The sequence below is a fragment of the Microchirus variegatus genome (assembly GCF_963457635.1).
Source record: "Microchirus variegatus genome assembly, chromosome: 9".
Classification (NCBI taxonomy): domain Eukaryota; kingdom Metazoa; phylum Chordata; class Actinopteri; order Pleuronectiformes; family Soleidae; genus Microchirus; species Microchirus variegatus.
Genome location: NC_139810.1, coordinates 29,263,039 through 29,335,127, shown reverse-complemented (window position 1 = coordinate 29,335,127; position 72,089 = coordinate 29,263,039). Strand labels below are relative to the sequence as shown.

The 72,089-nt window shown below is 38.9% G+C and overlaps 6 protein-coding genes across 6 annotated transcripts in view; 3 read left to right on the top strand and 3 right to left on the bottom strand.

The window, feature by feature from the left end:
* nol4la (nucleolar protein 4-like a) overlaps positions 1-17,610 on the top strand; it is a gene marked incomplete at both ends in the record, with an annotated part of 21,183 nt that extends 3,573 nt beyond the window's left edge. The window contains 10 exons of the mRNA XM_083895138.1: positions 6,367-6,522; positions 8,460-8,571; positions 10,025-10,134; positions 12,376-12,517; positions 13,585-13,877; positions 13,986-14,171; positions 14,755-14,943; positions 15,071-15,190; positions 15,982-16,171; positions 17,396-17,610. Coding sequence (XP_083751264.1) covers positions 6,367-6,522; positions 8,460-8,571; positions 10,025-10,134; positions 12,376-12,517; positions 13,585-13,877; positions 13,986-14,171; positions 14,755-14,943; positions 15,071-15,190; positions 15,982-16,171; positions 17,396-17,610 — 1,713 coding nt within the window. The remainder of the gene's footprint in view (positions 1-6,366; positions 6,523-8,459; positions 8,572-10,024; positions 10,135-12,375; positions 12,518-13,584; positions 13,878-13,985; positions 14,172-14,754; positions 14,944-15,070; positions 15,191-15,981; positions 16,172-17,395) is intronic.
* An 11,374-nt stretch (positions 17,611-28,984) lies between these two features.
* LOC310931899 (pancreatic progenitor cell differentiation and proliferation factor A-like) lies at positions 28,985-31,856 on the bottom strand. Its single transcript, XM_083895141.1, has 5 exons — positions 31,719-31,856; positions 30,105-30,194; positions 29,613-29,690; positions 29,419-29,506; positions 28,985-29,315 (listed from the first exon to the last, which is right to left on the bottom strand). Exons 2-5 carry the CDS (start codon positions 30,157-30,159, stop codon positions 29,135-29,137), a joined length of 402 nt encoding a protein of 133 aa, XP_083751267.1. The 5' UTR covers positions 30,160-30,194; positions 31,719-31,856; the 3' UTR covers positions 28,985-29,134.
* A 2,574-nt stretch (positions 31,857-34,430) lies between these two features.
* On the bottom strand, positions 34,431-39,181 carry LOC310932270 (tumor protein D54-like; the record flags this gene model as incomplete). Its single annotated transcript, XM_083895563.1, has 9 exons — positions 34,431-34,496; positions 34,583-34,631; positions 34,734-34,769; positions 35,647-35,673; positions 36,716-36,817; positions 37,380-37,427; positions 37,669-37,817; positions 37,919-38,043; positions 39,169-39,181. 9 exons carry the CDS (start codon positions 39,179-39,181, stop codon positions 34,431-34,433), a joined length of 615 nt encoding a protein of 204 aa, XP_083751689.1.
* A 5,141-nt stretch (positions 39,182-44,322) lies between these two features.
* Positions 44,323-47,555, bottom strand: dnajc5aa (DnaJ (Hsp40) homolog, subfamily C, member 5aa; the record flags this gene model as incomplete). The annotated part of the gene is made up of 4 exons (XM_083895140.1): positions 44,323-44,426; positions 46,873-47,044; positions 47,151-47,364; positions 47,446-47,555. The coding sequence occupies 4 exons, from the start codon at positions 47,553-47,555 to the stop codon at positions 44,323-44,325; spliced, it is 600 nt and encodes a 199-aa protein (XP_083751266.1).
* Positions 47,556-51,608: 4,053 nt separating this feature from the next.
* Positions 51,609-56,105, top strand: LOC310931897 (glucose-induced degradation protein 8-B homolog). Its single transcript, XM_083895139.1, has 5 exons — positions 51,609-51,757; positions 52,098-52,225; positions 53,275-53,471; positions 53,856-54,053; positions 54,636-56,105. Exons 2-5 carry the CDS (start codon positions 52,105-52,107, stop codon positions 54,807-54,809), a joined length of 690 nt encoding a protein of 229 aa, XP_083751265.1. The 5' UTR covers positions 51,609-51,757; positions 52,098-52,104; the 3' UTR covers positions 54,810-56,105.
* A 646-nt stretch (positions 56,106-56,751) lies between these two features.
* LOC310932269 (voltage-gated purine nucleotide uniporter SLC17A9-like) lies at positions 56,752-64,906 on the top strand (the record flags this gene model as incomplete). The annotated part of the gene is made up of 13 exons (XM_083895562.1): positions 56,752-56,876; positions 57,407-57,604; positions 57,700-57,839; positions 59,341-59,440; positions 59,703-59,827; positions 60,690-60,780; positions 60,874-60,970; positions 61,432-61,519; positions 61,613-61,647; positions 62,074-62,195; positions 64,125-64,180; positions 64,584-64,613; positions 64,758-64,906. The coding sequence occupies 13 exons, from the start codon at positions 56,752-56,754 to the stop codon at positions 64,904-64,906; spliced, it is 1,356 nt and encodes a 451-aa protein (XP_083751688.1).
* Between the last annotated feature and the right edge of the window lie 7,183 nt (positions 64,907-72,089).

Here is a 72,089-nt window from a genome sequence, read left to right as displayed (position 1 = left end):
ACACAGAATGATTTTCATTCTGTGCTTTCTGTCCATCTCTGTCTCCCCCCCCCCCCACCCTCCATGCCGTCTCACCCTCTTTCTGCACAACCCAGAGTCTTCGCAGTGTTCAGAGCATCCAACGTTGCAACCTCGTTTAGCTCTCATTATGTCCTGATTAGAGGACTCCGCGGAGGAGGAGGAGGGGAATAGGACCAGAAACAGACACAGAGATGCACCGCGGCGAGCACGAGCACTCCCCGAGACGAGCGGAGTCAGAGTGCAGCCAGTCTGAAAGGAGATGCTGAAACAGAGAATGTTTTAATAGTGCAAACTGTCGCTTTCAGTTGCCATGCCAACTGAAATCTGTAAATATCTTTGTACATCTCTCACAACCAGGTTGTTAGAGGGCATGCTTTCACAGAGAGTTCATATACAGTAGCTGCCCGACATCATGAGTCTGTGATGTGCCGTCACAAATCATGAATCTGATTAGCACCTTTAACCTAGCTTACACGAAGAGTCCAAAACTGTCCTAAAGCTAAAAAATAATAAGCAGATCAAAAAAAATGTATTCATTGGAAATAAGGGGCACAACCTACAGAGTAAATATAAATAATATAATAAGTAATAAAACTATTATTAAAATAGTGGTAAACTATTTTCCCAATCAAAAAAATCAATCAATCGCCCACTAATACAAACTCTATATAGATTTCTGTCTTCTCCATAAGCAGCATCATGAACATTTTCAATTCCACATTTGGACTTTTGACCCTGAAAATGTCTTTTAAATTAGAATTTAATTGACAAAGCAATTAAATGATTAATGAGTCTCATCGATATATTAGACATATATAGTGACAGGACCAGATACATTTGAACATGACTGTCACAGACTGTTGTCTTCGTCTTTCTCGGGACGTCCTCTCCTCGCGTAGAGAAACCCATAAACCACCTCTAATCTATAGAAAATTGGCCTGGGATCATTTTGCCTCCCCATCAGCTGGGAAGAGGAACATCATCATTATTATCTGATTAATTAGTCCACATTTCCCCAGAGAGCTCCTCTTTTGTGGAAGGGCCACAGAGTCAAAAGAATACTGGCCCTATTATCCAGCAGCATTTGCATTAATGCTATTTCCACGTACCGAATCTCCAGTGCTTTTGTCTGATGCTTTTTGTCTAACCCCCCCCTCGCTTTCTCTCTCCTTATAAGGGGTAAAGCATGAGTTTTAACGCTCATGGGTTCAAACTGCGAATGATCCCCACCCCAGACAGGAATCATCCGACTGTTCTCGACTCATTCGACATCAGAGCAGCAGAGAAATCACCTGATCCGTGTCTCGTGTGCCGCCGTAGGACTTGGTTTCATCCTGTTAGAGAGTCTAAAGGTGGAGACGTGTTGGTCTGAGGCTACGGGAGCATTGTTATCGCTGAGAAATGAGCTCACGTCAGTATATATATCGTCTCTCGATGTTAATATGTTACTGTAAACCAAAAAAAGAAGAAGAAGAAGGGGCTGCGAAGCTCGCGTCGTTGTACTTTGGACATGGATGTGTGCACGTACAAAGAGGGGGTTGCTGATCGCTTGCTCTGTGTTTCCTCCCTTCAGCACCCTCTCTGTTGCCATGGAGAGACCGTTCTTTGCTTTCCCATAGGAGGAGAAATTAACACCATTTTTAACTGGCCCGGGGGCCTCCCCCCTGTGTGGGAGATAGTCTGAGTTCTGCTCCGCGCACATCACACACACACACACACACAGAGAAAGAGAGTGAGCGATAATCTTCCGACCACACCACTACTGTCATTTTAATACTTTTGCAAGGCCAACATTTAACCAACTGGGACAGTGTGTGGTAATAGCCTGAAATTGACGGAAATGGACTCTGGGATGTGATGATGTATGTGCAAGTCATTTACATAGCATTCTGAGTCAGTGACTGGAACGTCAACAGTGTCAGTTTGCCGGACCAGTGGGACTGTCAGTGTCTCAGGCTCAGTGGGATATTGGGGATGTCACACACTCTATCAAATAATGTTCATCATGGGAGCAGCCAAGGGAAAAAGACACACACACACACACACACACACACACACACGGGTGGACAACAGACAGAGGGGCAGAGCTTGGAGAACCTAATGTAGATTTAATGACAGAGCTTCATGAATGAAGGCAGAGATTAAAACAAAATGATGGTGAAAAGAAGAAGAAATAGGAAGGGGTGTGTGTGTGGGGGGAGGGGGTGGATTCATTTCTCTTGACAAAAATGGCACAATATGAAAGCCTCTCAGCCAATTTTGTTTTTGGTAGTGATCATCTTCCCGTGTGCTGTCAGAAAAGGAGAGAGAGGGAAAAGGAGCGAGAGGAGAAGCAAGGGTTGTCCCATTTATGTGCCATTAACCAGTTGATAGATTTACAGAGGGGAGATGGGGCTTTAAAAGATGACCTGTTGTCACATCTGCAGTGAGATAATCTGAGTCATGAGTACTGTTGACACAGCCATCTTGCCGTGTGTACGCACACACACACACAGATAGAGAGAGAGAGAGAGACCCATCACTACTGTCACAACTTAAGCTACTTACTGTGCAGCCATCGACTTTAAAAGTTAACTACAATGCTAAGCAAACACATTTCAGATGATTTTTTTCTCGTTTCTCGCCTCGTTGGTAATTTCCTGTCTGATGCATCTGTTTCTGTCTTTGCCGGGTTTGTCTTTGTGACCCAGCTGCTTCCAGTGAACCCCACCCCTCCTCTTCCTCTTCCTCTTCCTTGTCGTCGTCCTCCTCCTCCTCCTCCTCCTCCTCCTCCTCCTCCTCCTCCTCCTGACCTGCCTGAGTGCAGGACTGCTCCTCTCTCTCCCCTCAGTGACTCCCTGCTACAGTGTGTTTGTGTGACTGCCAGCGGGGGTGGGGGCAGTCGACTCAACCCCTCCAGTCTCCTAGCAACAGAGCGGTTTGGTGCGGGACAGGGAGAGCACGCAGAGGGGATGGGGGCTGGTTGTACAGTGGCTGGGGAGAGCAAAGTCCTACAGGATTAGAAAGATGGAGAGACGGGAAGAAGAAGAAGGGGGCGAGAGAGTTTTTGCAGCGTTGGTGGTGATTAGGGATGCTGACACGTCTCCTTTGCTCTTTAAAATGGCACACTGTTGATGTGAGACCAAACATCAACAGCGCCATTCAACAGCTGTTCTCCTCTGAGATGCCTCAGCTACAGACTCCACCTGGAAGACATGGAGTGAACATAAAAACACATGCACATGATGCTGTGTTTAGATGGGAATGTTTACCTCCGAGTTGGCTTGTGTTTGGAAAAATAAAAGCTTGTATTTGCTGAGGCCTTCAGCTAAAGGACTGGATGTGGTGGCTAAAGGAAGACAAGGTCCAGTGTTTAGGATTTTAGAGGAATCTATCGACAGAAATAGAACATATAATATTTAGATTTGTAGTCACAATAGACTGTATAGAGAAAGTGGACATATTATTTCGGTTTACCGAGTGAAGCTAACCAGGAAGTAAGAATATAGTGTGCAACCATAGTTTTGGCTCTTCTTCAACAGAACGTGGTGTCAATTGTGTAGCTTATGTACTCATTTAGAGGATAATACACAATAAATAATGGCACATATTATGGACACCAGTGTGATATGATTGTGTTTTTGTTTAGTTAGAATTAGCTCGTCATATTTACGATGAGAACAGATCCCAGCACGTGCGACCAAAACAAACACCGAGACATTTTGTGTTTTATTACCACCTAAAGGCCACCATATGCTTGGAAAGCGAGGTCGATGTGCAACAATATGCAACTTCACCATCACATCCAGTGCACCGTAGCTTTAACTCGAGGATTAGCAGTGTTAGCTTCACAATTAGCAATTAACTGAATTGTCATTGATTAAACACTTTATGTGTAAAACATCAGAAAATTGAAAAATGTGTGTGCAATCTCACTTTTAAGGTAACTTTTAAGGCTTTTGATTCAACATTGATGTAATTTAAACACAACACATCATGCAGAACAAGTATCACAGAGCAGACGAGGCATTAAAATACAAACATGGGACACAGAGAGAAAATTGGTAGGTTTAGCTCCTTATATGTCATAACAAATGATCTTCAGTCACAATAAATTCAACAATTACAGTATAATAATCACATAGTAATTGCTGATCATGCAGATTTGCAGTGAATCCTACAATGAGAAGACCGGATCACATAGTTGCAGGTAGATTATTACAATCTGAGCGAACTCCAAACATCACATACCATTTCCTTTAGAGGCTGCAAGAACAGTTTCACATAGAACCAGCAGCCTGACCTCTAAAAATACTCTGTTTTCAATCCGATATGACACTGAAAAGTGTCAAATTGTCACTTTAGAGAAACTTTAACCTCAGAGTGTGCGGAAATTTTCTCTTTACAAATGACGCACACTTAATCACTTGCCAATTAAGAAATGTATTATCTATTCATTGCAGTTTAGCAATGCTGCAACAATTACATCTGATAATTCTTTAAACATTTAAATCATTGTTAAAGCAAATATGACTAACGGTTTCTACTTCCAGCTTCTCTAATGTGGATTATTCACTATTTAATATCACTTTACATTAAATATTTTTAAGTTTTTTACATTTAAAGATGTTTTACGTTCAGAGCGTTGTACCTTATCACAAGGCAAGAGTCAGCAAAGAGACTGAACAAGAGGCACATTTGTGATATTGGGCTACATAATTCAATAACATTGAAAAATCATCTTTTTTTTAACATTCGATTGGGCAAATTATTAATCAGTTAATCAAGAGAGTAATGTGGGATGAAAAAAAAAAAAGATAGTTAGAGCAAATATTGGTTGCTGCAGAATTAGCCGAGCTTGGTCTGCAATGGCTGTTTTGTGTTGGAATCCCTGGAGTGTGTGCTAGATATTTTTGTTGTGGTAGAATTCAGTGGAGAAGCAGCAGCAGCAGCCGTGTGGGTGCTCTGCTGCACACCCCACAGTTCTATGAGATTATCTAAATCCAGTGTGAATGGACCTGACACCATTGTCCCAAGCAGCAGCAGCAGCGGTGGTGGTGGTGGTGGTGATGTCACCTGGGGAATGATGATGATACTGCGATAGATTACAGCTGTGATGAAGAGGAGGGGGATCACTATTATTTCATTTATTATCATTACATTTAGCCCATGTTGACAAGGGAGAGTGGCGAGCGAGAGGGAGAGAGATAGGGAGAGAGGGGCCGGATTAAAACAAACCCGCTCTGTGAGCTGGCTTTAGTTGCCATGGCAACGATCATTACCTCGCACTTGGGAGAGCAGGAGCAAGGAGAAAGACGAGGAGGGAGGAGAGAAAGAAAGAAAGAAAGACGGGAAGAAGGGACAGAGAAGGGGGGATAGAGAGATGGAGGCAGGAAAGAGTACACAGTTGGGGAAAATGAAATGTCAGCTCTCAGAAACTGTGCAGAAATGTCAGGGAGAGGAGGAGGAGGGAGTGTGATACCACCTCAGTGCCAGGGGGACAACTTTTTGAACTCGGGATCCTCCGCTCACACACAAACAGGGAAAAGATCACTCCCCACCTAGAACCCAATCTCCATAAAATGTCAGCGCATGTCCCGTATTCGCGTGGAGGAAGTGGACTCTCGAACTGCAAGAAAGAAGAAGAAAAAAAAAAACTAATTAAAAACTCCAAATCCATTAGTTCCATTTTTATGGTTTGCTGAGACACTTTACGTTGAAAATAACAGCAGGTGCTGGAATATAATGATAAGATCTCGCGGTGAAGGCAAAGTGTTGACTGCTTCGTGATGAGGGAATGAAAGAGTTACCTGTAGAAAAAAAAAACATGGAGGTAGAAGAAGAAGAAAAAGAGGACAGCCCCATGTGGTGCTGTGGATGGAGGCTGTTGTCCTGGCAATCCCACTTCTATGGTGTGTCACATGACCCTTTGCCCAGCACACCTGCCCGGGAGAAATCAGCGGTAGTTTCTATGGCGACAGGGTCAGCAGTATGGGAGGCAGAATGGCTGCCAGAGGTGGTGGTAGGAGGAGGGACTGTTGTTCTTGTACAGTGTTGGTGATGTTATTTTTAAGCCTGACAGAGACACGGGGTGATGGTTGGCGACCCAAGCCGGGGGGGGGGGGGGGGGGGTGGGCGAGGCTGCTCCACCTGAGGGAGAATCTGAAACAGTGAATGACTCCTGGACCTTGTGAGGTGTCCGTAACCACCTGACCCCATGGCTCATGGACGCAGGAATCTGTATTTTCCAGACTTAATATTCAACGTTTCTCTACTGTAGATGACACAAACCTCTCACCCCTGTGAGCCTGAGTGGGTGGAACATTAAACTAAACTCCACTCTCTCTCTCTCTCTGTGTCTTTCAGTGTTCGGATGGAAACTCGGCCCAGGACAACTCGTCCCTGAAGCGTGTAGCTGTGGTCGAAGACTTCTTTGACATCATCTATGCCATGCATGTGGAGATGGGCGCCGACCCCGGCAGAGCGCCCAAACACGCAGGCCAAAAGAAGACCTACAAAGCGGTGAGGAAACAGATTTCACATACAGCCGTTGCAACTTCCTCAGTGAGGCACCAGTTAGCGTGACATGTGGGGTTTCCATCATTCTTGAAAGGGGGTAATGGATGATTAAATCTAGAAGAAGACAGCAGAACACCTGCCACTAAACACCACTACTAGCAGAAAACAATGGTGAATGTCATGGGGAGTGTGCATCATTGTTTAATTATATAGTCTCAAATCCAACATCAGTAGAAAATCAAGTGGAATTTTTGACTAGTGGCTGCAGAGTCATCCTCTGAGAAACCCTGACATAAGTCAATGGCATATTTTGTTCTGAACCAAAATATTGACCTCACCTTTGTATATAAACAAAGACAGAACCGACTTATGTGTCTTTAAAAACAAGAACTCCACCTGCAATATGCAATAAAAGCTGCATCTTTTCCCTGCAGAAGGACACATAGGACGAGATAAACCGTACATAAACACATTTGGTCTGTCAGTCAGATATCACCAACCAATGATTTAGCAGGTAAAACTTGCATAGTCATTGTGAACGTGTTAACGTGTGTATTTCATGTGCTGGATGTAATTACATTGTGCAATTAGCATTGTGTCCAAATATCCTCCCTTCATTTGGTTTTAAAGAATCCCAGCAGAGGTTCAATGTTAAAAGACACAGACTATACATATAAAAATGGTTGTAGCTCTCAGGAAATACCAGGTTTACAAATGAGGCAAACAACAGTGCTTAGTTCTCATCATAATTATTGATGTTTCAAACACAGTCTCTATAGTTGGTGTATGTAAACAAATGTGTGGTCTCAGGTGTGAGTGTGTGATGGTGTCCCGACAAAACTGAGAGGCTTTGTGTTCATCTGTGTTGGGAGCCAGGGGCCGAAACCACGAGTTTAGGAGAATATGCAAATGTGCTGCTATCCTTCACATTATTACATTTACACGAAATATTATTTAGATCTGTCAATCTGTACTTTAAGCTACACGACTTAGTATTTATACGTCACTGTAACTGTATAGTCTTGGTTTCGGTGTGTACATTTCTTTCTTCTGCACTGCAACTGTGAATTTCTCTATATCGTAAATAGATGCGGCAATAAAACTTGAAACTTTCTGTTTTCACATGTACAATCAATCAGTGTTAAGGGGCTTGTTGCAGGACTTTGGTGCCCCTGCTGTCCTCCCTCCCCCCGCAGAGGTGGAGAAAATAGTCATAGAGCCAAATTCCTCCTGCCCTGTAGTGAGGTCCTGTCACGTCTCATAGCGTGTACCCTTTTGAGGAGGCAGCATCACTGGGGCAGGGCATAATATGGAACTGTCACTGTGGCCTTCTGGGAGGTGCATGCTCCTCTGGGTGGCCTTTCCCGCTCAGCTGCCTCAAGGGTCCATGATGGGTGGGGGCAAAGGGGATAGGAAGCTGTGGCATTGGTGATGGTGGTAGCGGGCCGGTGGGGGTGGGCACCCCTGCTGCCTCTCCATGGTCACATGAAGGTCGCACTTTACAGGGAAACGCCAGAGGGGGGCGAGGAGGAGAGAGGATGGGAGAGGATGGCATAGCAGAGACAAACAGGGAAGAACGCTGAACATGAGAGAGAGAGAGAGAGAGAGAGAGGTGTAGCTACAGGTTGACTGCACCTCAGAGAGCAGGAAAAGAAATGAAAAAGATGAACATCGCTGCTTCTTTAAAGCACTAAAGCAGAAATGTGCAGGGGCCCGGAGCTGGAATTAGGCCATCCAGAAGCAGGAGCAATCGCCCACAGGGAGGATTCCTGCCCATGCCACGTCAAGATAACACATTATCACCGACTCCGAACTTTCACGCATGCATGTGGAACAAATACCGACACGCGAACACCTGCACACAGTTTGAATTCAGCCACATCCTGAGTCTTTTTCTTTTTTAAAAACCCGCGTCTGCTGCGCTCCCTCCCCTGACACAGATAGCCGAGACCTACGCCTTCCTGCCCAGAGAGGCGGTGACGCGGTTCCTAATGAGCTGTGGAGAGTGTCAGAAGAGGATGCACATCAACCCCAGCACGGCAGAGTTCAAAGGTAACGACACACATCTGACCCGTGGATCGCTCGCTCAATCCGCAGACATCATTAACTGATATGCTATTTTTGAAATCAACCTTTAAGAGCATGTAGTGCTCAGTTCCATTTGACATACTGACACAGAGACGGGTTAATTACTGTGTTGAGTTGCATGCTGGGATTTTATTAACCAATCAGTCTTCTAATTAATCATTTAGGGGCAAAAAAAAATCATCATTAGATTTATGAACAATCTTTGTTTTTTTTCACATAGATTTTATTTAATTTGAATGATAAACACGGTAAATACTCATTTGTCCTGTTTATCCTCATAGGTGTTATTTTTTTTTGCACTTTCAAGAGTTTTCATTTAATCATAAATAAAACATATTGTATGTATGTCCATCACTAACATGATGTAACAAAGACTCAAGAGGACTGCATCTCTGGGAGCCACTAAAATGATCACATAATCCCTCTAGTGGCCAGTGTGGAGACTGCACTCAGTTCCTTTTGCAGGACGCTTCAAACATTTCAGCTTGAATGTTTTGTTTGTGTGATTAAATAATTATAAAGTGATTCATTGGAGAAAAAAAAAAAAGCTATTATAATAGTTGTGTTGGTGGTGCATTTATTGGTGCTCTGTCCCGTTCTAATCCTAATCCAAACTCTATTGCACAGAGCAGAAATAATATTTCAACCTGAAAGCGAGAACCAGTGGAAAACAACGGGTTTAAAGTCAGTTTTCACGTGTGTTCTTTGATGTCCACCACTTTCATTTCAGACACTGCTGAAATACTTATTTTCACTTTCTTACACTTTCCAAGGATAATACAGTATAATCTCTGACGTGAATTGATTAGAAAAAGATTAGGAACAAAAACACATATTACTGTAGAAACTCTAACTAAAAAATATAACTAATAACTTGACAGTAAAAGTGTGCAAATGACTAAATAAATATTATTTTTTGTTAGATTTGTGGTTAGAGGCTTGTAATGTCATGTGCACAACGTCATGAATATAACGATGAATAAGAGCCCATATATATGTATATATATATATATATATATATAATTTAATTGTTGTTATTATTCATTTATATTCACATTTAATATCTCTCTTTATTACTTGTATCACCATCTGGGTTTATGTATAATTAAAAGTATTCCATTAAAAGTGAAAGTCCTGCATAAACAAAACTTCACTCGAAGTATTTTATACTCAGAATTCAGATTATTCAGATTATTACTTTTACTATTATCTTACTTTAGAAGTTAAACTGTTGTATGTAAAGTGTACATTTTATAAACATAGCTGCCACATTATTGAGATTATTTCCCCCTGAAATGTACTTCACCATAATCAAATGGTATTTACAGTAAAAGTACTACTTCTAAATTCCTAATCTAAGTGTTTCATGTTTCAAACTTGTTGTGTTTTCAATGTTTGTTTTTTTTCTGCTTTTCAGAAAATGACAGACCAACTTCTTTGGCCCCAGACCTCATTGATTACAACATGCCACTTACTGCCACCTACCTGAAACAAATGAAACTGCAGTGCATGACAACCACAGAAAGGGTAAGAGCCTCCTCCTCCTCCTGCAAGTGGACAATAAATGTTTGTGAAGTTTGGGCAACAAGGTCCAAGACATCCTGGTGGATTCTTTCAATCCCTTAATTACCCATTAAATCCGCCACTGTTAAACTTCCAATACACCACAAGAATGTCCTGCTTTTTTCTTTCCTTATCTCAACATTAGGATGTCGGGATCATCTTTGGGTTAACTTTTTTAACTAGTCCTCTGCTGGTCGAGTGCCACAGGAGGATTAGTCTAAAGCTTGTGCTCAGCGTGACGTCATGTGTGAGACCACTCCCCTGTGTAGCGGTGACAGTAGCACTCACACAAGCCCCTGTCACTAAAGTGCAGAGGCTGAGCGCTATACTTCATGATGATAACACAGACCTCACTCGCGCATAATTAGGATTATCCGGAACAATGACCCAGGTTGTGATTTGTGGGTGAGTACAAATTAACAAATGCTCAGAGTGTTGGTCACATCTGTGTGTGTGTGTGTGTGTGTGTGTGTGCAGACTGAGAGCGAAATGGGCAATGATTTAATAATTAACCACGAGCCGGGGTGATTTCAGCGTTCTGGTAATTTGTTCCATATCTGTGCTGCAGCGTTTTTAGTGTTCAGAGCAGCGGCTGCTTGAAAAGGAGCAGCAGGTTTTGTTGTGTTGACAAATGTGGAATCTTTATCTGGTTGTTTGCAGAGCTCACACAGTCACAATTCATCTTTTTTTTTTTGCCTGTCGCTTTGCAGAGCTCAGCCAACCTTGAGTTTCTATGTGAAACAAGCTACAGACGTGTTAAGTTGATGAAATCATGTTTTTCTGACACACTTTATTGTGATATTTAGCTTGGATACAGGCCTAGTTGTTCACACAGCACTATAACATGACTAAAACCAATGATCCTCTATCCTTACAGTGTCATAAAGTAGTGGAAAAGGAAATTAAGGTGACACCTTGATGTCTTTATTGTCTATTTTATGGTGAATTTTCAAAGTAGATCCTCCCAACTTTTTCCAAGTATCTTTTTTCTTTTCTTTTTTACACACAGACATTGATGATGCTACATTTCTAACTACTTAGAAAATGTAATTAGAGAGACTCTCTCGTCTCCTTCTCTATTTCTGTCGCACCCTCTCTCTCTCTCTCTTTAATGCTCCATGGCTCACTTGGTGCCTAATAGAGCTGTCACTGAGCATTTTGGTCTCCCTCAAACCTCTTACATAGGGAAGGCTGCATATTCCCAGGAGTTTACGCCTGTTTTGTGTGCTCGTGTGTGGAGGAATGAGATGTAATTCAGGCCCTCGTCCCCATCACACAACCATAGTCTTGCCTCCTTGTGACTGAGATGCCAGCTGACACATGACAGAGCGCTGCATGGATGCCAAGTGAAGTCACCTTCCATGTTACCTTAACGTGTTCTGGACTCACAGCCTTTGGGTAGTTTGTGAGATGATTTCCTCTGTCCTTTGAGGCTAATCCTCACCTCTTCTGGTTTACTCATATTTGTAGTGTGCTACGACAGGCGTCTGTAAGGTCTCTCTCTGCAACACAGTTAAAAAGAGCAGTGCTCTTAAAGATGTATCACTGAACAGGGAAAGTCCAAGGTTTCTGTGTTTTTCAGCACATTTTATTAACTGTCAGAATCCTAAGAAATAATCTAACCTTCAGCTGAAGATGAAGTAACATTATTATATGGACTTAATATGCACACCTGCCTGAGGACGTACGACAGTCTGAGTCAGTGCCTTCACACTTTTATCTGTTAGCTTATTTGGAAGTGTGTGATGTGATTTCACCTGATTTTAAAGAACACTACGTGGTTTCTTGCAACAGTTTTAAAATGGAATAGAATGGAATAAATTGTTACTGTGCACCGAGGTGGAAAATTGTCTTTGGCTCAACAATTACAGACGACAAAACAACACTGATTACACTAAGAACAAGGCCTTAAACCACCATTTTATGTATGTTGCATTTTTATTGTTTTTTTATTTAAATGTTTGCAAAGCTAAGCACTTTGTACATTGTTTTGTACAAGTACTATGTAAATGAAGATTATTTTATTAATATTAGATGTAGACAATTATCACTTTAAGGGCCTCAATATTGTTGTTTGAAAACAAACTTTAAAACTTCTTTGACAGAAAAAAAGACAACAGATTTACAAGACAAGAGGGAAAAATACTTTTTTGATGATGTTTGAAATCCTCTCTCTCTTCCTCTGTCGCTTCTGTCTCTCTTCAGGATGACAGTTCGGAGAGCAGCGAGGAAATGAACACCACTGAACCCACATGGGTCGCAGCCGAGCAGCCTCCAGTGCCTGAACCCAGTCCAACTAACGGAGAGAGAGTCAGCAACACGACAGCTGCCATTAAAGAAGAGGACGGTGAGACGTCATTACCTTTGACAGTTGATCCATCTGCATACATTGTTAAGCCACTTGAGGGAAAACACTGAGTCTGACGGTGCATCCACATGAATAACAGACACAAAATCTATCTATCTATCTATCTATCTATCTATCTATCTATCTATCTATCTATCTATCTATCTATCTATCTATCTATCTATCTATCTATCTATCTATCTGTCTGTCTGTCTGTCTGTCTGTCTGTCTGTCTGTCTGTCTGTCTGTCTGTCTGTCTGTCTATCTATCTATCTATCTATCTATCTATCTATCGATTTTATTTTTTATGCTTTATTTACATCTGGAGTTCGACTGTATCCTCCTAAAACAGGTGGGGGGGGGGGGGGGGGGGGGACAAAAATGGTGTCGTACAGGAAACAGCTTGCCTTGTTCTTAGTGGACTAATCCAAATAAATCCACTCTTACAGGGGGTGGGACACCCATCGCAGCCCCAATCCATTGTGCACCCCTCTCTCTCGCTCAGGGTAGAGGGCTTAAAGAAGTAGGACAAAGGCCGGTGTCAACCTTCACAGATTAGACGCCACCATAGAAAGGACTGAAAATGGGGGCAAAGTGCTGAAAGGCAGAATTACCGGGTTTCAGTGAAAAGTGGTGTTCACACACGTAGAAATTATCATGTGAAATTAGTACATGGCCATAAAATGGGTTAAAAAGCTATAATTTCCACACAACAGGGAGTGAACGCTCCCTTCCCCCATCGCTCCCCGTCTCACTTCCTTCCCTGTTCATTGTAAAAACTCTAGAGATTCTCCCGTTTCTTCCCCTCTCTAACTTTTATTTATCTTGATAGTTGACCCCAATACTCACACTCGGTTAGAGTTTGTGAAAGCACAACATCATGAGGCAGGATGTTCCCGCCCCCTGTGCTAACACACCCACTCTGCTGCCAGCCAGGACAGAAATAGTGTCTATCGCAGTCAACAAACCCACATTAAAGCTAAATGGTGCTGATGACAAGTGTCCACACAGATCATCAGTGTGTCTGCGTCTCTAACCCCGTCCTCCTGTTCCCTCCCCTCTGCCAGATGACGACTCCTCGGAAAGCGGCAGTGCCAACGGGTTGCCGGCCCTGACCTCGCCGGAGGTACTGGCCGCCAGTGGGAACCCCCCAGATGGTGGGGCCCCTTATGGGGAGGTGACGGAGAACGGCTTGAGCGCTCCCCTGGACTTCAGCGCCACCTCGTCCTCGTCGTCCTCAGAGGATCAGCAGCCGGTCAATCTGAGTGACAGACTGCTGCCTGTGGGAAGCTCGCTGTCCAACACCTACCCTGCAGACGCAAACAGGAAGTACCCCATCAAAACAGAGTTCGCCAACAAGGTGAGTGCATCTATCTAACCGTCTCCTCTCTCGTGTAGAACCAACTTTGTGTTCAGGTAGAAATGCATAATGTTTGTGTTACATTTGTGTGTTTGTGGCTGTGTGCAGTCGCCTCCTTACAGCTCAGGAAGCTATGACTCTGTGAAAACTGAACTGAGCATGAGTGTGGAGGACTTGACCTCTGCTCGGGCGCAGATAATCGATGAAGATGATGATGATCATGACGACCACGATGACAGCGACAAGATTAACGATGCTGAGGGTATGGACCCGGAGAGACTTAAAGCCTTCAATGTAAGTGGCCAGTCATAGTCACCCAGTTATATATGGTATCATTTCATTTATACTCAGTGAATACAACAGACGGCTTTTCCTATTTGTGTCTCTGCTGAATGTCTCCCTCTTGAATTACGTTCATTTTTGTGATGGTGAGATATTATACATAAAAGCATCATGTCCAAATGGTTCAGCATTCTCTTTTTATTTTGTGAAAATTGCATTTTTGAGTCTAATGGAAACAAAAAGATTACATTAGTAAATAAGTAAAAGCCAGTAATATTGTCCTGCGTATGAGCAAAGACTCCATTTTCAATATTCTTGTTTTCATCTCCTCCCCCTCCCTCTTTATCCTCTCTACCTCTAATGCTCTCCCATCCCCATTCCTCTCCTCTCTTTTGTTTTCAACTCTCACACCCTCTCCCTCTCCCTCTCCCTCTCCCTCTCCCTCTCCCTCTCCCTCTCCCTCTCCCTCTCCCTCTCCCTCTCCCTCTCCCTCTCCCTCTCTCTCCCTCTCTCTCTCCCACCACCCTGCACCCCCTCTCCATTTTTCTGCTCTACATCCTCTCTTCCCCCTCCCCCCTCACCCTGGCTCTGTCAGATGTTTGTGCGTCTGTTTGTGGATGAGAATCTGGACCGCATGGTGCCCATCTCCAAACAGCCCAAGGAGAAGATCCAGGCCATTATCGAATCCTGTAGCCGTCAGTTCCCAGAGTTCCAGGAGCGTTCCCGCAAGCGCATCCGCACCTACCTCAAATCCTGTCGCCGTATGAAAAAAGGAGGTTTTGAGGTAGAAAGTCCTCCCAGCTTTTAAATGTTATCTGTATAAATACAACATGCACTTGTGAATTTAAAAAGGAAAAAACAGTGTTTCTGGTTCATGATTTGTGAAAATCTTGCTGACTCCTTGCTGCCAGATACGACCAACACCTCCTCACCTCACCTCTGCCATGGCTGAGAACATCCTCGCTGCCGCCTGCGATAGTGAGACCCGAAACGCTGCCAAGAGGATGCGGCTCGATGTCTACCAGGCGACGGTAAATGTCTTGGCAGTTGCTGTTTGTGAATCTGCCCAGCAGGGTTTTTGGAACGTGATGAAATGACCACGCATCAGTGGAGCATAGCTTCACCCTCAGTTCTGAGCAGAACACCGTCCAATCCATCATTTATGAAAAAATGTTATGAGAAGGAAAAAAAAAAAGTGGAAAAAGGACTTGGGGCCACAAAGATGGAGCTCAGGGTGGTGTCACAGTGATTTATCAACAGGCTCTTGTTCCATCTGCATACATTGTTAAGCCACTTGAGGGAAAACACTGAGTCTGACGGTGCATCCACATGAATAACAGACACAAAATAGAACTGTTAGAGCTGGAATTACAAGGAGAATGGCAAAAAAATCTATCTATCTATCTATCTATCTATCTATCTATCTATCTATCTATCTATCTATCTATCTATCTATCTATCTATCTATCTATCTATCTATCTATCTATCTATCTATCTATCTATCTATCTATCTATCTATCTAACAAAACTGCTACAAGGTAACAAACCCAAAAAGAGCATAATTCATTATTTGAAAATAATCCCTGATCTCATAATTTACGTATTGTTTCCGTTTTGCCTACATTACCTAATTTGGAGAATTAAGGGCCCTTAAGGGTCTGTATGGGTATATAAGGGTTTATGCTTTGGATCATTAAGGGAAACTAGGGGTTTCAGCCTTAGACGAATACATCATTTTGATTTATATTCGAGTGTCACACCAAACTCCATTAAACTCTATATTCTGCCCCCACCACGCTGAAACAGTTTCATTTCTCACAGGATGAGCCAGTGTCTGCTGACAAGGCCAACTCGACGGACCCGTCCTCCGTGGGCCAGACGGCGTTTTGTATTTCCAGCGCAGCTTTTGCCCAGGACCAGCTCTACACCAACGGAGGCCTCAACTACAACCTGCGAGGATATGGGACCGTCGGCAGCAACCAGCAGAACTCTGGAACTGCACAAACCAACGGTAAGATTCACAAAACCAGGTACAGAGGAAAAACTAATAAAGTGGCAGGATGAACACCTGTGGTCTTCTGCTGCTGCAGACCAGGTTCATGTAGTCTGTGTTCAGATATGGTTCTGCAAACCTTGGCTTGATTTTTACCCAGAGAAACTGCTCCTCACTGGATGTTTTCTCTTTTTTGTTTGTGCATGAAATTCTCAATAAATCAGCAGTTCCTGAAATATCCAGCCCAGCCTTATCTGCGACCAAAAGTGATGCCACACTTAAATCACCTTTCTTCCTCAGACTGATACTTCCTCTCTGCAACGTCTGCATGCCTAAATACATTGAGTTGATGCTATGTGACTGACTGAGTAGATATCTGCATAAACAAGCATTTTAACTTTTAGAAATTTTAGCGTTTATCTTTTGAAAGCATTTAAAATGGATCAATTTACCTTAAAGATACAGAGTTCTCTGACACACCTGCATATCTGAAGTGATAGTTTCTTCATTCTTTTTTTCTGGTTCTGCCAGGGATTTCTTCCTTTCTTTTTTCTCCACTGACACCTAGTGTTGGGTTTTCCTCTCTCTCTCTCTCTCTACATATATATATATGTATTTATATGTATACAGTACTGTGCAGAAGTTTTAGGCCAATTAGATTTGTTGTTTTATCTTTGCTTTAACGACAATAGAGGATAATTATTTCTATTTCACTTAACTGGAATACATCCAGAAAATATGTATGCAGTTTTTTGTTGTTTAAAAAAAAAAAAAAAAAAAAAAGCTCTGTTAATACTGGAGCGGAACCTTAATTAATTTCACTGGTAAATCCTGTGATTCCAGTCCAAAGACATGCAAATATGGGGATTAGTTCAAACTGGACACTCTAAATTAAAGGTGTGAGAGTGGATGGTTGTTTGTCTGATGGACTGGTGACGTGTCCAGTGTCCAGTGTGTCGCCCGCCTCTCGCCCAGTCTTGAGAACTCATTAAACTCATTAAACTCATTAGAAATATGATTGCGATATATTTTTGTGGAGTTATGGCAGACATTGTTTTCCCATTTTTGAGTGTTTGTTTGAGGATGATGATCAGAATTGTGATAATATTGATTGTGGTCCTTCATGATTGGATTGATTGCATGTTGAACTCTGCAATAGCCATATTTTAAAAACTGAGGATGCCTCCTGACCCTATGCTGCGGGTTTTATTTGCTTAAATCCCATCCCGGTCGTCTCCACAGGTCCCACAGATCTGAGTATGAAGTCCGTCTGCCCAAACTCCACCTCCAGCGCCAACAGTCACGGTCAGGGAGGTGGTGGCGGTGGAGCGTCAGCTCAGCTCAGCCCTCCAGAGGTCACAGCGGTGAGACAGCTCATCGCTGGGTACCGGGAGTCCGCGGCCTTCCTCCTCCGCTCGGCAGACGAGCTGGAAAACCTGATCCTGCAGCAGAACTAAGTCTGAACCAAACGGTGCCAACACCCTCTCCTTTAGCCTGTCCATCCCCGTCACCCTCAGTCACACATACCCTGGGCAGACTTTCATGATACAAAGACACAAATACACAGGCTACAGCGATCCTGTAGGTATGACACCTTTACTTTCCTCCCCTCATGTTTATTATGTATTTGGACAGGCCAGAACATATCACAGGCTGAAAAATGTTTATTTATGCATTTGGTTCACTTTGACCTTAGTGCCCTCTTCTCTGTAGCCATTCATTCCATTCATTTTTTTCCTTTTACCACCTCGACCTCCATTTGTCTCAGGAAGTGAAGATCTATGTGAAAAAAAAAGAAGTAAAGCATTGGTGTACTAAGGAAGTAGCAGAGGTGTGCGGTTAGCTGTGTCCATAACGCCACGCTGGCTCATTTGTGTAGATTTCTGGACAAATTAATAGTGAACATAGCAGTGATTTGGTGTCGGTATCTTGTCTCTGTTTTTGACACAAATGTAAAATAAGCTGTGCAGTGGCATGATTTGATCCCGTCTTCTGAATCAAGTCGTTTTTTTTTTTGTTTTTTTCTAACACCGGTAACTAAAAAATTCATCTCGTGTCACGGAAACATTTGGAACGTTGCTTAGTTGAAGTCGCTGCTAAATCCACTGTGTTGTGAGCCTTTAACGGATTCTTGTGTCTGTACCTCAGTTGCGTGGATCGCTTTCCAGATTTGTAGGCATGTGGTTACTGAGAGTCAAAGTCTCATTACCTGGTGTGGTCTGATTTGTTGCTGATAAAAAAAATTATGTGGGAGGTTTTTTTTTAAGACACCTTGATATGCAAATCTAGGTCAGGGACGAGCAGGAGATTTAAAAAGTGGATAAACAAAAGAAAAGGTGCAATATTGAAGATAATCAGTAACGTGTGTCTGCGTACTGGAATGGCGAGGCGTTTTTAACAACACCGCCTGTAATTGTTGTTAAAAAAAAAACTAAAAGAAGAAGAAATAATATCCCATGCAGCATTGTAGCCTCTTTCAATGTTGTTGTTTGTCGTGGACGCCGATCTTTATCGCTAACCTCATAACTGAGGCACTTTTGTGCACTGTCGCCGGTGGAGTGATTTTTAAAGGAAATGGCAGAAAAATGAGACTTAATGTTGCACGTCTTTCTTTTTTTTTTTTCTTTTTTAACCTTAAAGTGAATTTTGTGAAGGTTGTTCTGCAAGTGTTAAACGTGCACACAGAGCTCACGCGCATCCACGGCATGAAGGCATTTAACGTCCACGTGGCTTTTAGCGGGAAGCAGAGTGAGTGAGTGGGTGTGAGCTGCTCAGATAAAAGAAACTCTACTGTCTGTCCATCAAGTCCACCTTTATCGTCACATCTGTGTCTCTCTCTCATCTCCACTTTTCTCATCGACCTTGTGTCTGAAATCACACTGTTTCAAAAAGAAAAAAAAAAAAAGAAGCAAGAGACAATCTTTGAAAAAGATGTAAGCGCATCACAGTTTACTCGCCCGGCTTTCTGCTTTTGTGACTGAGTGTGTGTGTGTTTATGTACTGTATAAATATGTGTGTGTGTGTGTGTGTGTGTATGTGTGTGTGGACTGAGGGCACACAAAGAGTACTCAAACCCAATCTAGAGCACAGTCTCACAACAGACATTTTTAACGGTGAGTCACTCGGCACAAAAAAAAAACACTTGTGTAAGTGTGTGTTTCTGTGTGTATGTGTGTGTGTGTGTGTGTGTGTGTGTGGTATTATCTTTTTTTTTGGTTTCGTTGTAAGCTTTGGTATTGTCAGTGTGTCGATTGTCCCCTTTGTGTGTACGTGGAGTGACACTGTTTTTACGACATCAGTCTGCGATGATTTGATTCAGTCGGCTGAAAACATTCCAAACAAGGACAATGACTCTTCGAGCGGCCGCCAGAGGCTCGCACCTTATTGATTTGTCAAAGTTTAGAGAGATATATTTCTGTATTTATTTTCACAAATCTATCATATTTTATCAGTTTTTATTTCAGCGTCTCCCGCCGCCATAGGACCAGAGGCTGCTCTCACGTCAGAGTTACATTCACAGCCCCATGCATCCTTTAAAATAACCATTCATTTTTATTACCACGTTTCGCGATTGGGCTGCATCGCATTTACATTTAAATTCTCTTATCTATTGCAAGTTTGGAAGCACTTTATAGCTCAGGACTAAGGTAACATAACATAGTGATGTGAGTTCGTCTTTACCTCATTTTGGTACATCAGCTTCAAAGAGAAAAAACACGAGATTATTACAAGTTTTCGGCGCGACTCGCGGTCAGAAGCAGTTTCCATTCTTATTCTTCGACCGATGCTATATCGCACTTAGCAGGTGCTCGGTTTGAGCTCATCGGTTTGCATGGTCCATGTCAGGGATGTTTTCATGAAGGAGTCCAACAAAAACCAGGGTTTAACAAACCAACAAACTTTACCTCAGGATTTTTGCTGGTTTGGAGCAAACATCTGGTTTATTTAATGATGTTGACGTCATACATGGAGTCAAAGTGTGAAGAAAAGGATCTGCAGCAGCAAAAATGAAGATTGGAAGCATGTTTTTTTTGATCAGCATTGATCTCAGATTCCCTCAGAGTGTCTTCTCCTCTGAGAGTGAACTCTGTTTTTGCAGATATGTGAGAAAACAGGCTATGAACCATTACACACAACCACTAGTTTATTTTTAGTGCGAGACAAGTGTCTTCAGGGTCTCGACAGGGCTTTATATTGAGACTTGGAGGTCCAATGTGTTAGAATTGTAAAAGTTACATCCTGTGGCGAGATCAGGGAACTCACATTAGCGACGGAATCTGATCTTCTGAGCTTGAGCATTTGTTTTTGGCTGTAACTGTAAAGAAAAGTACATTTAAAATGAGATTCTTTCATTTTAAAATGATTAAATACTCATACAAACATACTTACTCACAGGAATAATGTACATTTCTGCCAATAAACGCACCTAAATGTTACACACTGGACCGTCAGACTTTAGCTGCTTAGTCCAGCGCCTTAATATTTACTTAAAGGAGACATATTATACCCTATTTCTCCAAGTTAACCTAGTTCCCTGGTGTCTTAATGAACATGTCTGTGACATGCTTTGGTCAAAATACTTTAAGGATGAAGCACCACAGCAGTTCAATCACTCTGAACAAAACAGCCCTGTTCAGAACGCTCGCTTTTGAGTGCTTTTAGTGTCTCTTTAAATGCAAATGAGACACAGGAAACAAGGTCAGCGGCTACGGCAGCTAACAGCAGTTAGCATTTGGAAAGCACATTGCCGTCATATAAAATGTATCCACTGGACACGTAAAACCTCTGAGGCTGGAAGATTGTGTAGAACTCTGTGCTGCACTGTGGAGCCAAGAATAGAACACTTCCGGATACTATTGCCCTCGCCTGCACTCTCGTGTTTTTTAGGGACAAAGCTGAGCTCAGAGAGACAATTCCAGGAATGTCTCAATGTGACGTAACAATGAGTGCAGAAGTCAACATCGCGTGTTTTATCTCCTGTACTTAGACTGAGGCAGACCACAAAAAACTCATCTTTTTTCCCACTTTGCCGACTAGAGTCCCATATATAAGTATTAAGGCCACATTATACTTCTCCGACTGCGTATGCGTTATCCGTCTGCGTCACCACGGAGACGCCTCTTGCATTTATACTTCTGCGTCGTGGTGACGGACACTCGCTGCAATTTCCCGCCCGATCAGTAGGGGTCGCTGCGCAAGGTTGTTGTGCTTCTGGCTACAGTGAGCAATGGCGTCCGAGAAAGAAAGAGAGAGAAAGTCTGTTGTTGTTGAAACAGTGGCCGTTTCTCACTTTTCTGTGTCACGGAACGCAGTTTTAAGATAATTTGAGGCGAGAAATTTGCCATTTAGACTCTAAACATGTGTTGTGTGTGTTAAGATATGACGTATTTATAGTTCGGCAGCGGCGTTATCGGCGGGGATCAGCTCCGCCTCTGTCAGGACGCCCGGAGCGCACTGAGAGCCGGCACAGAGCAGCTTAGCTCAGCCTGTCCTGAGGACCAATCGCAGCTCTTGCCGTCTCCGTAGTCCCTTGACGGAGTGACGGACAAAAAAAATAAAATATAAAAATATTTCGTGCACCCGGAGACGACGCAGAGGCTCTTCGACAGGTTCTGCGTCGACGCAGAGTCTCTACGTAGCCTACGCAGAGCACTTTACGCAGAAGTATTAATTGGGCTTTAAAATGATTAAAAAGTTGATTTTGCATAATATGTCTCCTTTAAGAAGTTCAAAAACACCTGTTCATTGGCTAAAGAGCCACATATTTCCCTCAGGAGTTGGTTGAATCAACAAAAAAAAACACGTAGTTTACCATCAGCTTCTAAAGTAACGGCAGGTTTGGCCGCAGAATTGCTGCCAAACCTTGGTGTTTCAGTGTGACACAGAAAGTGCAGTTCTTTCCCGACTCCTCTGGTTTATCTGATGACTCTCACTCTGTGAAAACATCCTCTCTGGACTCAGACCTGATCGTAGACGTTGGTGGAGCTGACTCCTCATACATGTCTTCCTCGTCTCCTCCAACCTGCTCGTTTTGTTACTGTAGCCACAGCAGACCCTCAGTGACGCCGCACTGAATCTCGTCCCCATTATCGCAACAAACAAACAAACAAAACACACAAAAAAACGCAACACAAACGCTTGCAGATCTGTATCCCGTCTGAAGTGTACACGCTAAGCAACATTTTTAGCTGTTTGGTGGAGTTACTGTGATCAACAACGACCACTTGTTGTCATGTTGTTGTTGTTGTTATTGTTTTTGTTTCCTCTTCTTCTTCTTAAAAAGCCCAATTGATTTTCTCTTTGTATTGACTGGACAATGTAATCTATTGGTGTTGATTAAAAATGCCCTGGTAGCTTGTGGATTTGCTAAAGTGGTCAGATAAATGTACTGTATATCTGTACAAAGAGTGATAAAAAAAAAAAGAAGATGTTTTCAACCTTTCTTTTCTTCTGTGGGTACAGCACTGTTTAAAAAAAGAATAATAATAATATCAAAGTGGTTTTAGCCCTTGCCTGTTTGAACTTATCATTTGGTGGTGGTCTGTATTACTTCTATTGTTATTTATATGATTTCAGTTGTTGCCTCTCCTGCACTGATGACAGACTGTAGCTCTGTGCAGGAGCTCGTACTGTAAACCTGTGTGAAGCTTTGTATTTTCCCCTCTGGTTTTTTGGACTCAGTGAAAGTGTGATGTTTACATGTACAGTTTTTCAGAATACTTTTCTTTCTTTTTTTGCGTCTTATTCAGACTCTTTCTTTCTTTCTTTACCCTGAGATATGTGTACATTTGCCCAGATATTTTCTTTTCTTTTTTGGTTGTTTGTTGTTGTTGTTGTTGTTGTTACATTGCATCAAGTGCAGACGTGACCTCTTTGACCCTGCGGTCACACGGTCACGCAGCGTGCCGTGACAACTGGTTGTGTTCGGCTCTTTGTTGTGATTGCTTCCAGCATTTTAATCTTAAGAAGAAGAAAAAAAAACGGGAGCGTCGCAGCTTCTCAAAGTGGACCAGAAATGATTTATTAAGGATCAAGACGACGTTAATCAGCTGTTTTAAAATACTATTGTGGCCTAAATGGAGAGCGGTGCGTTGTAGGTACATTTATTATACTACATGAAGTGCTCATAATCTTTGAATATCCCGGCCTTGTTGTCGGGATAGACTCCTCGTCCTTAGCCTGACAGATATCCTGAAAGGTACACTTTGACCTGTTGTAATATCTCCTTGGTAACATAAAGCCATTCCCCTCTCCTGGCCTTTTAAGGGGAACCATAAACCTCAGGAAATACTGAATCTCCAAGTTTAGTTTTTATCCAGTGATTTCTTCTGAAGTGAGATTGAAGTCTAAGGAAAAACCATTAACATTTATATGAGATGTCTATTGTTTTGTACATTTATCATTGTGATTTTACAGTGGAGCCTTTTCCAGTACCTGTGACTTAATATTTTGTTGTTTTGTTTTTTTCTTTCCTTTGGGAGTGTTTATAGGTATGGATATTTATTATGATTATGATTATGATTATTATTATTATATGTGAAACTACAAAAAGACAAAAGAAAAAGGTTGAACCTGTTTTCATTTGTATGTTTCATGCAAAACAGTCGAGGTGAGATTGTCTCTGCCTCCTACATATCACTGATGAGGGACTTGTGTTTGTTTGGAAATAGCGCTTTCTCAGTGTCGCATCAACGCTATGACAAAAAACTAAAAACGAGAAGAAGAAAAAACACACACACACACACACACCAGTGGTTTACCAACAGCAGAGTAACAAAACTCTCCTCTTCTCCTGAGATGTCAGTAAATGAATAAAAAACAGTGCGATGAGCTATCAAACTCACACCTGCTTTGTGCTTTCTTCTTCTTCTTCTTCTTCTTTTCTTTATTCTTTGTTGCTGTAACATCACCATCAGGTGGTTTCCATACATGTTTATTCTGTCACCACAAGAGGGCAGTAGAGTTATAGAAAACAGAACAACCAATGTCCTTCAAGCTGTAGACACATTATGGACATATGGTTTCCATGACTTCATAGGACTATTTATTACTGGCCTTATCCTAATCCTAACCCTGAACCTAACCAAAACCAAACTGTAACCTCAGCCTAACCTTAAAACATGTCTTAAATGTAGTGATTTACTTGATGTCCCTGTAGAGAAGACAAGTCCCCATAATGTGAGTGTATAAACACATGTAGGTCCCCACAACATCACAGATAACAGGCACACACACACACACTCAGGTTTGCATAGCTGTTCTTCATAAGTCACTGCATTTATCCACATTTATTCATGTGGACAGCCTAATAAAAGTGTTATCCTTAAACTTAACCCTAACCAGTTAATAACTAACCTTAACCTAACCTTAACTTAACCACAACCACAATTACAATGTTATCCCTTAACTTAACCTCTTCCTAAGAAATGAAGTTCTGCCTCATCAGGACCAGGTTTTGGTCTCCATGACGACTACTGGTCCTGACAAAGTCAGTGTTTATGCCAGAAAATGTCCTAAAGATATAACACACACACACACACACACACACACACACACACACACACACACATGCTGGCATTGCATACTTTGTGTGGACACTCATAGACATAATACATTCCTGGGCCCCTTACCTTAACCTTAACCATCACGACTAAATGCCTCACCCTTAAACCAGCCCTTAACCTAATTCTACCCCTAAATCCTCAAAAAGCCCTTTAAAGTTGTGAGGTCCAGCCAAAATGTCCTCACAAGTAGTGTATTATTACTGTGGCAGTTTACCCAGGGTGCACCTGTGTGTGCACTAAGGGTTCAAATCTTTTGTTGGGTTTTTAAGACACAATACTTATTATGACCTTTGTTGAATCTTGCACCTGGCAAAAAAACACCAAAACTAATAAAAACTAATTTGACTCAAAAAGTCAAAATAAAACAAGAACTATTCTAACCTTGTTTGACACCTGAGCTCTAACAGGAAACACATTTAAAGAGGGAACTTAAACTCACGTCCTAATTCACCCTGACACTCAAACACCTGCTCTCACTGTTACAAAGAAGCTTGTGTCGTCTTAATCTTCACTCACTGCATCGTCTTCTCCTCATGGAGACGCATTGATATAATAAAATGATCTTAAACTGTGATAAAACCACCTCGAAATCTGTTTTTCCAGCTCTTTTTCAAATCTGATGAAATGAATGACAAAGAAACCAAACAAACACCTGTGACCTGTGACTTTGGCACAGGGAAATTCTCAGTTCCACACAGAGATCACACTGTCTGTTCGTGCTACTGATCAAATATAGACCTGAAAAAACCAGGTCGATATTTGACCTCCTGAAAACAGCATGAGACACTTTGATCTGATGTCCTCTCCGTGGAATAGTTTCTATAACTGAGCGTTAATCAAACATGCTTTTGTTGGTTTGTCCTTGTTGCCCGTGTACTTTGTATTTTCGAGAAATAACTGTTTTGGTGATTCATCCTTTATCGTGTTGTACAAACTCTGCTCAGATACACCCGGTGTGACCTCTGCAGTCATTTAAAAAAAAAGGAGGGGGGTCTGTATGATGGGAATCTCCCGCGTCAGTGAAGGGGGAAGATGATTTGTATTTGGCTCGGAATCATGAGACGTTTTTAGACCTGAGAGCCTGTGATACGATGCCAGGAATAGGTCTTTAGAGAACAAGTAGGTCAGACTGGACGGGTCGTAATGTGAGGCCTGGAGGTCTGAAAGGGTCGAGTCATGAATTTGGTCTTTTAAAATATGCTTGACCCTGATAAACGAGGGTTTGACTCTTGTCCCACTGACTTCTTCATCAGGAACGGAACTGAGGCTGATGCAGACTTTGTTCAGGTTATTCTTAGACCTGTGTCCACATTGCAAAACCATTTTCTACATGCCATTTCATGGAAAAGTTTATTCAAGGAGCCTTTAGTGAACAGTTAGTGAGTCTGCATGCCACCATATATATAGCCACAGTTGCCCTAATTAAACAGCATTGGTAATTATCAAAATCATTTTTTTAATGTTTCTGTAACGGTTAATACACCAGTATGTAGAAGCTCTTTAACCAAAATATTATAATTTTAATGCTAAAATATAATTATTATTGTGTTATTCATCAATTTTCACATTTACTGTTTTATAAAAAACAGAAAAAAATCAATAAGTACATTATTATTTATCGATTAACACATCAAATTATAGTTATTTACTTCTACTTCTTCTATCTATCTATCTATCTATCTATCTATCTATCTATCTATCTATCTATCTATCTATCTATCTATCTATCTATCTATCTATCTATCTATCTATCTATCTATCTATCTATCTATCTATCTATCTATCTATCTATCTTTGCGACCTTTGCATGTATTTTTTGGAATTTTTATGCACGTAATTGAATTCTAGTCAACTTTGTTTCTAGACCTCATTTAAAAACAACAAGGTTGACCAAAGAGTTCTTTACAGATTTAAAGGCACAGCAACATAACGTGTATAAAAACATGACATCAATGAAAATAGAAGTAAAACAGTCGACTGTATCGCTGCCATTTTCTCTGACCTTAGACCACTGAACAATAGACATTTTATCTGAAGAAAACACAGTGGAAAACAGATGGTAGAGGTTTTAGTCTGGGTTTAAAAGTTAAAAACTGTTTTGTTTTCATTCTTTGTGCTTCAGTGAGAAGAGTCTGTTTCTTTTAGGACATGAGAACAGAACATGTGCAGTGACAACATTCATAGAAACACCATATCTGTCTTTTCAGGGAAACTCTGCAGTCACTCATTGGCTGTTTTCTTTCATTATGACACATTATATAAACAAGTGTGTGTGTGTGTGTTCTTGTACTTGCAGCATACTGAGGACCAGTGAGGGTTTTTAACCAACAAAGTGAGGTCATTTTTACAGAGTGAGGACAGTTTGGCCGGTCCTCACTTTGTTTTCATTGAAATCACTGCCTTGGTTGCTATAACATGCTATACTCACTTTTTTTTTTAAAAAAATCAAATTTTGGACGACATAGTATAGTGTGACGTTTTTGTCAAATTCTAGACCAAAAATTTTTGGTCTTTTTTTTCTTAAAATTTTTGGTCTTTTTTTTCTTCAAATTTTTGACCAATTTTTTTTTTTCAAATATTTGAACAATTTTTTTTTTTCAAATTTTAGCCCAATTTTTTTTTTCAAGTTTTAGACCAAATTTTTTTTTTTCTAATTTTAGACCGAAATTGTATTTTCAAACTTAAGACCAACATGTTTTTTTAAAATTTGTATTTCGACTTTTGGATGACATAGTATACTATGTCAAATTTTGGACCAAAAATTTTGGATCAGTTTTTTTTTTCAAATTTTGGACCAATTTTTTTTTTCAAATTTTGGACCAAATTTTTTTTTTCTAATTTTGGAGCAAAACATTTTTTACAACATTTTTTTCGACTTTTGAATGACATAGTATAGTATGATGTTTTTGTCAAATGTTGGACCAAAAATTTCTTGTCAAAGATTTTGTCAAATTTTGGACCAAAAAAAAAACATGAAGTGTCATTCATGAAGTAGATGTTAGTAATTGTGTTGATTTATAAAGTGGAAATGCTGGTCCTCACTTTGTCAGCAACCCAGTCCTCAGTATGCAGCAAGTACAAGAATGTGTGTGTGTGTGTGTGTGCGTGCGTGCGTGCGTGCGTGCGTGCGTGCGTGCGTGCGTGCGTGCGTGCGTGTGTGTGAGCCCGAGCATGTGTCGCAGTAGATCGACCTGATTCAACTCACATAAAAACATTAATTTGTTTTGTATGTTAACTGGGACATTAGATGTCTTGTTTTTATGCATATAATTGAATTTATTTGCAGGTTTCCCAGGAGCGATAGAAGCTTTGTTTTGCACAAAGATGACTGTCACAGAAATCTCTTGTGACATTTATAATTTAGCAATTGATCTACTTGATATTTATGAATATATGTACACATATAAAACAACAGTAGGGAATGCAACATGTCTTACGTCCAGTCTATTTTTGCCTGATGAGTCACATTCATGATGAGGTGAGGTGTTATGTATCTGTATTACTGTAACACCTGAATGAATCATTGCTAATCCCATAAAAGCTAAAGAGATTAGGAGCAGTTTAGTAACTGCTGCATGTGGTTCATTATGTAACATATGAACCAAGCAGCTCTTCTCTGAAACCAGATAACAGTGTTGTAAATGTGACAAAGTGCAAATACTTTGTTACCGCACAAAATCCACGTATCTGTACTTCATTTATATTTCTAAAAAACTTTTACTTTTACTCCACTACATTTCCTCTAAGTCTCTTTGTTACTACCAAATAAAATCAGAAGAAGAAGAGCTGGTATTATGGTCTGTATTCATATAGAGCTTTACCCGCCTTGAGCTGCTTTATACTATAATTTTGCCATTCACTCATTCACATGCTGGTACATGGAGTTACTGTAAATGTGTTGCTCAAGGACACAGATAGACTGAGGGAGAGCCAGGGATTAAACCCACAACCTTCCAGTTACCACTGAGCCACCATGGCTCAATCCTAACCCCTAACTTTTTTAATACTTTTACTTTAAAAAACTTCATTTCATTTTATATCAGAAAATGACTTTTGATACTTAAGTACAGTAAATGTCATGTACTTTAAGACTTTTAGTGAAGTAATATTATAAAAAAAAGTGACTTCAACTTCTACCAAAGTCATTTTCTGGTAAGATACTTGCACATTATACTCAAGTATCCCTTTAAGGTACTTTACTAAAGACTGTCAGATAATATGATATAAGCGATAATAAGACGAAAGACAATGCAAATACTGACTGCAAGCATTTTTTTTTATATTTGTGTCAATATATAAGAGGAATACATGAGAAAAAACACTTTTTTACACACTCAAGTTGTTTTTGGTCATAATGAAACATATACATACTATTTAAACTTGATTTAATAAAGTAAAAAAAAGAACAGAAAGGACTCTAGGAGGACGTAGGTGGAGAAGACGTAGGTGGTGGAGACGTAGGTGGTGGAGACGTAGGTGGTGGAGGTGACATTGGTTCCGATTTCCCGTTATCACTGGACTCACTGACTTGTCTCTGCAAAACCATTTCCCTGGCGATGCACGTCACCTGACCGTTGGCCACTGTGTAGGTTTTGTTCCTGCAGCACAGAGAGGGATTAGAAATATTATTAACACTAAAACAAAAAAGAAAAAGGAAAAAGAACGGAGACACTGGTCCACACTGGACGTCACAACACTCACTTCTGATTATCAGATCCGTTCTGCGTGCCGGGCGGATTTTTGAAGAAAAACGAAGTCCACCAGTGACCGGAGTCTTGTCTTGGAAGTCCTGAAGAAAAAGAAAAACACATTTTTTTGAATTTTTTTTCTGCATTGTGGTTGAACTTTTCCCCACATTTAAACAAAATATACTATAAAATGAACTGTGATCATACCTGGGTGATGTGGAATGACCTCTCCTATGTGCTCAGAACTACCACATGAGCTGCTGCTGGAGTTGGACCCGAGTCGCCCTGAAACAAACAAACACGCAGGAGTGTTAAAGGTGCCATATGTAAGAATGTGGCCAAAAACGGTTACTACATTCAAATTCAAAATACAGAGGTCTTTTAGGTTTTAACTGGCAACCCGTGGTTGCTCGGCATCTGAGACTCTACTGACTGCAATGATTGGTAGACGGCAGTAGGTGGCGCCACATGCCAAAACATGATTTGCAGTCTGCAAAATATTGTTTTTAATGCAAATATTTTGTCTGTACTGTTGTTGTTGGTGAGTTCAGTTTGTTATATGAACATTATTCCTGAGTCTCTGTGACATATTAGGAGGATTTTATCATTTATTACATAATGCACCTTTAAATAATGTATAATTAACATAGAATATAGAAGGAAAACAGCATAAACACAAACAGGTGGCGTCTGACTCACGTCTGTAATAATCATGCGTGGCGATGAGGGAACCGCTTGACGGTATCGCTGCCATTTTCTCCGACCTTTGACCCGCTCAGCGATGGAAATCTGAAGAAAACACAGAGGGGAAAAACACAGATTTTTTAGGACATGGGTTGAGAGAAGAACATCTGCACTGGCAGCACTTTCACAGAACAGCATATCTGACATGTCATAGAGAGACGCTGCATTCATTCCCTCATTCCTCATCGTGGCCCTCAGTGCTACATTCCCCTCAGTGCAGACCAGGCTGATAGAACTGAAGCAGCTGCTTTGGAGAATCTCGTTTCCCAGGCCTCAAATAACACGAGCGTGTGTGAAAGAGAGCGTGTCCACATGCACAGATCGAGGCCTGTGCACGAGCTGCCTGCGTGACTGCAGCAGCCAATGGCTGAAGAGTGAGTGAGTGAGTGAGTGAGTGAGTGAGTGTTCCTGCAAAGGCTTGTTTTTGCTCAAGAAGCTGCTGAAGTGCTCTACAGCGTATTCCAGATTATAATAATATAATATAATAATTCAAACTAAACAGTATGTCATTAAGATTCAGTGCAATCGTAGTGCAAGGAGAATGAAGCTGTGTTTTTTTTTCACAGCCTGGAGGCTGAAAAGCAGCTGGAGGCTGAGAGGTTTAGCACGAGGAGACGAGCAGATGGTTTTTGAGGATTTACAAAAAAAAAGAAGCCAAAATAAACAAAATGTACAGACACAAAACATATACAATGGCAAAGGTCATCAGTGTGGACGATAAAGACCTTTCTCAAGTGCATTATATCAACAACAACGTGCAATAACACACCAAGGTTATTACAGTACAGTACAAAAAATAAGGAGAACGAACTGACCTTAACTGCATTGTGTTTTTACAAAACTAACTAAAATTGTAGGGAAAATGTGCTTAGTTTTCGTCTTTTAAATTAATTTCATACTTAAGCCTTTATGGTTCTTATGAAGTGGGTTAATTTTTTCTCTGCCGGCAATTTGGAAACGTTTTATTTGAGACACAATAGTTGTATAATAATCACCTTTTTGAATCTTGTACTTTGCAAATACTCCATATTACAACTAAAACTAATAAAAATGAATCTAAAACTAAGCATTTACATATATACATACATATATATAATAATAATAATAATAATAATGCATTATATTTGAAGGTGCCTTTCAAGACACTCAAGGTCGCCGTATATATATACTGTATATATACAAGACTGTTATAAACGTGTATAACACATTTGTAAGTACTTAGTAGGAGGTGGTACTATAGTATTAAAGTAGTTTTTTTTTTTACAATGTGTACATATTTAGATTCCTTCAGATTTCACTCTTGTTTGACAAGAGGAGCAAATACAAATACCTGTGCAGGTAAACATGGTACACGTGTGTGTGTGTGTGTGTGTGTGTGTGTGTGTGTGTGTGTGTGTGTGTGTGTGTGTGTGTGTATGATAATGATAAAGTGCTGAGGTTGAGGTGACACAAGATGTTCAGGACAAGTGGAAACAAAGACACTTGCAGCTCGAACCTGCTGGACTGGATGACTGTTATCTTCAGTTAAATGTTCAGTTGTTGTTGTTGTTGTTGTTGTGAGTGACTTACCTTTTAGATGAGGCTGGTGTTTTTAAGGCGCAGGTGGTTTCAGGTATAAAAACAAGTGCTGGTTGTTCAGAGGTTCGTCTGTGGATGAAGTCTGTCTGTGGACTTCTGTCTTCCACTGACTCTGCTGCAGCCGCTGCTTCTATCACTGGCTCCTGAGTCGAGCGCGTGCAGCAGCTTATATAGTATGTTTGGGATCCGCTGCGCGTGCTCCTGTGGCGCGCGCGTGGGCGGGGAATGTGGCGTGGCGTGGCGAGCTCAGGCAGCTCGAGGACACGGAGCTAACGTGTTGTTGTGCTGCGACGTGAACGTGAAACAGACAAGAAAATCACACTGTGTTGTTGACGCCACACAAATGACTGATTTATAATATAATATATAAACGCTTTTGAGGGGCGTGGCTCACACACTTTTTGCACGCGCTCGTACGTGCAAACACGCGTTTGGAGAAGTCGGATGTTTGGTGACAGACATTTTACAGCATGTTCACCTCTCACCCATATTCTCACCCCCTCACATGTGGGGGGTGTAGTGTCAGGGAAAGGGGGTCAGGGAATCGGACCGTCAGCTTTTTCTTATTAGTGAACTGTACAAGACACTGTATTTTATCACTGTTTCGATAAGAGCTCAGTGGGAAAAGAACGCAGAAAGAACGCAGACTGTGTGTTTTTGCTGTAACTACAGTGTTTACTTTACACAGTGTGAACAACAACAACAACAGCAGCAGCAGTTGTGGCTCTTTGTCCTCGTGAAAGTTCTGTGCTGAATGTGTGACGTCACTCAGGCTACGAGAGGCAGATGTTGCATCGTTGAAAGTTTTGTTTTCGTTGAAAGTTCTGTTTGGAAACATAATCGTAGAAATATATCATATACATAAACGATCGGTTACATCGACTCCACATGTGTCCCTGGTGGTCTAGTGGTTAGGATTCGGCGCTCTCACCGCCGCGGCCCGGGTTCGATTCCCGGTCAGGGAACATATGTTTTCTTTTATTCTTCTCAAGTTTGTTCAAACCGAGTGATACATTTAACACGTTCATTATTTTTGACATTAGTACACTTTAAAGCAGGGCTCTCAAACTCAAATGACCTGAGGGCCAATGCACATGTAGCGGGGGCCGGCATAGAGAAGAAAAAGTGGGGAAAAAAAAACAACAGTTCACAATATTACATCATGATATCACACATATACTTATAATAATGCTATTTATGATGCAAAATTAATGTGTTAATATCAAAAACAGACATTTATTTTTAAATTACATAAATAATAGTGTGGACAACTGTAATTAAAATTAATACCAGGAGTCGTTTCGGTCACTGTCATTCGTGGCTTAGGCTCTAACAAGTGTATTTATATATGTAATTGAATGTTGTATGTGATACATTTAATAATGGGATAATTATGACCAAATGTCTTATTCTTAAAACATTGCTAGCAAACATATATTATATTCTATCACCTCGCCGGCAGCTGTGCCTCAGCTACACACTGTGTTCCTAATCGATTGGAGGGCCGCATGTGGCCCCCGGGCCGCCAGTTTGAGACCCCTGCTTTAAACACAGATGAACATTTGAAACAAAACCTTTCAATGGTCCTAGCACCAGCTAACGGCTAAAACACCAAAAATGGCTGCCACTGTGTGACAGTGGTGTGAGTGTGTCTATGTTCCCACATTTCTAACCCTGCCTGGTAGTTCAGGGTTCACCACTCATTCCCGCGGCCGGCGATTTGAAGGAGTGAGCTCGCTTACAAACTCTCTTGATCTCAAAACCGCTATTCCAACATGGGGTTTCTGTGGAGAATTTAAACTCACCTCCATGAGTTAGTGCAATTGAGACACAGCAAACATAAAACTTTATATAATGTTATACCTGTACAACAAGCAGCGAAATACACTCCTGACTTTGCTCCAAGACTGCGGCTGTGCTGACGCTCAATTTAAAGGTGCCATATGTAAGAATGTGGCCTAAAACAGTTACTACATTCAAATTCAAAATACCGAGGTCTTTTAGGTTTCGTTTTCTGACGTAACTGGCAACCCGTGGTTGCTCGGCAGCTGAGACTCTACCGACTGCAATGATTGGTAGACGGCGGTAGGTGGCGCCACATGCCAAAACATTATTTGCAGGCTGCAAAAGATTTTTTTGAATGCAAATATTTTGTCTATACTGTTGTTGTTGGTGAGTTCAGTTTGTTATATGAACATTATTCCTGAGTCTCTGTGACATATTATGAGGATTTTATGGCCAGTTGATTTAGATTTATTACATAATGCACCTTTAAGAAATGTGGGACCATAGGGTTTCGTTTTGACAAAAATCTTAGAAATGAGACAAATCTTAGAAATGTGGGAACATAAGTCTGACCCCACAGTGGGAAATAAAGATACTGACAAAAGGAAGAGATAAACAAACAATAACATGTCATTTATTTACGCGACTAAAATGAACAACAAACACCAACTAAAAACTATAAAAGTACAAAAACATTTGCATTTACATCATAATGTGTAAATTACACCAGTCATTCAGAATTTGCTCACATGCTCATGAAACATGCTGAAATGACACAAGTTGGAGATAAATGAGTTCACCTTACAAATGTAATAGTTTCTATTATATAATTCCCGTATTAACTGACAGTGAGAAATACCAGTGGACGTTGTTATCTTTACAAGGTATGAAACAATAATGAGTTGTAGTGTTGTGATCTCATGTGCTGTGACGTGAGGATCCTCTTTCAAACCCAGACGTGTCTCCGCCGCCCGTCACCTTATCCTGTGTGAGGCCAGTGTGACACAGAGTTAGTGATAGTGAGACGACTGTGGAACTCCGTGTGAACTTGGTCGTCAAGACAAACTCACCTTCACGTTACCAACCATCTCCTCAAAGGACTTGAAAGTAGACGAGTGTCTGCAGAGAAATGAAAAAAAAATAAAGATGAATTAACCAGATAAACGACCACATATTACAGCAGATACAGCAGAGAGACGCAGTCGTGGAGGATTTATTTACCTCATGGCCGGGACACTCATGGTGTGACTCAGAGTTCTGGGAAAGAGAGAGGAAACAACAACCGTTTAATTATTTAATTTGTTTGTTACATGTATGAAATATTTGTATTTATGTACATTAAGTGACTATTGTACAAATGTGCAAATCTACAAGTAGACGTTGTACATTTGTAAATGACTCTAGATATTCTAGATAGATAGATGGATAGAATCTAGATTGGTAGCTTGCGAGCTAACTAGCAAGATAGATAGATAGATAGATAGATAGATAGATAGATAGATAGATAGATAGATAGATAGATAGATAGATAGATAGATAGATAGTTAGTTATAGAATAAGAAATAATAATGTGCTTTTACTTTTTCCCTGTTTCTTGTAAAACAGTGCATTTGAAAATTCATGAATAACACAAAACTATTTACATTCTAGCATTAATAATATCATTTTAGTTAAAGAAAAGTAAATTAACCGTTACAGAAACACTGAAAAAATGATTTTGATAATTGCCAATGCTGGTAAATAAGGGCAACTGTGGCTATATATGTGGTAGCATGCAGACTCACTAACTGTTCAATAAAGGCTCCTTGAATAAACTTTTCCATGAAATGGCATGTAGAAAATGGTTTTGCAATGTGGACACAGGTCTTAGAATAACCTGAACAAAGTCTGCATCAGCCTCAGTTCCGTTCCTGATGAAGAAGTCAGTGGGACAAGAGTCAAACCCTCGTTTATCAGGGTCAAGCATATTTTAAAAGACCAAATTCATGACTCGACCCTTTCAGACCTCCAGGCCTCACATTACGACCCGTCCAGTCTGACCTACTTGTCCTCCAAAGACCTATTCCTGGAATCGTAGCACGCTTACTAGCAAGATAGATAGGTAGGTAGGTAGGTAGTAGATAGATCCTCTTACCGTGTTGGACTGGGCAGAGGCAGAGCTCTGAAGTGATCGTAGCATGTAGATAAAATCAGACACACACATGGATGAGAACAACAACAACAGATGTAGCAGCTGATGTGCAGATGCACTGACATGATTGGATTAAGGTTTCTACGTGATTAAGGCAACGAGGCCTTTGAACTTAAAGTGATACTGCAGGAGCACTTTGTTTTCCAAAGGCATATTTTCACATCACATTACATGAAGCAATATGGGTGGATTTTTGAGCATCATTGAAAATGATTTGTTTGTCAATTCAAAATCATATTAGGTTGATTAGGTTTTCAAACTGTGGTGGTAGCACACGAGCTTCCTCTGGTGGAACTTGGAGGAAAATTAGAAATGATCAAATTTCACTATAGCAGTGTGTGAAGTATATGTGAGGAAGAGGAGGATGATGAGAGAGCAAATTATCTCACTGGGAATAAATCTGCCTATTTTAATGTTGGTGATAATGATGTTACTTCAAGATCTTAATATTTTCTCAGGTACTTGGTATAAAAACTTTGAGAGCTACTGTGTTACGTGTTACAGAGTTGGCTGTAATTTAACGGTAGTTTTCCGTCCCCACATAGAAACACTGTGTTTGTTGCGATTCTTCATGTTGTTTTGCTGCTGTCTGTGTCTCTGTGTCTGTGAACACAATAACAACCACAGGAACTACACGTGTATCAGGTAATATGATCAGATTTCTGTTTGCGTACATTTGCATATTAACGAGGGAGCGCCGATTTCCCTGAAACAGCTTCAAGCTTATAATAAATTAAAATTGATATCTGATATGAAGTAGATGTTGGTACCAAACCTTTTTGCTTATCTATAAATTGATCAGATTCATTTGGAGAAAAGGAATATTCTTGCGCAAAGCAGAAATGTGATGCTTCTTGTGATGATCAGATTAAGGTTGCTGTGCCTTCCTACATACATTTGCATATTACTGTTTTATTTGTGGCTCTAAAGGCAACATAAAAAAGGCAAATGTATTGTTCTAGTTTTCCCTTTGAACATGAGGATGGAGGCTTTTAAGTTGATCTGATGTTACCTCATCTCTGTTAATCTCCTGGCGATAACCACGCCCATGTTGGACAGCGCAGAAGACGTGACCTGTCCTGCATGAGAGAGACCGTCCCGTGTCCTCACATACCTAAGTAAGTACAAAGAACGCGTTAAAGCCGCCAGGATCTCAGTCACAATACTGTCAACTCACACAGGTAACAAACAGTTCTCACCGAGCTCATACTGTATATACGTCAGTGGCTTCACGTTAGTCCTGTTAATTCTACTGCTGCTTGTACTTAGTCGGGCTGTAAAGCTATTAACAGGGTCCCGATCCCATTTGACCTGGAAAATCCCATCACTTGTTTTCTGAGAATAGATCCTTCTTTAGCTCATGAGCACAAGACAAAATGTCGGAAAAAACCCATGCACTAAAAAGAAAATACATGAAGTACGGCTGCAACTAGCAATTACTTTCACAAGCGATTGAAAAAATGACAACCTCAAAATTACAACCTTCTCAAAAGTCCAAAATTATTCACTTTTAATAAATTATTTGTGATATGGAAACCTGAAAATAGTCACAATTAATACACTGAAAAATCAAAAAACAATTTCTTTCATTCTCAAAACAACAAATTGAGACCTATTCATTGATTCTCACAATAGTCGACGGTTTATTAAGTGATCGATTAAAAAGCGACACTCACACATCAGAGTGACGCACATCCTCCAAAGTGGCCGAAGCTGTGAGGAACCTGAGGAAAGAGAGAGAGTATTACCACGACTTAAGAGAGGGAAGAGTGATTATTAGAGTGCTTTTCTCAGTGATGTAACCATGTCACGCTGAGACAATGTGTCCCGCAGGTTGTGCTAGTGTTAGGAGTTAAATGTCTTACTTCAGGTAGGATCGAGTGGATGATTTCTATTTAAGCGTCAGGCAGACGTCGCTGCTGCTGCAGTGTTTATGTGTGTTTACGCGGATACGAGTGCACTCACGGGGCCGAGGTCTGGACTTCATGCCAGCCTTTGGACAGGTTCTGCTTGACGTTGTTGAGAGGACTCATTCCCAGCTGCCTCCGGATGTCTGCTGCGTGGTTTTCTTTGTCCACAAGCACCTGCCGCAAGGTCTGAATTTCATCCTCCGCCTGTGTGAGCGGAGAAACACAAGGCTTTTATCAGAGGAGAGAAAATAATAATAATAATAATAACAACAAGATAAATAATTCCCAAAGAAGCGAAGAATCACCTTTGCCAGTTCAAACCGTAGACTGTCCACGTCATGATCTGTCAGTTCTGAGGGTGAATAACCGTTGGTGGATGTTTCTGGGATTCTTGATGAGAAGTTCATGGATGGTGTAGCTGCACCAAATCCTTGGAAACATGAGAGAGAAAAAAAAAAACTTTACTTAAAGCACATTTAACCAGTATGATAACCTGATGAATTGTACTCTACTCTAATATACTTCTACGACATGAAGTTCAAACCAAGCATCAGAATTAGGAGGAAAATTTAATTTAAGTAACTTAAGTTATTTTTATCAGAAACTGTTGCTCAACTAGAATCTATTTTTCACACACAAACATCTCTAAAGTTTAAAGAGAATGGTCCAAAAAACAAACAAACAACCTGACACTAGGCACAGGACAATATAAACATTTCCCACCACAATTATCCTGACCAAAATAATTGCAATAAATGCTGATAAATGATAAATGTTTTTAGATTCTTAAACTCAAACCAGTCATAATCATAATGTCACAAGGAAAGATAACAAAAATAAATCACAAGAGCTGTGTGTAAGTGAGTTAGAAAGGATTTTCAAGTCACACACGCATGAAATATTAAAGTTTATCTCCATTCACGATAATAGAAATTTCACCCCAATTCATCATTTTAAGTGGTTTTTAATCATGATGAGTGATAATATCCTCTATGGTCCCATCACTACCTGACACTATGACGGGTGCTCTGTGTGCCTAATAAAGTGGATGGTGTACAAACACAGAATTATGAATAACAATATGATAGAAACACGTATTCAATACTGCAATCTTCAATGGACACGTTCATGTATTAACACTGACCTTAAATCAGCTTCAAAACAAAAACAAATCACAATCCTTAACTGTTGTTGTTGTTGTTGTTACTGTTTTACAGACTACAATCACTAGCCTGATTGTCTTACTGATACACACAAAAACCGTGTTGTTATAGAATAACACAGAATTATATACTAGTTGTGTACACATGTGACACATGAGAACTCAAAAAGTTATTTTATAATATTTATAACAATTCTTATAGACGTGGAGCTGTCCACGGTGCTGAACGTCACGCTCTCTGCTAGGCTAACTGAAGCTAGCAGACTTCCAGCTAACTTGTTGCACGCGGAGTTAACGTTAGCTACAGCAGGTTATAGCATGTTTAAGCTAACCACAACACTAACTTTACTAACTTAACGGTTCAACACAGATAACGTGAGGTGACGGTGTTACCTTGTCTCTTCATCGCTGCCGCTCTGGAGAGTTTATACCGTGTGTGTGTGTGTCTCCATCCACTCAGCTGTACTGCGAGTAAAGAGAGGCAGGTACACACACACACACACACACACACACACACACACACACACACACACACACACACACACACACACACACACACACACACACACACACACACACACACACACACACACACAGGATCACCGAGGAGATTATTGGAACTCATGTTTACACGTACACACACACGCGTAGCTAGCACTGTTAGCTTTCCTTGTTGGGACACTTCACGCTTCATTAACCTAAACTTTTACATAACCACAATAAACAGTTTTCAGCTAACCATAACCATTTTTTATTTTTTTAAACCAGGGGCGTTTTGAGAGAAATCTGGTATGGATTTCATTTTTGTGCAGTCAAACACAAATTCTACAGTGAAATTCTCTCCATAAAATTCAACACGAATTTGCTAATTCAAAAGTTTTATTTGTAAATGTATTTATTTTTTCTTGGCAAATTCAAAGGTTTTGCTTGTGAATTTAAACATTCTTTGCAAATTCAAAAGTTTTGTTTTTACATTCAAACATTTTCTTTGCAAATTCAAGTTTTCTTTACAAATTCTAAAGTTTTGCTTGTCAATGCTTGCTTCAAATCCCTTCTGTTTTCCTGCACATGAACAACATGACATTAACTCCATACCTGGAATCCCTTCATCAAACTAAACTGAAGCCACCGTAGATTCATGACTCATTACATCTTTTTGTCTTTAAGCTTAAATCTGCTCAAATCAAATTCAACACAGCACAATTATGACAGTTCATATGTCCCCAAATGTGCTTGATCCTCAGGCTACAGAAGCAGATAAAACTGGTCATTGTTCACGTCCATCATCCAGAAGAAGCTCCTGAATCGGTTGGTGGAGAAGATGCAGCGAGACACGGCAAGTTCTTTCTTTCTGTCTACACACACTGGAATGTGTTGATGTTAAAGAGATCTGTATTGAAATGTGCTGCCAATCCATTGTCTTTGTTGAGATGTTTAGATGTTTTTACTAAGTCTATAGTGTCAGTTAACTCAGTGAGGCTGCTCATCTCTGCAGCTCGTGTGTTTTGGTTGCTTAGTAACAAAGGACATGACAGGAGCTCCGATCAATTTCAATTTCAAAAATGTTATTTGTTTATGGGTATTTTTTTGAGTAATAAATGAATCTTGCATCATAAATACATATTTATTGTGAACTATATAAATCATTTCATATCTACATACACTTTTATTTTGAAATTCTGTAAAATATCCACCAATACTAATATTTTTTATTGCGATATCATGATGAAATATTGAAATTCCAGCTACATTCTTTTACTCTACAGCTTATGTGGCCCCTTACAGAGCCACATAGACAAATATGTGCTATAATTCATACTGAATAGTTGTTTTTTTCCCGTCTACTGACAAGATTAAATACTTGTTGGCCGACATCTCGGTTTAAAAACGCCTCTGACTTCTTTCACACATATTTCATGCAAGTTTAGACACTGTATGTGAATGAGCCCTGGATCAATTTCTCCTATAACTTAACACTGCTGAACAGTTGCTGCCCTACAATAAGTTGGTAAAATAAATAATTTGTCTCCATCTACTGGCAACACAGGAAATGACACCTGAAGATGTTCTGTCTCCAGGTGAAGCATTTGAAAAATAAAAATTAAACTAAATTAGATTAGTGTGGGGATTTGCAGTGTTTACGGTCATTGCTCTATATCTAAACCTAAACTGTGTATTATACCAATAGTATAAACCATGCACTGTTGAATATTGTAATAATTAATTTAATAGAAAAGGGAACTATTCATTTTTTCGGGCATTTACTTAAAAACTCAAGAACCTCAGCATTTTGTAAGTAAATTTACATCCACGCCTTTACCAGTTGCAACATTTAAGTGATTTTCATATGAATTAACACTTTCAGTAGTTATCATATGCATTAATGTAAAATCAGTTTTTTCTGTACAAAGATTAGGATTCTTTAAATTAAAGATGACACGATACCACTTTTTTTTGTCCGATAACCGACATCTCAAACTTGTACTTGTTCTCCCAAAAGAAGAAGAAATAAACAGCTCAAAAATGACTATATATATATATATATATATATATATATATGTAGGATTTATTTTGATTGTATCAGATTTTAAATTTTTATCTGTCCGATATCAGATCCAGTGATTTTGACCAGTATCAGACTGATAGGGATGCATATTATCGACACGATATCATCATCCGCAGATATTGGCTTTAAAATGTATGATTGGATATTGGCAAACACACCAAGATCTGTCGATATAACTAATGACGACAGCATTAGGCTAAATATGCTGCTACCTCCTTGACTTCTATGGTACTCTACAATTACTGTGTATTTTATGTTTATTTACTTTGCTCAATGAACAAAATGTATGTATATCTTCATCTGCTGCAACATAGGCAAAATATTATGTTAATTTCACTACAGAAGAGACTAAATGACAATTTGCAGTTGGGCAAAAGAAAAGACGCACATATCAGTATTGGTCATCGGCCCAAGCACTCCCGATATATCGGCATATCGGATATCGACAAAAAGTCCAATATCGTTCATCCCTACTTCAAATGTATTTGATGCTAATACCCAAAAGTAGCCTTCAGTGCGTTTTGTGTTCAAAAATACTAACATTTATCTCACTAGATGTAGCGACATGTGGTCAAAGGTCGCCGTGTGGTGTGACGTGCAAACAAGGCACGAGTCAAAATGTTCATGAACATTTATTCAACAACAGCAAATCAGATCAATGATCCACTTGTTTTCTTCCAGACACACAGTTACCATGCTACAACATAAACGTTAAGGTTTATACTTTATATGGGGCCGAATGGACGTACTGTACGAGCCGCCTCAACCATTGGACCGTCCCTTGCTTGCAAAAATGTAATGGTTACTTTACAACACCATACCAGTTAAAATTAAAGCCAATCATTATTTGAAACATGACGAGTATGAAAAGAATGAAATCCAAATCAATGCAGTATATAACCATTTCACTATAATTACACTTGATACTATCTTGTCTTTTTATGGAGTCATTTCCTGATCATTGATCCATATTATTTTTCTTCTTCTTTTTTTTTTAAACACACAGTGCATTCAACTTCAAACATTTACAGGAGCATTTTTCAGTATTTCAATGAAAAAGCCATGACGGGAACATCTATGTTTCATCAAGGGTTACACGAAACATCATACAAGGGCCACAGAGGTCAACATCCATACTGTTAATATCGGGGTGGGCTTGAGGGTGGGTTTGAGGGGGGGGGGTTGTTTGGGCAACAGGACCTCACCTACTGTAAACCATTGAAACACATTGTTAGCAGTGATGAGACTGACAAAAGATGCTCATGGTGATTTGCAGAAATTTGCAAATGTACTGTACTATAGTATGAAATAGTGGTTTTACTCAGAGCTGCCGAAAGCACTGGTTCACTCATTCTTACAAAAAACAATATGATAAACATCACAGCATCGGACGAAACGTCAATCAAAAACATGAATATTTCCCCCTACCCAAAATATCCCAATATGAATATTCTATAGTCTTTATTTCTTAAAATATTTTTTTTCTCCCCCCTCCTCACACATCTGCACAGTAACTACGTAATATTTTCACGACAGCTCCGAGTAAAACCACATCACCCTCTAATCCAGGTGCTGCTGACACAGATCTGTTATGTCTGACTCTTAACAGCTCTGATCAAATCTGGCTGGATTAACACAGGCTCCTTCGCGTGAAACTAAATCTGGAAGTAAATACTATAATTGCAAATTATTAGATGAAATGAGTGTCAATCCGTCTCGGTGAATTGTAACGTCTCCAAAAACAGTGTAGCCATTATTAGAAACAATGACAGACATGACGGCAACAACTGAGATTCTTCACCAAAAAGAAACTCGGAAGAAATTCATTAAAATGTCCATTGTCAATATTTTGTATGAGATGCATTTAAAAAGCTCATAAATTATGAATCCAATGGCAACATTTGCAAATCACACGTAACGGACGCTATAACAATTAATATGAAACGATAATAAATTAATTATGAATCAATAGAAAAGGTTAATGATACAAATATCCTGTAAGGACGGGCGGAAATAAAGCTGTGTGACCTGTGACAGAAACACCAATACTGATCAATAATGAAAGTATGAAGTGATCTGTCAGCAAATAAAGCTCAGTGCCTTAAAAACCTGACTGGAGAAGCAAACCAAGAATAAACAAAGACAAACTGGGGTTTCTGATGATGGCAGGAAGCATTTTTTTTTTTAAGGAAAACATCACTGACTGTAAATCAGAGATGAAGATTTGTAATAATATATGAGAACTCTGTTCCTGGCGGTTAAATGACGACACGACTTAACCCAACGACAAACACATCACTCTGAGCAGCAGCAGCAGCAGCAGCAGCTCCTCCCTGAACCATGGCTCTCTGTTCCTTTTACCGTAAAAACATCACCTCAACTTTCCTGCCTCCTCCTCCACGTGATCTGAACTCACATCAACATATTGCACATTATGTACGAACCTACGTTAAGAGCTTTGCAAAGTAAAACTGTCGCAAACGATGATGAATGGACATTTGGAGACCATGTTTTACAAACAGTGCATGCTACACCGTGATGCAAGGTACGGGAGAGAGAGAGAGAGAGAGAGAGAGAGAGAGAGAGAGAGAGAGAGAGAGAGAGAGAGAGAGAGAGAGAGAGAGAGAGAGAGAGAGAGCGAGAGAGAGAGAGAGAGAGAGAGAGAGAGAGTGGGGCAGGTGACCTGTGTGGTTCAAGGCCAAGAAATACAAAAGAAGAAATTATAAAAGAAACAATTTGGTTGTTTCTTTATTCTTATCATAGCGCGGGGGGTAAATAAGTTAAGGGGACCAATCAGGGAGGAGTGTAAGGGATGTGACTTCATTAGTTCCTTTCATGGGCCATGCTTTAGTAGTCCCTCTCCTCTACATGGCTCCTTTTTTCTGAAGTGGAAAGATGGATTTGCCCCTTTCTTTTGTCTCACTGTGGTGGAGCAGGGAAAGCAGACAGGACCACAGGCCAGGACTGATGAGGACAGACGCTTAGTTGAAGCCGGTGTCAGTGTGGTAGGAGTAGTGCCCATCCGATGTTAACTGGGTCGTCTCTGTTGCTGACGGTTGCAGCACAATGGGGTCACCACCAGCCTCTGTTTGACAAAGCAAAACAACATTTTAAAGGAGACATATTATACCCTGTTTCTCTGGTGTCCTCATGAACATGTATGTGACATGCTTTGGTCAAAATACCTTAAAGGTCCCATATTATGCAAAATCATTTAAATCCTTATATTTGGGACTCTGGAGGCTCCACCAGTCGCCAAAGTGTGAATAAAGATGACACACTCATATTTTTGTGGTCCTCCTCAGTCTAAGTACAGGAGCTAAAACATGCAATGTTGACTTCCATCACTCTGCCAAAACAGTCCTGTTCAGAACGTTCTCTTTTGAGCGCCTGTCTCTTTAAATGCAAATGAGACACAGGAAACTACGTCAGCGTCACTGAGGCTCTGGCAGCTAACAGCAGTTAGCATTTGGAAAAGCCATCATTTGAAGACTCTAGCCGGCACATTGCCATCATATATAAAATGTATCCACTGGACACGTAAATCCTCTGAGGCTGGAAGTTTGTGTAGAACTCTGTGCTGCACTGTGGAGCCAAGAATAGAACTCTTTGCAGACTTCTGCTCTTCTGGATACTATTGTCCTCGTCAGCACTCTGTTTTTTAGGGACAAAGAGACAACAATTCCAGGAATGTCTCATTGTGACGTAGCAATAAGTGCGGAAGTCAACATTGTGTGTTTTATCTGTACTTAGACTGAGGCAAACCACAAAAACATCTTTTTCACACTTTGCCTACTCATAGGGCCTCCAGAGTCACAAATATTAGTATTAAAATGATTAAAAAGTTGATTTTGCATAATATATCTCCTTTAAGGCCCAATCCCATTTCTCTTTTTTTTTACCCCCTACCTCTTCTTGTCCCTTGGAACTGGGTTAAAACTTATAGTTTTGTCATAAAAGGGTAGAAATCTGTCGTAATACAAAAAAAACCAACACTTTGCTTTTGTGGATTATAGCAATTGTGTTCTTGTCTGAAGCAAAGCTGAGAAACCATCCTTAACCAGTTTATGGTTTGTAGAAAAACACTATGAAGAGGAATTGTTGTGGTTAGCATAGCTACACATCAGGCCAAACACAATTAGCTTTATGAGAGTAACATTAGTTTCCTTGGAGACAGTTAATCTGGGAAAAAGCTTATCGCTCTGCATTCGAAGTTTGGCCCCGTGAGTAATTTAAAGTCCATCGTGAAGGTTTGGCCCAGAGCTTTAATGCTTTCATAAAGACTGCAGTGACGTTAGTTTGAAGAAAGGAAGTGCTGGATCTGAAAGATCTCACTGCACTGGGGGGTGAGGTCAAATGATCGATTCGGTGATATATCGTTGTCCTTCCTTCAAATGAATGAGGGAAACTTCAGAAGTTACCTGGTCGAAGAAGAGGGCGTTTACAGCGGGATAATTGGAGAAAGCTTCGTTAAGAGATGCTCCATCAACATTCAATACATAGACTTTGTTGTGAATAAACACAAAACTTTTAACTTTTCACGTTAACGTTTTGTTTTCTTCGGCGGGACAGATATCGAGATGCGTCGCTGTACGATTGTCTTGCGATATATTGATCGTCACAGAATCGCTGTATCGTGATATTATTGTATTATCGTGGACCATGTATCCTAACATGAGGTGTCCTACGCTTTATTCACAGTAAAGTTCCTTGTTACATTTTCATTGTTCACTCATACACTGTCACATGGACGAGAGATAATCAATTTGTGTCTATGCCTGTGACCGGCAGCGCGGGGCATTCAAATGTTTTTGTTTATTTAATTTTTCATATTAAAGACAGGATTTTGTGTGACACATTGTAAACACATGTTTTAACCCAAGGCCCATTCCCACTCTCTCTCCCCATTTCCCATTACTGGTGTATAGATCCACAGAAATATACTCTCTTAAAATACAGTCAGAACATCACAGAAAAGGCAGAAATTAAATATGTAAATAATAAATAATAAAATAAACAAAAACTAAACAAATTCAATTTAAAAATACATGAATAAATAAAAAAGGAAAACCAGATCAACTTGTTAAATTTCTCTAGTCAGCAACTATGTCTACTGGGCATAAAGACATAATCACTGATCTTCTAAAAACAGAGTTCTTAGTGTTAATAAAATCAAAAGAAATAGTCCGGGGCTCATATTTAACATGTACCTAATGTCTACTGGTGAGGGTCAACATTTGGTGGTCCCTGCATGTCAACATTTTACATCTTGTTCTATGAATTAATTCATTCATTCATTCATTCATTCATTCATTCATCTTCTTTCGCTTTATCCTCCACATGAGGGTCACAGATGGCTGGTGCCATTCTCCGCTGACATAAACCCTGGACAGGTCGCCAGTCAAACAACCATCCACTCTCACACCTACGGTCAATCTAGAGTGTCCTCTTTGCCTAATCCCCAAATCTGCATGTTTTTGGACTGTGGGAAGAAAACCGGAGAACCTGGAGGAAGGTCGCCGATGTCTTACCTCGCTCGTCGGACTGCAGCTGAGCCTCCAGGTCCTCAGGGGACACGTAAAACTCCTGGTCCTGTCCCTCCCGAGGCCGTGGTTTACACTTTCCACAGCAGCAGTTACAGCAGCAGCACAGGCAGCAGCAGAAGTAGCAGCCCGTCGCCAGGCCGCAGAATACAAACAGAGCCTGCAGGAGAGCAAATATACACGAGTGGAAGCACAGATGAAGAGACACGGACGAAAAGAAGTGTGTGTAAATATATATAAATAAGAAAAGTGCACTCTGCTCTTACCTTTGCCCACCAGCTTGATAGGACAAAGTAAGTGTTCACATTCTCTTCCCCAAACTGCTCGGCAACGTACAGCCCCAGAGAGCCATATTTATCGTAAATATTGCGCTTTGTGGGGTCGTTCAGGATGGCGTGGGCATTGTTGATCTCCTTGAACTTATCCGCCGCTTCTGGATTGTCAGGATTCTTGTCAGGGTGGAACTTCAACGCCAGCTTCCTGTGTGGCAGAAAAAAAAGACAAATCAGAAGAGGAAAATGACTCACTTACAGGTTTCTCGCGACGTAAGCGACGCCTCACCTGTAAGATCTCTTGATGTCATCCGTCGTGGCCACCTTCTCCACCCCCAACACGAGGTAAAGGGACTCACCAGCGGTGGACAGACTGCGCTGCCTCTGGTGCTCAGCCATGATGTCTTTTCTTCCTCCACAGAGACAGAAAAACACATGTCATGTTACACAATGTTAACCTCAATGAGATATCAGGCCTTCAACGACAGCAGACGCCTGCGTGATTGAATCCTCCCGACTGCAGGCAACAGCTGGTCCAGTTTCTGTGACACACAGCTGTCCTGTGCCTGCACACATGGAAGGAAACACCCAGCTCTGTGTGAAACGCAAAGATAAGTCGACGACGACGTGAGGCGTCTAAATGCAGGATTGACTTTTTTCTGCAGTAATCTTTTCTTTCTTTCTTTTTCCGCTCAGCACAAATAAATTGTCCTGCGTGATTCTACAGTAAGTGTGTCTGTATCTTGGCAGGAGCTCAGGTGTCTCTGCTGCTGTGGGTAAATCAGTCACTGACATCCTTACAGTCAGGAGGTTTATTGCATTGAGGCTGCATTATTATCATTTTTTTTTTTTTTTTTTTTTAAAGGAACAAATGAAGCCATATTCCTGGGAATCCAAATAGGTGTCATCGTCATCATCATCATCATCATCATCCTCATCCTGACACAAATGAATGGCCACTGCTCTGCGTGAAGTAAAGCGTATTAAATGCTGCGTGTTACAACCCGCATTCCTTTATAAATTGACTTCATGAGAGATTAGACGATGCTAGAAACATAATCTGTGTTCAAACATCATCATCATCATCAGCAGCAGCAGCAGCAGGAGGAGGAGGAGGAGGAGGAGCAGGAGCAGGAGCAGCAGGAGCGCGGCTCTATAGCGCACAGCATCCATGTTGGTTTGTTTCCTGGCCTCCTCTTGATGCAACACACCGATGGATCGTCAGCGCTTCATCTACCAAAGCTCAGGGTCAGAGAGACGATGAGGAGGAAAAACCGTGCACATGAAATCTCACCTGTCAGTCGCTGCTTCGTGCTGCTGTGAAACGAACGAACGAATGAACGAACGACTCCGGTGGCGGCGGGTTGTAATCTTTGCAGTGAGAGTATAGCGTGACTATGAGCGCATCCCCGCACGTACCCGTAACCCTGTCTCTGCCTCTTCCACTACACATACACAACCATGGACAGCTGCAGCAGCGCACTGACTCCGCCCCCTCAACCCAACCCCCACGGCGACCCAACGTGCGCGTGCACAAACGGACCGAAATGATGATGATGATGATGAGAGAGGATGCTGAAGAAGATCCATGAAGAATTCACCATTTAAATCACATAAAATAATATCCAGTTTGTCTTCATTTAAAAGACCTGTGTTTTTTATTATTATTTTGTATTCATTCATTCATTCATTCATTCATTTAATTTTCAAGAAAGACATATAATTTTTGAAATTGTTTTTTAAAAATTCAGATTGTAAGAAATTACAGACTCTTGTGCTCACTCCCCTTCAAGGAACTATGGTGGCCTTTGACTCCTCCCCTTTCCAAAGCATGTCAGGGAACTACAGTGGATTTGACTCCTCCCCTTTCCTAAGCATGTCAGGGAACTACAGTGGCCTTTGACTCCTCCCCTTTCCCAAGCACTTCAGGGAACTATGGTGGCCTTTGACTCCTCCCCTTTCCCAAGCATGTCAGGGAACTACAGTGGATTTGACTCCTCCCCTTTCCCAAGCACTTCAGGGAACTATGGTGGCCTTTGACACCTCCCCTTTCCCAAGCATGTCAGGGAACTACAGTGGATTTGACTCCTCCCCTTTCCCAAGCACTTCAGGGAACTATGGTGGCCTTTGACTCCTCCCCTTTCACAAGCACATCAGGGAACTATGGTGGCCTTTGACTCCTCCCCTTTCCCAAGCATGTCAGGGATCTACAGTGATGTTGACTCCTCCCCTTTCCCCTGCACACCAGGGAACTACAGTGGCCTTTGTTTGACTCCACCCCTTTCCAAAACACTTCAGGACTGTTTGCAAACCAGGAAGAATGTCCCTCTGCTTCAAAATGAGCGCTCTGCCTGATTTGTCCATTCTGGCTTCGGTAGAAACGACGATGACGAAGATGGAGGCTTTCATAAAGCAAAGCCCTTGCCATGGTGCAGCCCATGACCAAGAGGAAAAGGATTGGAATAGAAACTAAGGTTAACAAGCAGCAAGCTTCAAGCAATAATATCCAAAAATATTTGTGGACAAAACAAGACATTTGAGAATATCATCATTTTATGGCATTTCATACAGACCATGACCATGTATTTGGAATGTAAAGGGACATTCATTCATTCATTCATTCATTCATTCATTCATTCATTCGTCTTCTGCTCTGTCCTCCACATAAGGGTCAGTGGTGCTAGTCCCAGCTGACATAGGGCAAAAGGCAGTGTACACCATGGACAGGTCGCCGGTCTCACCTTTATTTATTTATTGACTTTGATCTGTGATGAGGGGCTTTGAACTGCATCAAATTTGCATACAGGTAACATTTAATATGAATAAATATGTTGAAACATAATATGAAATGTAAAACATGATATAATGTCATTTAGAACCATCGGTGACAACATTATTTTCTTAATGACTACGAGTGGAAGATGTATGACAGTCAATGTGAGCATGCATTGTATGTATTTAAGCAAATGTTGAAATTGACAGAACAGTAAACAATGAACAGAGACAATGACAGAACAATATAAACAGAGCAAAATAAAAGGATACATATGTATACAAATAAAATAGTTTAAACACAAATAAGCCAATAAAAGCAAGCCAGAGGTTACAGTGGGACATAAAGTAATCAAACAAAATATGTAGTTATAAAAAAGAAATAACAGAAATGCAGGAATTACATTAAAATATTAAAATAAGAAAATATATCAACTGTTTTCAAAGCTTTTCTGATTGTTGGATTTGGATATGGTTTAGATGTAATGTTCAATTATCTTTTTTTTTAACAAGAAATATAGCTTATTGAAACGTCTTTATTTGTTCAACATCATTAACACAAATAATACACCAAACAAACAACCAAATAAACAAATATAAAATGCCAGGGGTTATAGACAAAACATACATATGAAATAAGAATCATTGTAAGGATACATTCAATTTGGATCACACATCTAATGTTTTCACAGCTTTTCTAGCTGTAGATACTGTTTTAATGTGGGATTTCACCACATTTTGAAAGGTGCAAAAAAGAGGGTTTCATTTTTAACAGCTTACATTTATGAATGTAAAACCTGCCCAGCAATATGATAAGATTAGAAAGGGGAAAATGTGTTTTCTAATGATCTCCTATAGCAGTGGTCTGCAACCTTTAGAATGAAAAGAGCCATTTTTGTCGTCTCTCCATCCAAATAAAATTCATTTGGAGCCGCAAAAACCCCACAAAATGACAATAATAACGCGTATAAAGGTTTATATACAGATAAACTATATACAATAGTAATAGTCTCTTTCATTTATGACATTTAAGAACTACAACATGTTCAGTTTATACCCAACCTCTAGACCCCGTAGACCTGGTTCTTCCATTGTTTCATTGTTTGTGGCAAATTAATGAAATTCAAATGAACCCACTTTGAAATAAATGAAGCAAATATTTGGACTGTACGTCGTTCGTGCTCGAGAAAAATGTTACGTGGATCCAAAGATGGACAGGACGCATTCAAACGTGTACTGAATATTGCATTTTACGTCGACGTTGGATGTGACGCACAAGATATCGAAATACTTTTATTTGTCGCCTCGATATCTAAAGCTACAAAGGAGCCACTGCAGAGTGACTGAAGAGCCACATGTGGCTCCAGCTTGCAGACCCCTGTACCTATAGCCTGTAAAACCAAAGAATACTGTATGTTGTTTAAAGAAATGACAAAAGCATCATAAATATGATCAAAATGACAACTGTCTGTTCACAAGTGTAGAATAAATGTAGAGAAAGTGTCAAACACATCAACGTTCTTACAGAATCTGACTAAAACATGACAGAGCTTCACTCAACTGTTCCTCGGCAACCGTGACGTCACTTTATCCACCAATCACAGAGCTCGCAGGTCAGACGCTCCTATCGCGAGGTTATCACGTTAGCTTAGCTATTTAGCTAGCCGCGCGAGTATCCTCCTGACCGTGTCGGCGCCGTTTAACGGTGTGTGTGTTTTTTATTTTTTATTTTTCCTAAAGCACCGAGGAGGAGACCGCGCGTTTGTGTTCGCTCACCGTCTTCTCACGTAGAACAGAGAGGATAAATCACCGGAGCTCGTGTTTGAACGGTGAGTTGAGTTGAACGAACACTGTCCGCTAACTAGACAGGAGGAGGAAACGGGTTTGTTTTGGACGCGGCGGAGACTCTCGATGTTTATTAGTTTGGCGACGCTAACGAGCGGTCAAACGCGGTTTTCGGTGTAAAAAAACACCGCGTCTGTCGCTGTGGTGTTTGTAATTGTTGTCTCTGAGGGACGTGTGTCCCACGTTTTACTCCGGTTTGTGTCACCGGTCTGTGCCCGACTGCTGCAGCGTCTCTCTCGGTGCAGGTACACGCTGTGGCCGAGCTGTGTCAGCCTTGCGCACCTTTTGCGCCATTACTAATAATGGAGTCGTTGCTTTTTTCAGCATTCCAATGATGAGTTATGCTGAAAAGCCAGATGACATCACGAAAGAAGAGTGGATGGACAAACTGAACAACGTTCACATTCAGAGGGCGGACATGAATCGCCTCATTATGAATTACCTGGTGACAGGTGAGGCTGCTGCTGCCCGCTGAATATTTAATATTTAATGTTGTAAATATCAAGCTCATACTGTATATGCTGGCAACGTAATTTCTATTTTTACCCTTTTATTGTCTTATATTGTTATTTTTCTATATTGTACATTCTCAAATGTGAAAATACATGTTCATTATTTGTTGCTTTAATCTTTACTATCTTTGCTGCTGTGACACTGTTCATTTCCTTGTTGCAGGATTAGTAAAGGACTATCTTATCTTATCAAAGGTTTTCATTTACTATAAAGCTGAAGTGATCGATAAGAAAATCTGCAGCACAGCTACCTATCTATCATCATTATTATTATTATTATGCATTTATTAAGTTTTGTTCTTAGAATGATCAAGGTTTTTTAAATAATGTGATTAGTTTCAGGTCTCTTTGCTCAAATATTAACTTGAGAACTTCATCATTTCTAAGTTTGGAAAACGGCAATCACATTTTTCAATATTTACTGACGTTTTATGGACCAAATAACTAATCAACACATGAATTGATGATGATGATGATTATTATTATTATTATTATGGAAATAATTGTTAGTTGCAGTCTTCAAGTATACTTCAAAGACACTGCCAAGTGTACTCAAACGTAATGCTGTTGTCCAAAAGTGTACCTGAAAAAGTTATGTATTTGATATACTTTATATACATGTATTTAAATAATGCAGATTGAAGAGACAACTATTATTTTTATGTACCAAACATGCAGCATTTTATTATTGTTTCACATTTCCGATTTTGAATTGAAATGCATTTCAAGTTGGAACTGGGAACAGCGTCACCTTCGAGTTGACGTCATAAACATGGATGTAAATGTATCGCAGACTAACTATTATTAGCCATTATTAGTAATACCATTTGATAAAGACACTACATGGTATTTTACACACTCAGATAATGGAGCAACATGTCCATGGACTTGATGCTCCAGTCCTGAGTTGATCTCAAATTAATGAACGAGTAAATGCAACTTTATTTTTGTCTATCCTTTCCTCCTTTGCTCCACGTCTGTGTCTCCAGAGGGTTTTAAAGAGGCAGCGGAGAAGTTTCGGATGGAGTCTGGCATCGAGCCGAGTGTGGACCTGGACTCTCTGGACGAAAGGATAAAGATCAGAGAGATGATCCTGAAGGGACAGATACAGGAAGCTATTGCACTCATCAACAGCCTTCACCCAGAGCTACTTGACACCAATCGATACTTGTATTTTCATCTGCAGGTATATTTGCAAAGCATTGCAATGAATAGTTGTGATTATAGTATACCTTCTATAGAAATACCTTCTCTCATTTATTACTTTTGCCGTTTTGAGTATTCAGGTATTTTTCGACCTGGGCCTATGTTTATAAATGTGGGTTTGTACGTGAATACACATTGCCCTGTCTCAAATATTGGTAGGGACAATCTAGCTTACACCAAATATTGGTGGACACGGGCGGACCAATTATGAAACTTTTAGTAACTACTATTCTCTTTCACGCCCAGGTCGAAAAATCCCGGAATTCCTCTTTAAGTCGGACTGCTATTTTCTGTGTTCTTTCTCATCTTCCTTGGTTCAATATGTGACGCTATATTTGTATTGTGTCCTTAATTCACATTGCAGCAGCAGCATTTGATTGAGTTGATCAGGCTCAGGGAGACGGAGTCGGCACTGGAGTTTGCCCAGACACAACTGGCTGAGCAGGGGGAGGAGAGTCGAGAGTGTCTGACAGAGATGGAGAGGACACTGGCTCTTCTGGCCTTTGACAACCCAGAGGAGTCGCCCTTTGGAGATCTTCTCAACATGATGCAGCGGCAAAAGGTCAGGATGACTCGATATTATCACTCCATTTCAGTATTTCACTTTAATTATTGGGGTCGCTGAACAAATTTGGAATGGGGAAAGTGATTTTAGGGCGTTTCACTAATCTAGTTTGGTTAATGTGTCCAAATTACAGAAATGGATCAACATCAGGGCATTTAGCCTGTCATGTGTAAAGAAATATATACATTATAAATATTTATTAATGATGAGTCCATGATTGCAACTTTAGAGCCTCTACGTAAAACCTACATATTCATTTTGCAACAATATATGGCAGAAATAAATCCCTTTTGAGGCTGAATACACTTTTGGCAATTTTTGGAAAATTATCCAGAATTGTCTGAGATTAGTCTATTTTTTCTCACTCTGCAATCCATTTGAAAGTGGACCCCTGCTTTTTGGGTGGCATTGGCTCAATCGGTGTCACAAAACTTTAAATGACTGTGTTGACTGTCTGAACTGTGCCAAAATACAATGTTGTGAAACCTGGAACCAGCCTAATGATTTATTGCAGAGGTGCATGAGTGTGTCTGTAAAAAAGCAGGCGAAAAAAAAAAATAAAATAATCTTCATGCGCAGGTTTGGAGTGAGGTGAACCAAGCTGTGTTGGACTATGAAAACAGGGAGTCAACACCCAAATTGGCGAAGCTCTTGAAGTTGCTGCTGTGGGCACAGAATGAGCTGGACCAGAAGAAGGTGAAATATCCCAAAATGACTGACCTCAGCACGGGCACCATCGAGGACCCCAAGTGAACGCAACGGAGAACAACCACCACCTTCCACGTCTCTTTAATTTATAATCAGTCAGTGACTGTGTGACAGCCAGGTAACATATGTACAGACAAAAGTCTACGTTGTTTTTTTGTTTCGTTTCATTCATAATTTAACTCATTGTGTAAAACTGTAAGATGCTGTATTTGCAAAGTGACAGAAATGATGTAGTTTAAAAACTGACCATGGATTTTTAGATCGATCTCGGAGACGACGAAATTCAAGTTGCTGTTTTAAATCTTGTCTTTCTGAAGCTGTATCGGAAGTATTATTTATTGCGACCTCTAATCCCCACCAAGTACTTTATCAGAGAGAGAAGTGATGGTACAAATGAACACTGTTGACGCTGTGATCTGTGAGGAGCCGGAAAATTAAAGGTCAACTGTAATAGCGCTCACTTTCAGACGATGGATAATGAAGGTATGTTTAGGTTTGGGAGGACACATTAGTTTTGACACAAAATGTGAATATTTTTCAATTAAATAGAATAATACTCTAAATAATGTAATATAATTAATTTAATTTATATGATAGCTCACTATTTAATTTCATGTGATGATTGGCAGTGTGCTATAATATCATCTTGGAGCTTGAGCTTACCTTTACAGTATGTTTATGGGGTGTGAGCAGCTTTGAACAAATATCATTTTAAATGTTTGTTGAAGGAAGTGTCTGACGGTGACTGGCAGGTTGAAATAAGAGATGGTTTTCTTGCTAAGTTCAATGCCCTGGGCCTTTTTGAAGTGAGAGCATGTGCTGCCCCAGCATGTTCCAGGAGATTGAGCCTGTTGAGACATACTGTCGGAGCAGAGGTTGAGTTTTAAAATGAGCTAGTCTCAATGATAGGGTAGGATTTACAGGCTGCTCGTTCTAATCCAGAAATGCTAAGGAATGACGGCCAGTTATGACTGTTGGTATAGCTATAAAATGCAGTATTCCCTGACTTTTTTTTTCTGATGATCATCAAAAGCTTGAAATTCAGAATCTGATCTGACCAGTCATAGAAGCTACGATACATTTTGCCACTTTTAAACGTTTCGCTTTATGTGCATGTAAGTGTAACTTTTTTTTTAAATGAGAAAAGGCACTTGTGCTTGTGTTATTTTGTTTGGTTTACTTTTATAAAAACAAGAAAACAACAACAAAAAAACAACAACTTTGCTGCTAGCTTTCCATCCTTATCTTCTATTTCAGGTTGAATTGTCTTTATAGATATTGGACTTGACAAACACAGAGACCCAGAGAAATCACACCCCTTTTATTATTCAACATTTTTAAGATCAGATTTGCAATTATTTAAATAAACAAAACTTTTGTGAACCATAAACGGCCTGTTTTTTTTTTTATATGAGTGTAAGCATTTTTATCAATGTTTTTGTGGTTGTATATTAACGGTTTCTCCAGAAATGATCTTAATATAAACATTAGGGTCACATTTTCTGTATGTACATTTTACAGTATGCCAGTCCACCGCAGGGCCACATATAGAGACAAACAACCATTCTGTAACACCTACGGTCAATTAAGTGTGACCAATTTACCTAATCCCCATATTGCATGTTTTTGGCCCTTGTTCCAACTGGGGCTCAAACCCAGCTCTTCTTGCTGCAAAGGCTTTAATGTCTAACCACTTCACCAACAGTGTGGCCCTGATGCAGTCTACCATGTAATCATTTCTTTACGTATGATCTCAACCTGCATGTAGTGATATGTGATATGAGACCTATATCCACGCTACTGCCGCTGTCTGGAGGGAATGAAACTGAACCAATCACAGGTCCACTGTAAAGTCAAATCACATTCAGGCACTGTCGAGAGGTTTGTTCCAACAAGTTTTACTTGTTTGGCTGCCTGAGGTTAAGAGTCGCGTCTGCAGCAAGAACTCTCAGTGCAGCACTGCGATCGCGCCACTAACACCCTCTGAATGGCTGTTAAGCACATGCCAGAAAGCGGCTGGACCAACGTCAACGGCTCTTTACTGAAGCACAAGATCTACACGGACACACTATGCAAAGAAGAGGAGACAAGGAATCGCAACCTGTGGCCGAGGTGAGAATTCAGCTTATAACACCGTGTCATTCTTTATCTGCTCTTCATGCAGGTTTGTCAACTCATTCAAGATCCGCATCTGTTTGAATGTCGTTGATTAATAGCAGAAGTGAAAGAATGAAATGCCTGTTACTGCTTCTCAAAAGTGAACACTGCAGTTTGTTGAGTCTCTGAATACATCAGTTTACTGTTCTCACACTTTGTATACCATGTACCTCAGGAGGGTGGATTTATTTATTTCCAATAAGACAAGTTGCTCTCTCATCATCCTCCTCCTCTTCCTCACAAACTTGACACACTGGTATAGTGACATTAGATTAAAATGGCATGAGAGATAATCTGACTAATTCTTTTTCAGCTCCACTATTGTCCTACACAGTTTAAGAACGATTGGTGTGAGTCATGATTACTGAAAACTGTATAAAACTGTAATGCAATAACTGTGTTTAAACATAGATAGATGTCTCTCAACCAAACAATATAGTTTGTATTAATGTCTAACATAAACCTCCTCTCCTTCCTCCTTTTAGACCTATCGCTCAGAAATGGACCTTCATGCTGTTTGTGGGCACCTGCCTCCTCTACTGTGCCAGGATGGCCATGCCAATCTGTGCCGTCACCATGTCAGCCACTTTTCAATGGACTAAAATCGATTCTGGTCTGGTCCTGGGTGGATTCTACTGGGGCTACTGTTTCACACAGATCCTGGGGGGCTACGCTAGTGACAAGTGAGTAACAATAAATGACAGATGACAACGTCACACATAAGAGAAGGACTTTTACGCCTGAGTTTTTTTTTCACGAGTGATTGTTGTGATGTCAGATTGGGAGGAGAATGGGTTCTGTTCATCTCCACAACCTTGTGGGCCATCACCACATGTGCGACGCCTCTTCTCGCCGAGCTTGGTACTCACACTTTCAGCCTCATGCTTATGGCCAGAGTCCTAATGGGGGTATTACAAGGTGAGTACTGCTCCAGTTACAGTGTGGCCCTCAAAGGTCCAGAGAGTAATAATTAGTGACGTCCAATGATGAGACTGCAACGTGCCACAAATAGAGGACAAAACACACCAGAGAACTGTTGTAGCCTTTGCATACCAGAAAGAATCTCTCTCTTTCTAATGGAGCTTTTCCACTATACAGTTCTCGCTCAGCTCCGTTTGGCTCGGCTTGCTTTTATGATAGTACCTGGTACCTGCTGCTTTTTTAGTACCTGCTCTGACAAACGTACAACGAGCTGAGCCGATAATAATATGTGATGCTGAGTCATGAGTGCGACGTACGACAGGAATCAAATCGAACAATGTCGAACTGTGGATCAGTTAAGTCGACCTGAGCCTCAAAATGTCTGCATGGACTTCTTTTTTTTTGCTTATTTTAACCATAAAAGTGATTTTGCTCATTTTTACAGAATAACTTTCTTAACTTTTCTATTGCATGTTAAAATAGTGTATTAGCAATACACTATTAGTTGTATGAAGTTGTACACAAACACCAGATTTTAGGTGTTAAATTTGAAATTTGAAAAGGACAAAATATTTAAAGTAACATTGTTTGAATTTTTGTCAGAATGTCAATAAACAGGTCCCTGAAAAATAGAAACTATGCGCAGGTGTTTTTCCTGATTTTCCGGCTTCCTGCAACTAAATGTTTCCAATAGCACAAACCGTTGCATAATTACAATAATGCAAAGGGTTGTCTGATACGCTTGGTTTTAAAGGGTTAAAAAGACATAAAAATTCTGAAAACATGAATTAATCTACAATATTTAGCAAGAAAATGTCTAAAATCTTAATATTATATATATATACATATATATATATGTATATATATTTTGTATTTTAGTTTATTGTCGCATACAAAAAAACCTAACGAGTTATGACGACGTGACTGATACCAAACCGTGTAGAGTCGAGCCGTGCTGAGCCAAATAGTGCTTGGAAATGTGCCATTAAAATGATCTTCCAAGTGTAGAAGATTAAAGAGTATTGTGAATATTTTTAGAGCCTTTCTGGAATCTTTCTAGAGTTTTATATGGCGGCCTCTGTAAGACCCTTGTCTTCAGTACCTAAAGGTTTTTTGTAAACCTATGAAAATGATCAACGAAGTTATCATACCCTGATACATGTTCTTGTCAGTCTATATTAAAGGAGAAGTATTCCGAGTCTTCATATACGAGACGTAGATGGGTAAAATAATACCATGCTTTTATGTTGGTTAGCATAGCTTAGCGTAGAGACTGCAAAGGGCCATTGAACAGAGCCTGGCTACCTGTTTCATGCTAAGCTAAACAACTGCTGGCTCAATATCACTTCATTTCCACCGTACAGACATGGCAAAAACAATTAGTAAAGTAGAAAATGGTTTGGAAAACTATAAATGCATCATTTATACATTTGCTTGTGGATTTTGTTTGAACTTGTCATGGTCGTATATAATGTCAGTGTCTCATAATGTCTCACAGGTGTGTTCTTTCCATCTTTGGCTAGCATTTGCTCGCAGCGAGTAGTGGAAGGAGAGCGAGGCTTTTTAATGAGCACCATGCACAGCGGGTGTTACCTTGGGTATCACACACACACACACACACATGCATGTAAACACACACACTTTTGCACAGCACGTTCATAGTGATGTAACAAATATAAGAACGCACACAAATTCTTGTCTATTTGTGAGGACGCTCCTAAATGCCCTCCAAATTCCGAATTCTTTGATTCCAAATTTCTCATCACATTCATAGATATTCATACTTATTGTCACAGGTCACTTTTTAGGACACTATATTGACTTGCATTCATTCTTTGTGTTCCATTGATGCTCTCTCAGGACGCTGGTGGCCGGGGGGATGGGCACCATGATGCTGAACTTGTACAGCTGGAAAAGCATGTTCCACTGTATTGGATTCATGTCCATACTGTGGGCGTTCCTCGTCTGGCAGTGTTTTTTAAGAGGTACAGTAAACTACACAGTCTGTCATGTATCCCCTGAATCCCTTAAGACAGTCATGCTCCTCTGTGGGTAAATACTTAAGTGAGGTTAGTGAAGTTAAAGGTGCCATATGTAAGAATGTGGACAAAAACAGTTACTACATACAAATTCAAAATACCGAGGTCTTTTAGGTTTTGTTTTCTGACGTAACTGTCAACCCGTGGTTGCTCGGCAGCTGAGACTCTACTGACTGCAATGATTGGTAGATGGCGGTAGGTGGCGCCACATGCCAAAACATTGATTTCAAAACATAAACATGATTTGCAGTCTGCAAAATATATTTTTTAATGCAAATATTTTGTCTGTACTGTTGTTGTTGGTGAGTTCAGTTTGTTATATGAACATTATTCCTGAGTCTCTGTGACATATTAGGAGGATTTTATGGCTTTATTACATAATGCACCTTTAACCTTTTCATCTCTTAAAACGTCTCTGCAACCATAAGGTGGATTTTTGTGAAATTGAGGTTGATTTTGTTGCAACAAGTTTTACTTACTTTTACACGCTGATGAATTTATTGTAGTTGTAATGTCTCTTTAAGTCTGTGTGTAAACCTGATTTACTTTACAGCATTTTCTACACACCTGTACTGTTTGCACGACTGATTTTTATAGTCTGTAAATTGTAAATTAGTGTACAAAAACAACTTAACATTGTCAAATCAACTTCGGAATGAGGAAGTAAATTAAATAATACTGTATTACTATAAAAAAAGGGGTCAGAAATCAGCTTCATTAAAGGCTCTGCCTTTATTATGTACACATTTGATATGAATGAACACAATCTCCTATAATCTACAACAAATATCTGTAATCTGTGGCTCAGGTGATGTCATGCCCACGCAGCTGGAGACGAGTTCTCACTCAGAGTGGACGTGGTCGCGTTTGCTGAGTCTGTTTAAGAAGCCGCCTGTCTGGTACAGCTCTTAATATTTCATGAAGAAATAATCCGCTATTTAGCAAAACATGACAATGTTGTGAATTCATCTTTATCATCGTGTGTCTCTCAGGGCCATGGTCATTACTCACATGAGCATTAGCTGCAGCTCCAACACATTACTGTCATGGTTGCCAACGTACTTCAAAGAATCATTCCCACATGCCACGGTATTTATTTCTGTTTTTTGTTTACCTGGAAGTTTGAATTAAAGGCGCCATATGTAAGAATGTGGCCAAAAACGGTTACTACATTCAAATTCAAAATACCGAGGTCTTTTAGGTTTTGTTTTCCGACGTAACTGGCAACCCGTGGTTGCTCAGCAGCTGAGACTCTACTGATTGGTAGACGGCGGTAGGTGGCGCCACATGCCAAAACATGATTTCAAAACATAAACATGATTTGCAGTCTGCAAAATATAATTTTTAAAGCAAATATTTTGTCTGTACTGTTGTTGTTGGTGAGTTCAGTTTGTTATATGAACATTATTCCTGAGTCTCTGTGACATATTAGGAGGATTTTATGATTTATTACATAATTCACCTTTAAGACAAACAGCCTTTTAAGTTTCAACATTTAATCCCATTTGAAATCTGGTTTCTTTAATTCCACCCACGATCCACACTTGCAGGGCTGGACGTACAATTTGATTCCGTGGCTTGTCGCAATCCCGTCAGCGTTCAGTGGAGGATACGTTGCAGATTTTCTCGTCAAACAAGGTAATAAATAAGTGTCTTGATGTTTGTAATGATATGCGTTCACTCTTCTGCCCTTCAGGGAAAAAATTTCACATCTTGTGCTTGTTTCTGCAGGATATAGTATATCAACGATGAGAAAGATAATGCAGGTGAGTTCGGATGAAAATGACTGTTGTTTATGTTCTTTCCGGGAGGTTAAACAGGAGTTTAGTGGAGTGACTCGAGTGAATGTTGCGTGGTGGAATGTTTGGCTCTGACTCTCAAACATGTGACTACAAGCCTTTAAATGTCAACCCAGGGCTTTGGGAGACGTACATGCATTATGAATCCCCTTTATTACATTTAAAGCTACTGTATGTGAGGAAATCCTCTATCTAATCTAATCTACTACGTAAACATTATTATTCTGATTATGGTTATTATTCTGACCAGGCAAGTTTAGACATGGAATGAGAAACTGAGTTTGAAGTGAGTTTTTTGTTTGTTGTTGAAATAGTAACAGGTTGTTCCTGCCCTTTGTTATGAATGTGCAGTCGTGTGACCACATTGTTTATGATCTGCATTTCTCTCCTCAGTTTTTTGCCATGGGAGCATCCAGTCTGTTTATTATGCTCCTGTGTGAAGGAACGTTTACCTCATTCACGTCTGCGCTGGCTTTTCTTACTATTGCAGTGGGTTTAAGCACCTTCACCAGCTGGTATGTTTGTTCAAGAAAAAGATTTTGGTCTTTGCGTGAGAACTGTTATCAATCAGACTTAATCACACTTTTTCATATAAACTAGTGTTCAAAAGTTTGGGGTCACCTATACAATTTTTTTTCGTGAAATAATGATTTTTATTCAAAATAATAATTTTACCCTTTCGTCAAAGAACCAGCAAAACTGTTTTCAGCTGTGCTAACATCATTACACAAGGGTTTTCTAATCATCAATAGTCTTCTAATGTGATTAGCAAACACAATGTACCATTAGAACAGTGGAAATGGGCCTCTATACACCTATGTACATATTACATTAAAAACCAGACGTTTGCAGCTAGAATAGTCTTTTACCACATTAACAATGTATAGAGTGTATTTATGATTCATTTAATGTTATATTCATTGAACACAGAAGTGCTTTTCCTTCAAAAATAAGGAAATTTCTAAGTGACCCCAAATTTACTGTAACCCTGAATCTTGATGGGTAACATTCTCAGAGTTGTGCGAGACACGCGGGCGACATAATAACAGACACAGCAGGACAGGCATCGTATGGAATTAGATTTGTGTCAATATTTTCAAACAACACTTTTTAAGAAGCAAAAAAATACACTTGTTCTTTTTTGCGCTGGACTCGTTCCCCTTCAACATCTGCCATAATAATTGTAAGCATCTAACGTTTATAATCTGACATTACTTTGTCGTATGGGGAACGAGCGCAAAGAACAAACGAGAAAGCGCAAAGAACAAGTGTATTTACAATATAATATATATATATGTAGATAGAATATGCAATGCACATAACTATTATATTTAATAATCATCATTTTGTAATTATGTGCAACTGAAAAAGGGCAACATCAATTGATAAACATACAAAATACATATATATCCGTATATATATATATATATATATATATATATATATATATGTGTATAACCAAGGTTATCTACCAAGACATAAAGCAGCAGAAAAAGAGATAGAACTGAGAAAACACATTAAAAAAAAGAAAACTCTGACCAAACATACTGATGACTGAACAGAAATCATTCTAAATATGACAGGAAAGATAAATAAATAACAATAATAGAGTTAATACACAAAGCAAATAGGTGAATAGACACGTGGCTTAAAATAAGCTCAAAGAAAAAGTGTAAAAGTTTAAAATATAATGCATTTTTTTTTGATCCAATTGTATTAAAAATAAATTAAATTAGTTAATAAGTGGACTTAAGGTGGTGGAAATACAAAGTAAAAGGTTTTAATAAAAGACAAACAAACAACTAAAACTCATTAGAGGCCGCGTGGTTTGCTTTTAAAAAAAAAAAATACAAATTATCATCTAAACATCAAATAAACATCCAAACATAAGATAGAGATCTTTAAAGAGACTTTTCAAGATTAGTTTCGATCACAAAATACAGACAGAAGCTGATTGAAATTAAAACTGACTGTTGACTCACTTTACCCATTTAACATTCATCCAATATTTAGTTTTTTGTAATTTATATTTTATGTACATGTTTCATGTTCAAAATATTTTTTAAAAAATCAATCAAAAATGATGAAAACCAACAAATCTTAAATCACCTGACGTTCACTGTATAAAAGAGGAAGCGATAAGAGATGAAATCTTTTAATATTTGAAAAATATCAGAAACTTTTTGTGCGTCTCTCGGTCGTCGTGGCAGCTGCATTTGTAAGGTCACACAATACAAAAGACATAAATAACAAAGCGTTGCAATTAACCACACAATAATTAAAAAATAGAAATACTGATTATTATTGTTGATACCAAAATGGGAAGTGGAAAAAAGGAATTGTTGACATAAATAAATGTTGACAGAATAAAGCAGAGTTATTCCTGTTGATTATAATGTAGTTTCCTGTTTATGTGACGATGTTTCGTTCACTGTATGTTTTAGTGGTGTCTCTGTGAATGTACACGACCTCGCACCATCGTGTGCCGGCGCCCTCTACGGTGAGTTTCATGAACCTACAGTATTTAACACAAAACCACAGCTGCCCTAAATGAACAGCATTATTATATAATATTTGTTTATGATTCTCTAATGGTTAATACACAAGTATATAGAAGCTCTTTAATATAAATTACATTTTTAATGCTAAAGTATGATGATTATTGTTATCCATGAATTTTCAAATTCTCTGTTTTACAAAAAAAACTGAAAAAAAACAAAAATATATATATATATATATATATTGTATATATAGTAATGAATTACATTTACTCATGTTACTGTAAGTGAGTAGGTTTTTTTGGTACTTTTTAAAAAAAATTGGTAATTTTACTTTTACTTTCGTAATTTTTTTTATTTTTTATCCTTTTGTGATTGATTGAATTCATATTTCTTTCTCTACAGGTTTTATGAACATGCTGGGCGCTTTCACAGGTATGCATTCTGTAAAAGTATTCTGATTGTGATTGTGATATGTGTAAAAGTTGTAACTATAGTGTATAAAATGCCTCTGCTTGTATGTTGTCATACAGCAGCACTCATGTCAGACGCCTGTTCTCTTTTTGATGTGTTGCTCAGGTCTGGTGGTGGTGGCTTTGTCAGGATACCTGATCGAGGTCACTCAGTCGTGGGCCTCAGTTTTCACCCTCATCAGTTTGATAAATGTCACGGGTCTTGGGATCTTCCTCGTATTTGGAGACGCTCAACGCGTTGATCTGGAATTTTAACGTCTGGTTGCAGCGATTAGAGCTTTTTTGTTTATCTCTGGAGTTTTGTTTGCTATTTATTTATTTTTTGTGAACTTTGAGCAAACACTTTTGCTGCTGCACAAAGAGTGAAAGGAAACTGATTTCCACTCCTGAAAATGAAGGAACTTGGATAGAACTGCCACAGTAGTTCTGTTGTGTTTACTGTAAGTCAGTCTGGAAAACAGTCTGCTGCATAGAAACTGATTTATACAAATGGACTGTATGAATATTTAATGCATGTAGAGCGTTTGGTTAACATAATAAAATGTTTACATGTAAAATGTGAGTCTGAGAGCCCAGCAGTTCATTACCAAATGTACAACACATGCTGTGTGTGTGTGTATATATATATATATATATATATATATATATATATATATATATATATATATGTGTGTGTATTACTATCATGGTAAAAATACACATTTATAAATATATCATTTTATTCATTTATCAAATAAATAGAAAAGGTATGTGTATAAATATATGGAAAAACGCAACAGGAGAGATTGTAGCACATTAATTGAGTTCAAACAGATTTTTAACAACATATTCAGACAGATGTGGAAAAGATGAACTGATGAACTGGAGTAAGATGTGTGACCTTTTGACTTGTGGGTTTTGTTCAGACCATTTGTTTTGTAATTGTTTTTTATGTCTTTTTATGTTATTTGTCATGTTATTTTGCATCAATTTACTGTGTTCAAGTAAATAAATAAATCAACCAAGAGTTCACAGAGGTTAAATACCTGAATTTTTCCACCAGTTTGTCAGAAATGAAGACAACTTTTGAATGAGAAGTGAAACATCTTCAATCTGCTGATGGAACAAAATCATCTCACAGCTATTTTATAAACCTTATTTTTGTTTTATTATCAGTTTTGTAGTCATGTGAAATGGAAGCTTCGTGTCAGCCCAGTGGCCGATCATCCAAAATTTGACAAAAACGTCATTTTGGATTCTATTTCGTCCAAAATCTGACCATTTCAAAAAAATGGTCAGATTTTGGACGAAATAGTGTAGTATGACATTGAGGTGAACGACATAGTATAGTATGACGTTTTGGTCACATTTTAGAGTAGGAACTAGTCTGAAAAAAAAAAAATAATAATAATTTTTTAGTCCAAAATTTGACAAAAACGTCATACTATACTATGTCGTTTGTTGTGAAAAAAAACATCGTCACGTCTTCCAAAATCGGATAAAAATTTTTTTAGCCTAAAACGTGACCAAATCGTCATACTATGTCGTCGACCTTTCTACACTATTTTGTCCAAAATCTGACAATTTTTTTGAAAAAAAATATTTGGTCCAAAATTGGACCAAAAATGTCATATTACACTATTTCGTCCAAAATCTGACGAAATAGAAATGGTACAGAATTTGACAAAAACGTCATACTATACTATGTCGTCCAAAATCAGAATTTTTTTGGGAATTTTTTTTTAGCCCAAAATGTGACCAAAGCGTCATACTATACTATGTCGTCGAGGTCAATGTCATACTACACTATTTCGTCCAAAATCTGACAATTTTTTTGAAAAAAAAACTTTTAGCCCAAAATGTGACCAAAACGTCATACAATACTATGTCGTCGACCTCAATGTCATACTACACTATTTCGTCCAAAATCTGACAATTTTTTTGAAAAAAAAATGTTGGTCCAAAATTTGACAAAAATGACATACTATACTATATCGTCCAAAATCTGAATTTTTTTTAAAAATAGTTTTTATTAGCCCAAAATGTGACCAAAACGTCATACTATACTATGTAGTCGACCTCAATGTCATACTACACTATTTCGTCCAAAATCTGACCATTTTTTTGAAAAAATAATTTTGGTCCAAATTTGACAAAAACGACATACTATACTATGTCGTCCAAAATCAGAATTTTTTTTAAATTGTTTTTATTAGCCCAAAATGTGACCAAAACGTCATACTATACTATGTTGTCAACCTCAATGTCATACTACACTATTTTGTCCAAAATCTGAAATTTTTCTTGAAAAAAAAATGTTGGTCCAAAATTTGACAAAAACGACATACTATACTATGTCTTCCAAAATCTGAAAACAATGTTGAAGTTTTTTTTTAGCCCAAAATGTCATATTATACTATGTTGTCGACCTCAATGTCATATTACACTATGTCGTCCAAAATCTGAAATTTTTTTGAAATTGTTTTTATTAGCCCAAAATGTGACCAAAACGTCATACTATACTATGTAGTCGACCTCAATGTCATATTACACTATGTCGTCCAAAATCTGAAATTTTTCTTAAATCGTTTTTATTAACCCAAAATGTAACCAAAACGTCATACTATACTATGTAGTCGACCTCAATGTCATACTACACTATTTCGTCCAAAATCTGACAATTTTTTTGAAAAAAAAATGTTGGTCCAAAAATTGACCAAAACGACATACTATACTATGTCGTCCAAAATCTGAATTTTTTTTAAAATAGTTTTTATTAGCCCAAAATGTGACCAAAACGTCATACTATACTATGTCGTCGACCTCAATGTCATACTACACTATTTCATCCAAAATCTGACCATTTTTTTGAAAAAAGATAATTTTGGTCCAAATTTGACAAAAACGACATACTATACTATGTCGTCCAAAATCAGAATTTATTTTAAAAATTGTTTTTATTAGCCCAAAATGTGACCAAAACGTCATACTATACTATGTTGTCAACCTCAATGTCATACTACACTATTTCGTTCAAAATCTGAATTTTTTTTTGAAAAAGAAAATGTTGGTCCAAAATTTGACAAAAACGACATACTATACTATGTCTTCCAAAATCTAAAAACAATGTTGAAGTTTTTTTTTAGCCCAAAATGTCATCTTATACTATGTTGTCGACCTCAATGTCATACTACACTATTTCGTCCAAAATCTGACCATTTTTTTGAAAAAAAAATGTTGGTCCAAAATTTGACAAAAACGACATACTATACTATGTCGTCCAAAATCTGAATTTTTTTTAAAATCGTTTTTATTAGCCCAAAATGTGACCAAAACGTCATACTATACTATGTAGTCGACCTCAATGTCATACTTCACTATTTCGTCCAAAATCTGACAATTTCTTTGAAAAAAAAATGTTGGTCCAAAATTTGACAAAAACGACATACTATACTATGTCATCCAAAATCTGAAATTTTTTTGAAATTGTTTTTATTAGCCCAAAATGTGACCAAAACGTCATACTATACTATGTAGTCGACCTCAATGTCATATTACACTATGTCGTCCAAAATCTGAAATTTTTCTTAAATCGTTTTTATTAGCCCGAATGTGACCAAAACGTCATACTATACTATGTAGTCGACCTCAATGTCATATTACACTATGTCGTCCAAAATCTGAAATTTTTCTTAAATCGTTTTTATTAGCCCAAAATGTGACCAAAACGTCATACTATACTATGTAGTCGACCTCAATGTCATATTACACTATGTCGTCCAAAATCTGAAATTTTTCTTAAACCGTTTTTATTAGCCCGAATGTGACCAAAACGTCATACTATACTATGTAGTCGACCTCAATGTCATACTACACTATTTCGTCCAAAATCTGACAATTTTTTTGAAAAAAAAATGTTGATCCAAATTTGACAAAAACGACATACTATACTATGTCGTCCAAAATCTGAATTTTTTTAAAAATTGTTTTTATTAGCCAAAATGTGACCAAAACGTCATACTATACTATGTAGTCGACCTCAATGTCATACTTCACTATTTCGTCCAAAATCTGACAATTTCTTTGAAAAAAAAATGTTGGTCCAAAATTTGACAAAAACGACATACTATACTATGTCGTCCAAAATCTGAATTTTTTTTAAAATCGTTTTTATTAGCCCAAAATGTGACCAAAACGTCATACTATACTATGTAGTCGACCTCAATGTCATACTTCACTATTTCGTCCAAAATCTGACAATTTCTTTGAAAAAAAAATGTTGGTCCAAAATTTGACAAAAACGACATACTATACTATGTCATCCAAAATCTGAAATTTTTTTGAAATTGTTTTTATTAGCCCAAAATGTGACCAAAACGTCATACTATACTATGTAGTCGACCTCAATGTCATATTACACTATGTCGTCCAAAATCTGAAATTTTTCTTAAATCGTTTTTATTAGCCCAAAATGTGACCAAAACGTCATACTATACTATGTAGTCGACCTCAATGTCATATTACACTATGTCGTCCAAAATCTGAAATTTTTCTTAAATCGTTTTTATTAGCCCGAATGTGACCAAAACGTCATACTATACTATGTAGTCGACCTCAATGTCATACTACACTATTTCGTCCAAAATCTGACGATTTTTTTGAAAAAAAAATGTTGATCCAAATTTGACAAAAACGACATACTATACTATGTCGTCCAAAATCTGAATTTTTTTAAAAATCGTTTTTATTAGCCCAAAATGTGACCAAAACGTCATACTATACTATGTAGTCGACCTCAATGTCATACTACACTATTTCGTCCAAAATCTGACCATTTTTTTGAAAAAAAAATGTTGGTCCAAAATGTGACCAAAACGTCATACTATACTATGTAGTCGACCTCAATGTCATACTACACTATTTCGTCCAAAATCTGACAATTTTTTTGAAAAAAAAAATGTTGATCCAAATTTGACAAAAACGACATACTATACTATGTCGTCCAAAATCTGAATTTTTTTAAAAATTGTTATTATTAGCCAAAATGTGACCAAAACGTCATACTATACTATGTTGTCAACCTCAATGTCATACACTATTTCGTCCAAAATCTGAATTTTTTTTTGAAAAAAAAATGTTGGTCCAAAATTTGACAAAAACGACATACTATACTATGTCGTCCAAAATCAGAATTTTTTTTAAAATTGTTTTTATTAGCCCAAAATGTGACCAAAACGTCATACTATACTATGTAGTCGACCTCAATGTCATACTACACTATTTCGTCCAAAATCTGACAATTTTTTTGAAAAAAAAAGTGTTGGTCCAAAATTTGACAAAAACGACATACTATATATACTATGTCGTTCAAAATCTGAAAAAAATTTTTAATCGTTTTTATTAGCCCAAAATGTGACCAAAACCTCATACTATACTATGTAGTCGACCTCAATGTCATACTACACTATTTCATCCAAAATCTGACCATTTTTTTGAAAAAAAGAATTTTGGTCCAAATTTGACAAAAACGACATACTATAATATGTCGTTCAAAATCTGAAAAAAAAATTTAATCGTTTTTATTAGCCCAAAATGTGACCAAAACCTCATACTATACTATGTAGTCGACCTCAATGTCATATAACACTATGTCGTCCAAAATCTGAATTTTTTTTAAAATTGTTTTTATTAGCCCAAAATGTGACCAAAACGTCATACTATACTATGTCGTCAACCTCAATGTTATACTACACTATTTCATCCAAAATCTAACCATTTTTTTGAAAAAAATAATTTTGGTCCAAATTTGACAAAAACGACATACTATACTATGTCGTTCAAAATCTGAAAAAAAAAATGTAATCGTTTTTATTAGCCCAAAATGTGACCAAAACGTCATACTATACTATGTCGTCAACCTCAATGTCATACTACACTATTTCATCCAAAATCTGACAATTTTTTAGAAAAAAAGAATTTTGGTCCAAATTTGACAAAAACGACATACTATACTATGTCGTTCAAAATCTGAAAAAAAAATGTAATCGTTTTTATTAGCCCAAAATGTGACCAAAGCGTCATACTATACTATGTAGTCGACCTCAATGTCATACTACACTATTTCGTCCAAAATCTGACAATTTTTTTGAAAAAAAAAAATGTTGGTCCAAAAATTGACCAAAACGACATACTATACTATGTCGTTCAAAATCAGAATATTTTTTTTAAATAGTTTTTATTAGCCCAAAATGTGACCAAAACGTCATACTATACTATGTAGTCGACCTCAATGTCATACTACACTATTTCATCCAAAATTGACCATTTTTTTGAAAAAAAGAATTTTGGTCCAAATTTGACAAAAACGACATACTATACTATGTCGTTCAAAATCTGAAAAAAATTTTTAATCGTTTTTATTAGCCCAAAATGTGACCAAAACCTCATACTATACTATGTAGTCGACCTCAATGTCATATAACACTATGTCGTCCAAAATCTGAATTTTTTTTAAAATTGTATTTATTAGCCCAAAATGTGACCAAAACGTCATACTATACTATGTCGTCAACCTCAATGTTATACTACACTATTTCATCCAAAATCTAACCATTTTTTTGAAAAAAATAATTTTGGTCCAAATTTGACAAAAACGACATACTATACTATGTCGTTCAAAATCTGAAAAAAAAAATGTAATCGTTTTTTTTAGCCCAAAATGTGACCAAAACGTCATACTATACTATGTCGTCAACCTCAATGTCATACTACACTATTTCATCCAAAATCTGACAATTTTTTAGAAAAAAAGAATTTTGGTCCAAATTTGACAAAAACGACATACTATACTGTCGTTCAAAATCTGAAAAAAAAATTTAATCGTTTTTATTAGCCCAAAATGTGACCAAAGCGTCATACTATACTATGTAGTCGACCTCAATGTCATACTACACTATTTCGTCCAAAATCTGACAATTTTTTTGAAAAAAAAAAATGTTGGTCCAAAAATTGACCAAAACGACATACTATACTATGTCGTCCAAAATCAGAATATTTTTTTAAAATAGTTTTTATTAGCCCAAAATGTGACCAAAACGTCATACTATACTATGTAGTCGACCTCAATGTCATACTACACTATTTCGTCCAAAATCTGACCATTTTTTTGAAAAAATAATGTTGGTCCAAAAATTGACCAAAACGACATACTATAATATGTCGTCCAAAATCTGAAATTTTTTTTAAAATTGTTTTTATTAGCCCAAAATGTGACCAAAACGTCATACTATACTATGTAGTCGACCTCAATGTCATACTACAGTATTTCGTCCAAAATCTGACCATTTTTTGAAAAAAAAAATTGTTGGTCAAAATTTGACAAAAACGACATACTATACTATGTCGTCCAAAATCTGAAATTTTTTAAAAATTGTTTTTATTAGCCCAAAGTGTGACCAAA

Coding starts and splice junctions, on each gene's coding strand:
- LOC310931899 (XM_083895141.1), bottom strand. CDS start 30,159: ATGGCAGCGATACCGTCAAGCGGTTCCCTCATCGCCACGCATGATTAT. Junction 29,507..29,612: donor GGTCATTCCACATCACCCAG/GTATGATCACAG, acceptor CTTTTTCTTCAG/GACTTCCAAGACAAGACTCC. Junction 29,316..29,418: donor AACGGATCTGATAATCAGAA/GTGAGTGTTGTG, acceptor TCTGTGCTGCAG/GAACAAAACCTACACAGTGG.
- LOC310931897 (XM_083895139.1), top strand. CDS start 52,105: ATGATGAGTTATGCTGAAAAGCCAGATGACATCACGAAAGAAGAGTGG. Junction 52,226..53,274: donor TATGAATTACCTGGTGACAG/GTGAGGCTGCTG, acceptor CTGTGTCTCCAG/AGGGTTTTAAAGAGGCAGCG. Junction 54,054..54,635: donor ACATGATGCAGCGGCAAAAG/GTCAGGATGACT, acceptor CTTCATGCGCAG/GTTTGGAGTGAGGTGAACCA.